Source organism: Dipodomys merriami, unplaced genomic scaffold (assembly GCF_024711535.1).
Source record: "Dipodomys merriami isolate MVZ:Mamm:240054 unplaced genomic scaffold, mDipMer1.0.p SCAF_16, whole genome shotgun sequence".
Classification (NCBI taxonomy): Eukaryota; Metazoa; Chordata; class Mammalia; order Rodentia; family Heteromyidae; genus Dipodomys; species Dipodomys merriami.
Window position 1 is genome coordinate 32,568,432 of NW_027202937.1, and position 72,089 is coordinate 32,640,520.

The following is a 72,089-nucleotide window of genomic DNA, read 5'->3' on the forward strand; positions in this document are numbered from 1 at the left end:
AACTGTAACCCCTTTGTACAGTATTTTCACAATAAAAAAACTTAATGAAAAACAACAACAAAAAAGACCTGAAAAAAAAAAGAGTCTCACAGAATGTCCTGCCTGCTCTGGCTTTGAACACAATCCTCAGATCTCAGCCTCCTGAGTAGTTAGGATTACAAGTGTGAGCCACCAGCACCCAGCCTCTATCCCAGGTTTTTACTGGTTGTTTTTCAAATAGTCTCGCTTCCTCCTCTGGCCTCCCCTGGGCAAAATTCACTTTTTGATACCTCAGGTAACAGGTTTGCGCCACTGCATTCAGCTCTTCACTGATACAGAGTCTCATGGAATATTCTTTTTCTTTTCCCGATCCCATCAGTCTCAGCCTCCCAAATAGCTAGGACCACAGGTGTAACACTGGCACCTCCACTTAACTTTTTACAAGATATTTTATAAAACCTCAAAAACAGTAGCAGCCAAGTATCCACATTGAATCATGGTCAAATGCAAGTTGTACTAGCACTTTTGTGTGTATATGTGATGGCTGGAGGCTAAAGGAGAGAGAACATTTGTTGTTGTTTTTGTTGTTATTGGATTTTGTTATTTTTTTGAGACAGGACCACGATGTGGAGTCCAGGCTCCATCGCTGGCCTTGAGGTTGAAACCTTCCTACATCAACCTTCTGAATGCTGAGATTCCAGGAGTGTACCTACATGCCCAATTAAAGAAAAAGATTTTCACTTACCATCAGTTGGCTTGAGAAATAGACTATAATTCACAGTTATTTTGCTAACTATTTACTAAATATTTGATATCAATTTGCTATTCTGTGGCTCCTGTTTTTACATACTTTTTAACAGGATTTTATAAAGTGTCTCAAACTCTAAGGATGGAGGACTCTAATAACATGTTACTAAAACATCAGTAATAACAATGGATCTCCTAATGCCAACAAACAATAAGAAAGGAAATTTATTATTATTTCATCTACTTGTTCAGCAATGAGCCATGTTTTGTTTCCTTTTCTTTTTCTTTCTTTCTTTTTCTTTCTTTTTTTTTGGTTGGTCATGGGGCCTGAACTCTGGGTCTGGGTGCTGTCCCTCAGCTCTTCAGCTAAAGGCTAGCACTCTACCACTTGAGCCACAGCACCACTACCAGCTTTTTCTGCTTATGTGGTGCTGAGGAATCGAATCTAGGGCCTCATACATGCAAGTCAAGCACTCTACCACTGAGCCACCTTCCCAGTCCTGTCTGTTTCCTTTTCTCTGATATTAAAATAGAAAAACTTGTGATATGTAGTGTTTAGACAGAAGCACTGTAAGGTTTATACATTCTATGATCCCATTGACATCATTGTATGTGATTCCAAGATACAAAATATATTACACCCTGAGGCAGATTTCTGGGAGTTTCCAGTGAATGAGGAAAACAAAATAAAAAACAAGAACAAACAAAAGAACTATATTAGGTAACCCTGAAAAATGAAACATAAGACTACTAAAACTCTTCTTCAGATATATTAATTATTCAACTTAAAAACACATTTAGCTTCATACTTCAGAGTAATGACTGTCAACTTTAATTTGTTTTTAAGGATCCCTGGACCCTTCCAAAATGTAGTCACATTTGAGGATCAAGGCTCTATTTATTCTCTTTTCCACACCTGCCCATATCGTATTTGCTCATCTCACTCTGCACTAACTAGCCCCTGTGTCTGCTACCTATCTGTTCCTAGCCTTGTACCCCAGTTGGACAAGCCATGCTGTCTCTTGCTCATCTTCTCAAATGTTCTTAGTTACTTTTTCTTTCTTTTTTTTTTTCAGTCCAGTTGTGGGGCCTGAACTCTGGGCCTGGGTGCTGTCCCTCAGCTCTTCAGCTCAAGGCTAGCACTCTACCACTTGAGCCACAGTGCCACTTCCGGTGGTTTTCTTTTTGCTTATGTGGGGTGCTAGGAATCGAACCCAGGGCCTCATGCATGCAAAGCAAGTGCTCTACCACTGAGCTACCTTCCCAGCCCTCTTAGTTATTTTTTCATCCTTTGACTTTCAGCCATTTCTCTGAAAAGACTTTCCCAGAGAAAAAAATCTGTCTCTCCCCAGTGGTACCTTGTTGGTTTAGAATAGAATGTCTGGCTGTAAAATATACAGACCTCTTGGCCAGGATACATAATTTTGTGTCAAGTGAGCTGGTCACAGGATGTCTAGCTATCTAGTTAAACATTGTTCTGGGTGTGTCTGTGAGGGGCACTTCTGGAAGAGATCAGTGTGTGTGTGTGTGTGTGTGTGTGTGTGTGTGTGTGTGTGTGTGTGTGTGGGTGGGTGGGTGGGTGCGCGCGCGCGCATGTACATGCAGTCTGTGCATGAACGCACATACCTGCTACTTCTTATTGTTACTTGTTTTATTTGTGGCACTGGGTCCATGCTTTCAGGTCTATGCTCATAGACAGGCAAGTACTCTGCCACTTGAACCATTTCCTAATTCCTTTTGCTTTCAATAGATTGATTTGTGTTTAAGATAGGGTCTTGTGATTTTGTTTAGCCCAGCCTCTGTTCACAATCTTCCTACTTTTGTTTCCCTTCAGAGTAGCTAGGATTACAGGATTGTGCCACCAAAGTCACCCTCAAGATTAGCATTTAAACTAGTAGATTAAACGAGGCTCCATCTCTTTTCACTGTGGGTGAGCTTCATCCAGTCCACTGAAGATCCAAATAGAGTAGAGAGGGAGGAAGAAAAAGTGCTCTCCCAGCCTGATTGTTTGAGCTGGTGAGACATTGCTCTCCTGTCTCTTCCCAGACTGGGAGGTACACCAATGACTTTCCTGCTACCCAGGCCCTCAAAATCAAACAGGAATTTATATCACGAGTTTCCTGAATCTCCACCTTATGGATGGAAAACAGTGGGGCTTGTCAGCCTCCATAATTATTTGAGCCGATATTAAAATACTCTTTTACAAAAATAAAGATTCTATTTAAAAAATCTGCACATATTATGGTATGAAGGAATTTCATTATGATATTTACATGCATAAAATATGTTTTGATTAAATCCACCTCTTGTTACTATTGGGATGGCCCCTCAATATTGAGGTCCGTGATCAAAAGAATGAGACTGAAAGATAGTGAAAGTCAGGCAAAGCTATATTTCACACCAAGCATCTAGAAAGAGACTGATCAGTCAGGGCCAGCTCAGCAGAGAGTGAACCCCGCTCAGCTGCATGGGCTAACTTTTATAGGGAACAGGCCATGCGGTTAGGTTGGCCACACACAGGTGGCCAAGAGCATTACAACACTCGCACAAAATTGCACAGTTATGTCGGGCCACACGCAGGTGACCAATGAGGTTACAACTGTATCCCTAAGCAGTTGTTTAAAACTAGCCTACCACTTTGGTCAGTTTTGGCACGCAGGTTTGGCGGGGGAAGGAGGGAGAGTTGCATTCCTTGGTGGGGGAGTGGTGTTACATATGTGCTGTTACTGATTGGATGTGTCCACCTGGCTTCTAGGCTCTGTTATCAGAGACTTGCAACCCACATTTTTCCCAAACTTGTAAACAACAACATGGATGTTTAAACCAGGGTGGAGTCACGTAGGCTCACTGGGTCCTAACATTAGGATGGGGTCCTAACAGTTACTCTTTCTTATTCCTCCTCTTCCTCCCCTTTCTGTTTCTTCTCCCCTCCTCTAGTTTTTATTGGTTTAATTACACTTTTGTATACTGCACTAAATATGTCAAGGAGACATTTCTCTATCTCAGATACCTCATATGCTAGGCATTTTCCTGCCTCCCGGGCTCTTTACGGATTAAGAATACAAATGCCCCTTTCCTAGATCCTGAAGTTTTAAGGGAAGTCCATCTCCAACCACCGTCCTCAGATACTTACAGCTTATCTCATTGTCCTGCTTTTCCCTCTAGTACCTTACTCTTCCCCAGTCTAGGAAAGCAGATCTAGCCAGGGGGAGGAAGGTGGAAGGGGACATTTCATGTCTAAAACTTAGAGTGTTCTTGGATTGTACAGTATTATAAACTAAAGCATACAAACCACAGGATTTGGGTGAGAGGGCTATTTTGGAATGCAAACAGAGTTTTCTGGGTAGCACAACTAAGCAATGACTCATGAAAGCTACCTGGAAGCATTGAGCTCTCTTTTTTTTTATTTTATTTTTATTTTTATAGTGAAAATACTGTACAGAGGGGTTACAATTACATGGGCAAGATAATGAGTACATTTTTTATCAAGCATTGTAGCTTCCTCCTTTGTTTCCCCTTAACATCCCTTCCCATCCTCCCCTTGCCCCCCCCCAGTCCTCTTCCTCATCTCCCCCCCCACCAAAGTTGTAAAGTTCATTTTTCGACATAACCACTTGTACATCTCATTGCTGCAATGGGTCCACCTGTATGCCTATTTTAACGATTTGTTTTTTCCCTTCCCCTCCACAAATTATACCAACATCATATACAGTGAAAGCAGGGGTTATACTGTGGGGGAGGGACATACAAAGCAACAAAGAAATAATCGTATAAATATGTGAGAAAAATCACATGAAAGAAAAAAAACATTTGAATACATATCTTAGGGTTCATTTCCCTAACATCAACTTACCTGACCTTTTCTGCTTGACTCAGACATATACTAGTTGTTGCAAATAAGGGAAACCATGGGACCTATGTTTCTTTGGGCATGGCTTACTTCACTTAATATAATTTTTTCCAAGTCTTTCCATTTCCTAACAAACGGGGCAATGTCATTCTGATGGAGGCATAGAATTCCATTGTGTATATATACCACATTTTTTTGATCCATTCATCTACTGAGGGGAATCTGGGTTGGTCACATATCTTACTTAGCTATGGTAACTAATGCTGCAATAAACATAGTTGTGCTGGTAGCTTTAGTGTGGTCTTGTTTGTGATCATTTGAGTAAATGCCCAAAAGTGGGATGGATTACTGGATCATAGGGGAGCTCTATGTGGAGTCTTTTGAGGAACCTCCACACTGCTTTCCAAACTGGTTGAACTAGTATACGCTCCCACCAACAATGTAGTAGGGTTCCTTTCTGTCCACATCCCCTCCAGCATCTGTTGGTATTGGAGTTCTTGATTATAGCCATTCTAACTGTGGTGAGGTGGTATCTCAATGTTGTTTTGATTTGTGTTTCTTTTATAGCTAGGCATTTCTTCATGTGTCTATTGGCCATTTTTATTTCCTCTTCAGAGAAGTTTCTCTGTAAGTCTTTAGCCCACTTATTTATTGGGCAGTTGTTTCTTTGAAGATTTGTTGTTAGGGGATTTAATTTTTGAGTTCCAGGTATATTTTAGATATGAAACCTTTGTCCATTGTATGGTTAGTGAAGATCTTCTCCCAATCCATGGGCTTTCTATTGATCGTACTAGCTATGTCCTTTTCCATGCAGAAGCTCTGCAATTTCATGCAATCCCATTTGTCCAACCTCTCTTTGATTTGTTGTGTTTCTGGGTCTCTATCAAGAAAATTTCAGCCTGTGCCAAGGAGACCCAGGGTTTCTCCAATTCTATCCTGTAATGTTTTCAGAATGTCTGCTTTGACTCTCTTTGATCCATTTGGAGTTGATTCTGGTGCAGGGCTGTATACAAGGATCTAGCTTTAGTTTTCTACAGGTGATTAACCAATTTTGCCAGCACCATTTACTGAAGAAGCTGTCTTTCTTCCATTATATATTTTTAGCTCTCTTATCAAAGATTAGATGGCTATAGGTCTGTGGGTTGGTTCATTTCTGGGTTTTCAATTCTATTCCATTGGTCCTGAGGTCTGATCTTGTGCCAATACCAAGCTGTTTTGATTACTATGGCTTTGAAATAGAGTTTGAAATTTGGTATTGATATTCCTCCAGCACTGTTCTTTCTGTTGAGGATCGTTTTTGCTATCAGGGTCTTTTATTGTTCCATATGAATTTTTGGATTGCCTCTTCTATTTCCTTGAAGAATGAAGTTGGAATATTGATAGGTATCGCATTGAATTTGTAGATAGCCTTGAGAAATATTGCCATTTTCACAATGTTGATCCTTCCAATCCAGGAGCATGGGAGGTTTTTCCACTTTCTAAGTTCTGTTTTGATTTCCTTTTTCAGGTTTTTAAAGTTTTCATCATAGAGGTCCTTCACTTCTTTGGTTAAGTTAATTTCTAGGTATTATATTTTTTGTGCGGCTATTACAAATGGAGTTGTTTCCTAATTTCAGCCATGCTTTTCTCATTGTTGGCATACAGAAAAGCCATTGATTTTTGAAGGTTAATTTTATACCCTACTACGGTGCCAATGTTTTGAATCAGCTTGAGTAATTTGGGAGCAGAGTCTGTGTGATTCTTTAAATACAAGATCATGTCATCTGCAAAGAGGGAGAGTTTTACTTCTTCTTTCTCTATTTGGATCCCCTTTATGTCTGCATCTTGTCTTATTGCTGTAGCTAGGCATTCTAATACTAGATTGAAGAGCAGTGAAGAGAGTGGACATCCTTGTCTCGTTCCTGAGTTAAGAGGAAATGGCTTTAGTTTTTCAACATTAAGTATAATGCTGGCTGTTGGTTTGTCATATACAGCCTTTATTGTATTAAGGAATGTTCCATGGAATCCTAATTTTTCCAGAGCCTTCATCATAAAGGGGTGTTGGATCTTGTCAAGTGCTTTTTCTGCATCTATTGAGATAACCAGGTGGTACTTTTTTTTTTTTGCCAGTCGTGGGGCTTGAACTCTGGGCCTGGGCACTGTCCCTCAGCTTTTCAGCTCAAGGCGAGCACTCTACCACTTGAGCTACAGCGCCACTTCCATTTTCTGATGGTTTATTGGAGATAAGAGTTTCACGGACTTTCCTGCCCAGGCTGGCTTTGTACAGCAATCCTCAGATCTCAGCCTTCTGAGTAGCTAGGATTACAGGCATGAGCCACTGGGGCCTGCCTAACCAGGTGGTTCTTATCCTTGCTCTTGTTGATATGATGAATTATATTAATTGATTTGCGTATATTGAACCAGCTTTGCATCCCTGAAATGAATCCTGTTTGATCGTGGTGTATGATTTTTTGCATGAATTGAAGTCGATTGGCCAAAATTTTGTTGAGAAGTTTTGCATCATTGTTCATCAAAGAAATGGGCCTATAGTTCTCTTTCTTTGATGAGTCTCTGCCTGGTTTTGCAATGAGGGTTATGATGGCTTCATAGAATGAGTTTGGTAGTAAACTTTCTCTTTCAATTTCATTGAAGAGTTGGAGGAGTATTGGTGTGAGGTCTTCTTTGAAGACCTTGTAGAATTCCACTGTAAAACCATCTGGTCCTGGGCTTTTCTTAGATGGAAGGTCTCTTATTGCTCTTCCTATTTCAGTGCTTGATATGGGTCTGTTAAGTTGGTTTGACTCATCTTGGCTTAGTTTCCACATGTTAATATTTGCTAGGAAATTGTCCATTTCTTCAGGATTCTCAAACTAATTAGCATAAAGGTTTGGGAAGTATTCCCTTATAATGTTATGAATCTTGGTTGTTTCTGTGGTGATGTTTCCATTCTCACCCCCGAGTTAATTTATTTGGGTGTGTTCTCTTCTTTTCTGTTAAGATTTGCTAAGGGTCTGTCAATTTTGTTAATTTTTTCAAAGAACCACCTATTTGTTTTATTGATTCTTTCCATGTTTTTTTTGGATTCTAATTCATTTAATTCTGATTTAATTTTAATTATTTCTTTCCATCTGCTGGATTGGGGTTTATCTTGCTGCTCTTTTTCAGGGAGGCTCAGACATCTTATTAAATTGTTGGTTTCAGATCTCTCCAATTTGTTGATGTAGGAACTCAGAGCTATAAACTTGCCTCTGAGTACTGCCTTTGCTGTGTCACAGAGGAGCTGGTAATTTGTGTGTTCATTTTTGTTGAATATCATGAACATTTGAATTTCCTTTCTAATCTCTTCCATGACCCACTCGGGATTCAGCAGTGTGTTGTTCAGCCTCCATGTGTTACAGGACTTTCTTTGGTGGCTTTTGGTGTTGAGTTCTAATTTTATTCCTTTGTGGTCCGAGAGAATGCAAGGTATAACTTCAATGTTTCTGAATTTGGACAAGTTTGCTTTGTGGCCTAAAATGTGGTCTATTTTGAACAATGTTCCATGTGCTGCTGAGAAAAACATGTATTCTGATGCTGCTGGATGAAATATTCAGTAGATGTCTGTTATATCTAGTTGATCTATGCAGTTGTTTAGATCTGCGGTTTCTCTGTTGAGTTTTTGCCAAATTGATCTATCTATTGGGGAGAGTGGTGTGTTAAAGTCCCCAACAATTAATGTCTTTGGATCTATGTGGGATGTGAGGGAAAGTGGTGTTTCTTGGATAAATTTGGGTGCTCCATTGTTTGGAGAATAGATATTTAGAATTGTAGTATCTTTCTGAAGGAGAGATCCCTTAATTAGTATGTAGCAACCTTCTTTATCTCTTCTCACAACTTTTAATTTGAAGTCTATTTTATCTGATAGTAGGATTGCAACTCCCACCTGTTTATGGGGGCTGTTTGCTTGGTAGATTTTGTTCCAGCCTTTCACATGGAAAATGTGTTTGTTTTTATGGGCAAGATGTGACTCCTGAAGGCAGCAATAGAAGGATCTTGCTTTTTATTCCAACTAGACAGTCTATGTCGCTTAATTGGAGAGTTAAGTCTGTTAATGTTGAGAGATAGGACTGAGAGGTATTTGGGAGTTCCTGCCATTTTATCCACCTTCTTGAGGGCTGTGACAACTGGGTTCTTCCTATGGTTCTTGGATTCTCAGTTTGGATGCAGTTTGTTGGCCTTTATTGTGGTCTTGTGGTTTTCTATGTGTAAGACATCTTTGAGAATCTTTTGTAGGGCTGGTTTGGTGGAGATATATTGTTTCAATTTTTCTTTGTTATCGAAGGTTTTTATTTGACTCGGTTATGAAAGACAGTTTATCTGGGTACAGTATTCTTGGTTGATAGTTGTTTGTCTTTAGGGCATGGCATACATCATTCCAGGCTCTTCTTGCTTTAATTGTCTCTGCTGAGAAATCTGAGGTGATTCTAATTGGTTTCCCTTTATAGGTGACTGATCCTTTCTCCTTGACAGCTTTAAGGATCTTTTCCTTGGTCTGAATTGATCCTGTGCAGATTATAATGTGACAATGGGATGTCCTGTTCTGCTCTGGTCTATTTGGAGTTTTAAAAGTTTCTTGTATCTGAATAGGCCTATCTTTTTGCATGTTTGGGAAGTTCTCTGCTAGGATCCTGTTAAACAAATTTCCTAGACCATTAACTTCTGTTTCTAGGTGCTCCTCTACCCCCATTATCCTCAGATTAGGCCTTCTGATGGTGTCTTCCAAATGTTGAATAGATCTATCATATTTCTTGGATTTGTCTTGGATGGTTGTATGTTCTTTCTCTATAATATCTAGGCTGTCTTCAGTCCCTGAGATTCTACCTTCTACATGGTCTAATCTACTATCAAGACTTTCTACTTTGTTTTTTATTTCTTTTCCTTCTATTTGGTCGGCTTTGATGAGTTCAAATTCTTTGTTGGAGATTTGTTCTAGATCTTGTATGAACTTCTTTATTTCCTTAATTTGGTGTTCAGTGTTTATTCTCAAATCACTTAGTTGATTGGTTATGGTTTCCTTGGACTCCCATTCCTTCTGTTGGGTTCCATTCAGCATTCCCTTTGTGGTCTCCCTGACTTCTTTCAGCTCTCTGTTTATGGATTCCATGAATGCCTTTATTGATCTTTGTCTATTCTCCTCCTGCTATCTCAATTCCTGTATTACTCTTTGATTAGCTTCCTCACGTTCATGCAATTCCTGTAGTTCTCTTTGAGTGTTCTCAGCTTGCTCACACCATTCCTGACTTTCTCTTTGTCTGTTCTCAGCGAGCTCCCACAATTCCTATCTCTTTGACTGATCTCAGCCTGCTCACGCCATTCCTTTATTTCTCTTTGAGTGTTCTCAAGCTGCTCACGCAATTCCTGTATCAATCTTTGAGTAGCTTCCTCACGCTCATGATATTCCTGCATTGACCTTTGGTTTGCCTCCTCTTTCTCCCTATCACGTTCACACAGAGTCCCTTGCAGGTTTTCAACCTTTTCATTTACCATGTTTACCAGTAGTGTTTGTAGAGTTTTTTGGGAGCTCTCCTCTGGATTATTCATTATCTGTTCTGTCCCCTGATTATCATGAGTGGGAGTTGAGATACCCAGACTTGCCATTTTTTTTTGTGCTTTTCAGGCTTGCTCTGCCCATTTGGGATGAAAATACCACCAGTTTTGTGCTAGAACACTATCTTAAGGTAAGCATCAACCAAAGTCTGTATTGCACAGTCAAAAGTCTGCAGATACAATGTAGTTCAACAGATATATCTATTCAACATCAAACAACTGTTAGGTTTTTAAAAAGAGGTAGCCGAGTAAGAACAGCACCAGCACGCACGTGGTATTCAGATAAGGGGTAGGTTTATTCAGTAGACCTGCTTGGACCAGGCAAGGGTGGCACTCCACGAGGCTGGGAAAGGCCTGGGAATGAGAGAGAGCTGGGAAGAGAGGAAAGAGAGAGAAAAGAGCAGAGAGAGGGGTAAGAACAGTAGCACTCACGTGGTATTCAGGTAAGGGGTAGACCTGCTGGGACCAGGCAAGGTTGGCACTCCACGTGGCTGGGAAAGAGAGAGAGCAAGAGAGCAAGAAAAGAGCAGCAAGAGCTAGAAACAAACAGAGAGAGAAAAAAGGGAGAGTCTGGGCCTGGGCTAGCCCTTATGTAGGGTATGGGTGGGGAAAGGTGTGGCCACATCAAATTCAGATGTGACCTCAGCGGATGCAGATGTGACCTCTTCCAGGTGTCCCAGTTGCCTAGGTAACGCAGGTACTGGGTGGAGACTTTGCTGCGAGGAGGGTGGAGTCTGCTCGCCATCCAGGAGCGGACCTTACCACAACTATGTATTTATGGGCTACAAAAGCAAAGAAGAATTTGGTAAACCAGAAATTATTAGGTTTAGGGAGAAATGTGGGTAAAAATAGGAATAGAGGGATGTGGAAAGGTAAAGAGTTAAGTTAACTAAGTCCTAATCTCAAAGAGGGAAATAGGTTGGATAGAATGATAGTAGAGAGAGAGGGAAAAGAAGAAGAAAAAGAAAGAAAAAAAGACAAGAAGAAATAGAAAAACAAAAATTAAAAATTAAAAAGTGAAACACTTAAAAATTATGCAAATTTAAAAACATAATATTCAGAGAAGAACGGGGATAGGATGAGAGAAAGGGAGGGATAGAAAGGAGACATGAAAAACTAAAAAATAAAAAAAATTTAAATATTATATAGGTATAAAGAGGTAGTGCTGCTATTAAGGAATTTAACTCTAAGAGGTTTTGAACTGAGTAATAAATTTCTGGATTAAGTGTGTACACAATGGGGTATAAAGTCTAATAATCGACTATGGGTATATTTGAGGATGAGCAGAACAGCAATTAAGTCACGCAAAAAAAAAAGAGAAGAGCAAGTGAAAAGAATGAGAAAGAAAGAAAAAAATGATCAAAAGGTCAGTAGAGCTAAAAACAAAAAAAGCACACACACACATATACCACTAAAATAAAAATTGTAAGAGGAAGAAAAAAAGGTTAATAGAAAACAATTTTTTAAGTTAAAGATTAAAATTTTTAAAAAGTTAAAAAAAATTTTTAAGGTGCAGAAAAAAAAGAGTTCTTTGATTTTTTTGGGGGGGGGGTGGGGGGAGATGGGAAGATCCTGTATCTCCCCTGTGTCCGTAACCAGTCTCTTGGTGGAGTCTCTGGTTTGCTTGTGGTGTTTGGTTTTCCTGTGGCTTGATTGGTTTCTTAAGTCAGTTTGCTTGAGCAGGCAGAAAAATGTTCTGCTTTACCTAGGATTTTGTGATCCTCCTCCCAGCCTAGTTCAATAGGAAGGAGATCTGCTTTGAGTATCACAAAAGAGGGAGATGGCTGTTTCCTCTAGTTTGGAGATGTTGTGATGAGGCTAGGTTCTGGGTAGAGTTGAGGCCTTTCAGCAAACAGTAGATTTTCCCTGAGGTGCTAGATTCTGAGATACTCACAGAGCCCAGCCTGGAGCCATTCTCAGGGATTATATTTACTGAATTTCAATTGTTTGTCAAAGCTGCTGTAGAGAGGGGCAACCTCTGTTTACCCAGTGAAGAAAGCCACTCCTGCTCTGCCTGGGCTGGGTGACTTTTCCCTGGGTGGAGCTGAGCCTGGCAGGTCAGGTTAGGTTCCTATGACCTGCTAAATGACTCTAGTTTTCTTCCAAGGCCTGAGTTGGAGCTAGCTGGTCAGCCAGGCCTTTGTCAGTATCAAAGATGGATTTCTCTGGTAGTGGGGAGGGGGGGGGTGGTCTTCCCTCCTCTGCTCCCTGAGAAGAAGTGAGTGAAGTAGGCCCTGAGAGGAGACTCGGCTGGGACAGCTTCTTTAGAGGCTTTGTTTTTGTTTTAGGGATTTTAGAAAGAAAAAAAAAAAAACCTCTAAACAAGGTTAACTGGACCTTGGCTCCAACCAGCCCAGTTCTTGGAATGAAAAGAATGCCTTTAGGTCCCCCTCCCCTGAATAACTTAACCCACCTTCATTGTTCTGTTGAGGACTGACCGATTAAACAGATAGCCAGTAATCAGGCTCATCCTGGCAACATCAAGATCCCGAGTTTACCATAAACTCCGCCTTTTTCACATGCTTATGTTAAACTCCACTAAACTCCTTTGTGTATGCTTACCTTAAGCTCGGCTTTACCAATGAATTCGTGAGTCATTTAAACCAAAAGTGATAGACTGGTTTAAACAGCCATTATGTGACAAAGTGTAACCTCATTGGCCACCTGCGTTTGGTCTGGTATGACTGTGCAACCTTTTGGGTGTGTGACAATCTCTTGGTCGCCTACGTGACCAGGCTTCACCTTGTGATTTTTGCCTTTAAAAACCTAAGCACATGGGCCGCTCGGGGTCGCAGTATCAGCTCCCGAGCCTTTGCTGCTGCCCTGGTCGGTCAGTGTAGGAACCTTCTCAATAAAGTTGCTTCTTTAATAACAACTTTGTTGCGGTGGGCTCTGTCACTCCAGATGACTAGGTGGGCTTGCCTGCCTGAGTAGGGGTCTTCCTACTACATGAGGATATCAGGCTTCTACTCACGCTGGAGTCTTGGATCCTGGGTCGTCTCTGGTCTGCAATTTGCAGGATGAAGATGTCTGCTCCTTGTCAGTTCTTGCTGGTGTTGAGTAGAATCCACTCGCCCGCTGCATCTGGCGCCTTTGTCCCAGATTCTCTGTGTTGTAGGTATGGTGGCTACGGCTGCCACTGCCGCCGCCACAGCAGCCATGGCTGCTAGCAAGTGCTCAGATCTGTCTCCTTGCCTGGATTTTCCCTCTCTGGCCTAACTCTCTGTACTGTAATGCACACTTGGTGTGATTCTCTGACTTAGGACTGTTCATTGGAGCACTAAAACTTTCTATGCGAGAGCTTGTTTAGCCTCCAGCTTCTACTCCGCTATCTTCCCGGAACCCTCTCTTTTTTTTTAATATGTTTTTTTTTTTAATTGTGAAAATACCATACAGAGGGGTACAATTACAGGAGCAAGGTAATGAGTACATTTCTTATTAAGCATTGTTGCCTTCTTTTTTATTTCCCCTTACCATCCCTGCCCTCCCATCTCCACAACTACACTCTCCACCCCTGCCAAAGTTGTAAAGTTCATTTTTGAACATTGCATCTTGTACATCTCATTGTTGCAGTGGGTCCATCTGTATCCCTGTTTTAACGATTTGTTTTTTCCCTTCCCCTTTACAAATTATACCAACATCAAATACAGTGAAAACAGGGGTTATACCCTGGGGGAGGAACATACAAAGCAAAAAAAATCACCTTATAAATAAGTTAGAAACAATAGCAAGAGGGCTGGGAAGTTGGCTCAGTGGTAGAGCGCTTGCCTTGCATGCCTGAGGCCCTGGGTTCGATTCCTCAGCACCACATAAGCAAAAAGCAAAAAAAAGCTGGAAGTGGCTCAAGTGGTAGAGTGCTAGCCTTGAGCTGAAGAGCTGAGGGACAGTGCTCAGACCCAGAGTTCAGTCCCCACGACCAGACCCCCCCCCAAAAAAAGAAACAATAGCAAGAAAGAAAAACCACGTGAGTCCTTAATTTGGGGTTCATTTTGCCTAACATCATCTTATCTGACCATTTCTGCTTGTCTCAGACATATACTAGTTATTGCAAATAAGGGAGGCCATGGGACCTATGTTTCTTTGGGCATGGCTTACTTCACTTAATATAATTTTTTCCAAGTCTTTCCATTTCCTAACAAATGGGGTAATGTCATTCTTTCTGATGGAGGCATAGAATTCCATTGTGTATATATACCACATTTTCTTAATCCATTCATCTACTGAGGGGAATCTGGGTTGGTCACATATCTTACTTAGCTATGGTAACTAATGCTGCAATAAACATAGTTGTGCTGGTAGCTTTAGTGTGGTCTTGTTTGTGATCATTTGAGTAAATGCCCAAAAGTGGGATTACTGGGTCATAGGGGAGCTCTATGTGGAGTCTTTTGAGGAACCTCCATACTGCTTTCCAAACTGGTTGAACTAGTATACGCTCCCACCAACAATGTAGTAGGGTTCCTTTCTGTCCACATCCCCTCCAGCATCTGTTGGTATTGGAGTTCTTGATTATAGCCATTCTAACTGTGGTGAGGTGGTATCTCAATGTTGTTTTGATTTGTGTTTCTTTTATAGCTAGGCAGGTTGAGCATTTCTTCATGTGTCTATTGGCCATCCTTCTTTCCTCTTCAGAGAAGTTTCTCTGTAAGTCTTTAGCCCACTTATTTATTGGGCAGTTGTTTCTTTGAAGATTTGCTGTTAGGGGATTTAATTTTTTGAGTTCCAGGTGTATTTTAGATATGAGACCCTTGTCTATTGTATGGCTAGTGAAGATCTTCTCCCAATCCATGGGCTTTCTATTGCTCTTGCAAGCTATGTTCTTTTCCATGCAGAAGCTCTGCAACTTTATGCAATCCCATTTGTCCAACCTTTCTTTGATTTGTTGCTTTTCTGGGTATCTATCAAGAAAATTTCAGCCTGTGCCAAGGAGACCTAGGGTTTCTCCTATTCCGTCCTGTAATGTTTTCAGGGGGTCTGCTTTGACTCCGAGGTCTTCGATCCATTTGGAGTTGATTCTCGTGCAGGGTTATATATAAGGATCTAGCTTTAGTATTCTACAGGTGATTAACCAATTTTGCCAGCACCATTTACTGAAGAGGCTGTCTTTCTTCCATTATATATTTTTAGCTCCCTTATCGAAGATTAGATGGCTATAGGTCTGTGGGTTGGTTCATTTCTGGGTTTTCAATTCTATTCCATTGGTCCTGAGGTCTGTTCTTGTGCCAATACCAAGCTGTTTTGAATACTATGGCTTTGTAGTAGAGTTTGAAATTTGGTATTGATATTCCTCCAGCACTATTCTTTCTAAAGGATTGTTTTAGCTCTTTGGGGTTTTTTATTGTTCCATATGAATTTTTGGATTGTCTCTTCTATTTCCTTGAAGAATAAGGTTGGAATATTGTAGGTAGCCTTGGGAAGTATTGCCATTTTCACGATGTTGACCCTTCTAATCCAGGAGCATGGGAGGTTTTTCCACTTTCTAAGTTCTGTTTTGATTTCCTTTTTCAGGTTTGTAAAGTTTTCATCATAGAGGTCCTTCACTTCTTTGGTTAAATTAATTCCTAGGTATTATATTTTTTGTGGGCTATTACAAATGGAGTTGCTTTCTTGATTTCAGCCATGCTTTTCTCATTGTTGGCACACAGAAAAGCCATTGGTTTTTGAGGGTTAATTTTATACCCTGCTACTTTGCCAAAGGTTCAAATCAGCTCGAGTAATTTGGGAGTGGAGTCCATGGGATTTTTTATATACAAGATCACCCAGCCTGAATCTCTTTTTGTGTGAAGGTGAGAGCAAGAGTAGGGAGTTCTAGCTCTGACTGGTGATATCCTCTTCCAAATGGCTGTTGAGCCTTAGTGTTTTGAAACTGAAAAGGCAGGAATTTCATTCTTGGCTTTTGCATCCTACTATTTTTATCTGAGTACACTGCCACCCAGAAAAGGAATGTATTTTCTAGCTTCCCTGAAGCTAGATGTAGCTTTGTTGATCAATGATATGGGAATGCAGAATCTGTGAGTTTCTAAGAGTCTTCCTTGGAGACAACATGAAGATGTACCTTGCCTCTTCTCCACTTTCTACCTTCTTTTTGGATGGGATATAAATGTGATGATTGGCGGTAATGCAGCCTTTTTGAACCATGCAGTGAGAGATAAATGACAACAGAGAATTAGGAGAGAAGTAGAATGGATCATTGTTGATCATAGAGGTGCCCTAGCAACTTGTTTTGTGTACATTTATTTACCTGAGAGGGAAATATATATACATACATACATATATATGTATATATATATATATATATATATATGTACCAGATTTTGTGTAAGATTCTGACACTTTGGATTTTCTTTTACAGTTGAACTTGATCCTGATGCATAATTTGGTGTGAGAAAAGGAGTTCTTGTGGTGGTTTGTTGAAATTTCACAGGGTAGCAGATAGTAATACAACAGGTTGAAAAACTGGTGATTTCTATTGTATAGAGCCACAGGCAGAAGAACTAGCTTAGCTATAGGCCCAAGAAGGGGATGACCTTGTAGGATCATCAGTGTTCTGAGATCCAGATTCACTGTGAGTGAATCATTTAGACCTTCTGAAATGAAAATGTCAACTGCTTCTGCAGCCCAAAGTTATGTTATTATCAGCAGTGTCTTGGAAGTGGCAGCCTGTGGTCATGGATATTTTTAAAGCAACGTCCTTCGGGTTATCTCTGATGGTCAACAGATTTCCCAGCAGCAAAGTCAAATTGAGGGTTTTATCTTCCCCCTCAAGCCTCTGCAGCAGAGGTAGAGGAGCAGAGTACAGTAGCTGTTAGTTCAGATTTTAGGTTTAAAGAATCTTGTCTAGACTTTAGATAGACATACAATTATGGTTGTTTGTACAATAAACCAACTGAAATCAGATAGACAGCTAAAACATTTTTGCTTCCATTTTTTATTTTGTTGTTGTTATTGTTTGGGAATTGAACTAGAGCCTCAGCTTATCTGAAGGAGTTTTATCAGTTGAGCCACACCTCCATCCGAGATAGCTTAAATTTTTGAGGATATCAAAACACTAAGAAAGTACAGTCAGGTGCTATGCCTATCATCCTAACTACTTGAATGAATAAGTTTGGGAGGACTGAGCTTTCTGGGCAACCTGGGCAAAATTGTTCACGAGACTCCATCTCTTGTTACAGTACAGATAGGAAATAGCCAGAATTATTCAGACCTCCAGTAGATCTCGGGCTCCTCAGTATGCAATGTTTGCAATGCATTTATTGAGCATATACTCTAATCCCCATCCCCCAAGACATTAAAAATTCTCTGTTGCCTGTTCCCAACACAGAACTCATAATTGCTTAGAATTTCCTAGGTGACAGAAATATCTTTTGTTCTAATGAGGTGACTTTGGAAGGGTCCCAGTAAGGAGACTGGTCACCAGAAAGACCAAGCTATGATTAGATGCTTTGAATTTCCAGCCTCTTACTTCAGGAAATGGGAAGGACCTAGAAATTGAGTTAATAATCAAACACCTATGTGTTGAGGTCTCCATAAACATCCCTGAACAGGGGCTGGGAAGATGGGTCAGTGGTAGAGTGCTTGCCTTGCATGCATGAGGCCCTGGGTTCAATTCCTCAGCACCACATAAACAGAAAAGTGGAAGTGACACTGTGGCTCAAGTGGTAGAGCGTTAGCCTTGAGCTGAAGAGCTGAAGGACAGTGCCCAGGCACAGAGTTTTAAAAAAAATCCCTGAACAATTGGATTTGATAGCAATGGGAGTTTTTGGATGCACAGAGGTGTTGAGAATTCAGTGCAGCTATAGAGGGGATGGAAGTTCTCTGCCCTTTCCAACATGCCAGGTCCTATATATTTTTTCATCTTCTATTAGTATTCATGTCCTTCTTACCAATAAAGGGCAGGTAAATAAATGTTTGCTTTCTGTGAACTGCTTAGCTAATTATAAAGCCTGAGGAGGACATGATGGGAAAATTGATTTAGAGTCAAAAAAAAAAAAAATGACAGACTGAAGACATAGTCAGCTGCCAGTGGCTCACGCCTGTAATCCTAGCTACTCAGGAGGCTAAGATCTGAGGATTGTAGTTTGAAGCCAGCCCAGGCAGAAAAGTCCATGAGACTCTTATCTCCAATAAATGACTTAGAAAAAGTCAGAAGTGGCACTGTGGTTCAAGTGATAGAACTCAATCCTTGAGCACAAAGAGGCTCAGGGACAGTGCGCAGGCCCTGAGTTTAAGCCCCAGGACTGGCAAAAAAAACAAACAAAAAAAACCCCTGAAGACATGATTTTATTTAAAGTGAGGAATAGTTTTATGGGGACTGGGCACTTAACCAATGGGGTCTATGCTCATAGCAGTCAGTGTCCAAATTGAACTGAATTATAGAACACCCAGTTATTTTTTCACAGAGAAATGGAGAACTGGTATGGAAAACCAACTCCATGAATTTGGGTAGCCATGGCATTTAAAACTGTGAGTGTGCTGGGTGCTGGTGGCTCACATCTGGAATCTTAGCTACTGAGGAAGCTGAGATCTTAGGATTGTGGTTCAAAACCAGCCTGGACAGGAAAGTTCATGAGACTCTTATCTCCAATAAATCACTCAGAAAACCAGAAGTGGCACTGTGGCTCAAGTGGTAGAGCACTAGCCTTGTGCTGAAGAGCTGAGGGACAGCACCCAGGCTCAGAGTTCAAGCCCTACAACTGACAAAAACAAACAAACAAACAAAAAAAACAACAACAAAAAACCTGTGAGTGTAAAGAAATGCTGGCATTGTTTATTTCATACACTTGGCACAATACAAGCACTCCAGAATTGTAGAATATCAGCTATCTTTTCTTTAAAACAGAATCAATAGCCATACTGTATTTATGGTTGAATTAAATGACAAAATGGAAATGGAAATCTTTAGGACATTCCTAAGATTGGTATAAATATTAGGATTTTATGTGATATGCTTTCACAAGTTCATGATTGATGGCTGATTCCAAGTCAAAAGATACTTTTGAAATCAGTTCTTAGATAATTTACCTGAAAAGAACTACAAAAAAAGTCATACCATCAAATTTTCACCAGTTGACTAGCTATTTTGTTATTTGATAAAGTCAGGAAAAGTGTTAGGTTTATTGATATTGCTTCTTTGCTACCCAGAAAAATTCTGGGAATACAGACATAGGAGATAAACATGTGGCTAAAAGAGAGGAATTGACACAAATGTAGAATTAAAGGACATCAAAACAAAGCCAATAATCATCTCTGGGACTTGACTTCACACATGCCAATTAAGTGTCCCAAGATACGTCATCTTTGTTAACTATCCCAGGTCAATTCAGATGCCACCAATTCTGGGTACCTGCCAACCTAATTGGATATGTTTTGTCTCTTCAAGAGATAATTATAATGTACTTATCATGTATTCTATGCACACAGAGACCAAGTTCATCTGAAAATATAGTAATAAGCATCCTGGGACTCAGTGAACTTGGAGATTATTTCCCTCTGTAAAAAAATGAGGCTCATTCAGATACAGAAGTGGCATCCCTGACTGTGACTCTCTCTCTCCCTTTCTCTCTCTCTCTCTCTCTCTCTCTCTCTCTCTCTCTCTCTCTCTCTCTCTCTCTCTCTCTCTCCTTCCCTCTCTCATAGACACACGCACACATGCACGCACACGCACACACACTCACACATACTCACAAAACCACACAAAACTGAAGGCATGTGAATATGAAACCAAAGGGTGAGCAACATTGTTGGTGGCTTTAGGACCTACCTTTGGCCAGTTCTTTGAGACTCTGTGGACTGCAGTTTGACTCTTTATTGTCTAAGCTGGTATGTGGCATGAAGCCAGTCTCCAAGGTAACAAAGTCAAAATACACTGATAATGCCTCAGGGAGATGGGAGGAGTGTATGGGGAAAATGAGATGAGAGCCTGCACATGCCACATGGCACTGGGAGAAGTCATCTGGGTGGTCTGGTCTATTGGTTCCTTGGAGAGTTAATCCATCGATCAGTTATACAGGAGATGACTAGGGTGGGAGGAATCTGAGACCTTAAGTATTAGTTGTTAGGGTTTGAGTGTGCCTCCCTCCAAAGTTAATTGTTAGAAACATAATCTTCTAATTCATACGTTGATGATACAGTTCTGTATTGCTATTCCTGGAGGATCCATTGCAGGACCTCTTGAGCAATAGCAAAATCTATGGATGTTCAAGTCCCTTCTATAAAAAGCTCAGTATTTGCATGTAATCCACACATCCTCCTGAGTATTCACATCATTTCTAGATGACTTACAAAGCTAAGTCCAGTACAAATGCTGTATAAATAGTGCTTCTGAGGTAGGTGATGGTGGCTCATGCCTGTAATCCTAACTACTTAAGAGGTTGAAATCTCAGGATTGTGGTTCAAAACCATCCCAGGCAGGAAACTCCATGAGACTTTTATCTACAGCTAACCAGAAGAAAGCTGGAAGTGGAACTGTAACTCAAAGTGGTAGAGTGCTAGCCTTGAGCAAAAAGAGATCAAGAACATCTCCCAAGCCCTAAGTTCAAGCCCCATAACTAACAAAAAATAACTACAAATAAATAAATAGTGGTTCTGTGTTGTTTAGGAATTTAACAGGAGAAAAACTTCTGTGTATATTCAATACATACCATTTTCAAAATCCATGGTTGGCTGAATCCATGGATGTGAAAACTAAAGAAAGACCTGAAGAGCTAACTGTGCTTACAGGTGAGACTTGCAAAGAGTAGAGTTAGATGTAGTTATGAGGGTGGGGCCTACATGGTAGGATTAGTGGCTTAATTAGGATGAGAGATCTGAATATGGATACTTGCTTTCTAGCCACAAGATACCTTCTACTATATATGAATAATAAGAAGGTCCTTACCAGATGCAATTCCATGCTTTGGGCTTCTCAGCCTCCAGGAATAAACTTATTGTTATTGTTGTTGTTTTCTGTCAGTTGTGGGGCTTGAACTCTGGGCCTGGGCTCTGTCCCTCAGCTCTTCAGCTCAAGGCTAGCCACAGCACCACTTCTGGTTTTCTGGTAGTTTATTGGTGATAAGAGTCTCACGGACTTTCTCTTGCCTAGGCTGTCTTTGAACCATGATCCTCAGATATCATCCTCCTGAGAAGCTAGGATTACAGGAGTAAACCACCAGCACCCAGCTAAATTTGTTTTCTTCACAAATTACAAAACTTCAGAGCTGGGCACCAGTGACTCACATTTGTAATCCTAGCTACTCAGGAGGCTGAGATCTGAGGATCATAGTTCAAAGGCAGCCCAGGTAGAAAGACTCTTGTTTTCAATTAACCACCAGAAAAATGGGAAGTGGCGCTGTGGCTCAAGTGCTCACCTTGAGCTGAAGAGCTGAGGGACAGCACCCAGGCCCAGAGTTCAAGCCCCATGACTGACAAAACAAAAACAAAAAAACAGGTATTTTATTATAAATTATAAATAACTACCCTTTACATTTGTTTTCTTTGCATGTGTTTAGTTACCTTTAATTAATTTCAGAAACCTTTTATAGTTTTTAGTACATGTTGTTGGCCTTGTGTTACATTTACTCCTAATTAGAATTACTTCAGTAATATTATATTTGAATTGTTTTATTTCCTTTTGATATTGTTTATTATGAGTGTATAGAAAAACAATTGGCTTTTATATGTAGATTTATAACTTGGAAACTTTGCTGAATTCATGATGATTGTGAAATCTGTAAGGTTTTCCATCTGAGGATATTGTCTATAAATGGATGGTTTTACTTCTTCCTTTCTAATTTGGATTCTTTTTCTTGTCTATTTGCTCTAGCTCAGGTTTCCAATGCTATGCTATTATAAAACAGTGGAGTAGGCAGCCTTTTATTCCTCCTGATTCTAGAGGGAAAGTCCTTAGATTTTTCACTATTCATATTAATGATGGCTGTGAGTGTTCTGTGTATGGTCTTTAGGTTGAGATGACTTCTCTTTCATTCCTAGTGTGACATATGGCCATTATGCTGAATTGGTTCTCTCCTATCACTGGTGTGTTATGAGTTTTTATCAGGAAAGGGTACTGAATATTATAAAATGCTCTTTTGAGCACCAATTGAGAGGACCTCATTCTTTATTTATTTACTTCTGGCAGAGTGTTCTATTATTATACTTCTTTTTAACGCGTTTATATCCAGAATCTTCCCTCAGTGTCACTTTTGTTATATCCTACCAGTTTTAGCATATTTCATTTTTATTCATTCCAAGATCATTTTCTAATTTTGCCTTGTGACTTTTTCTTTGACCCATTTGTTGAGTGAATATGTTGGTTAATTCCCACATTTTTCTAAATATAATTACTATTATAATTTTACAGTTTTCCTTTATTATTAATTTTTAGTTTTATTCCATTCTAATTGAAAAGATACTTTCTATGATTTCAATAGAACTAAATGTTTAAATACATGCGCTGTTGCTTAATATTTGGTCTATTGAGTTAAGTGCTTTATATATGTGTTTTTGGTAAAACTATAACAATACTGGCTTGTACAATTCTCCATGTAACTAATCTTTACCAGAGAATCTTCATTTTTGTTTTTGTGGTTTTTGAGGCAGGGTCTTGCTATATAGCCCAGGCTGGTCTTCAACTTGCAATTTTCTGATAGTGTTAATCCAATCACTTACTTTCAAAATCAATCTTTTGACTGATTCTGATTAGTCTATCTATTATTGAAAGTATGGTAGTAAGTCTACCACTATTAATATAGAATTGTGTCCTTTTTCAATTCTGTTGACATGTGCTTCAATGTTATGGAATTGTCATGCTTCGTTGCATCTTTTATAATTATTATATATTCTTGGAAAATTGACACAATGTACAAATCATTGTGCATTGTACTTCTTTATCTCCAATAACATCTTTTCAATTAAAATATATTTTGCTCTGGGAAGTTGGCTCAGTGGTAGAGCGCTTGCCTTGCATGTCTGAGGCCCTGGGTTCAATTCCTCAGCACCACATAAGCAAAAAGAAAAAAGCTGGAAGTGGCACTGTGGCTCAAGTGGTAGAGCGCTAGCCTTGAGCTGAAGAGCTGAGGGACAGCACCCAGGCCCAGAGTTCAGGCCCCACGACCGGACCTCCCCCCCAAAAAAATCTATTTTGCCTGATTCATTTAGCCACCCTTATTCCCTCTAGTTATCATTTATATGGAAGGTGTTTTCCCATCTTCACTTCTGTACATCCTGAGTTCTAAAGTAAATCTCTCATATAACTCAAAGAGTTGGGTCTTGTTTGCTTTATTTTATTATGCATTTTGTTGGCCAGATGGCTTTTGATTGGTGAACTAAATGCATTTAAATTTACAGTAATACTATTAGGAAAGGACCTACCTTTGCCATTTTTTTTTGTCTATCATATTAATATAATACAAGACTGCTCTTATATAGATCTCTCCTTTTAAAACAATATGTGACTGGTGTCACAAATTATATCTTTTGTATCCTATATCTATTGATCAAAGAATTATTTTTATGCATTTGTCTTTTAAATTGCACAGAAAATTTGAAATAGGGTTAAAAAGAAAACTATAATGATACTGTTTTTAAAAAATATTTTTCCTTGTAATTGTCTTTACTGAAGAAGTTTCCTTTTTGTTTGTTTATTTGTCTGTAGAGGCAGATCTTACTGTATAGCTCAGGGTGGTCCTGAACTAGCAATCTTCCTGCCTTTCTTTTCTGAGTGCTGAGATTATAGGCAAGCATCTTCACATTCCTTCTGATATGGCTTGGCTTTGCTCTCCTTTCCTTCTTTCCTTCCTTCTTTCTTTTTCCTTTCTTCCTTTCTTTTTCTTTTCTTTCTTTCTTCATTCATTCTTTCCATAGTTCTGTGGTGCTGGAGAGTAAACTCAGAGTCTCACACATGCTGGACAAGCATGCTACAGCTCATGCCACATCCCCAGCCTTTTTTTGCCACAGTTTTATTTTTCACAGAGTCTCATGCATTTGCTTATGTTTGTCTCAGACCATGATGCACCCACCTCTGTCTTCTGTGTAGCTGGGGTTATAGGTGTAAACCACCATACCAGTCACTAGTATAGACTTTTTCTTCAGGCAAACCCTTGATTGTGACTAATATCACTTCCTTACTTTTTGAATTTATTTTTATTGTAAAAGTGAAGTACAGAGGGGTTGCAGTTACATAAGTCAGGTAATGAGCATTCTATTATTTTATTTTTATGTGTGTACCAGTATTGGGGCTCGGACTCAAGGCCTTGCACTGTACCTTAGCTTTTTTGCTTGAGGCTGGCCCTCTGACCACTTGAGCCACATCTTCACTTCCAGCTTTTTAAGTAGTTAATTGGAGATAAGAGTCTATCAGATTTTCTTGCCCAGACTGGCTTCAAACCATAATCCTCAGATCTCAGCTTCCTGAATAGCTAAGATTATAGGCATGAGCCATTGGCACCAGCTTATATTAATTTTAATAAACTTTTAGTTTTAAAATAATTTGAGTTTTACCAAAAATATTTATAAAGAGAACCCCTCCCAGTAAGAGCTGAGGTTGTAGCTCTTTGGTAGAGCACTTGCCCAGCACATTGCCCAAAGTCTAGCTCAATTGCTAGTAATACTCATGCACACACACACACACACATACACATGAATTAATATATATGTTCCAACATTCACAAAGGAATGTTGGGATCTGGACACTAGAGGAAATGATATGGAAAGATGGGGTATGCTGGAGAGAAAGGGAGACAAGCACAAAATGCTACCACAGGGTGGGGGAGGGGATGATTTCTCAGTAGCCTTAAATAAAAGGATTTACTTTCTTATTGAAGCTACATGTCCAAACAAGCCAACAGAAGGGCTCTGTTCATCACTAACGAACACTTGTGGTCTCAGACTGGCACAGCAGCCATCACCGCAAAGGCTGCTTTGTTCATCACAGCCAGAGGAAGAGAAAAAAGGTTCTGCAATATAAAGCTGTGTCCATTTCGTTTGTCAAAAGTATTGTTATGGTCACACCCAACTTCAATGTTATCTGATATGGAGTAATGGTAAGTAGGGTCCTTTAACTATGTGATAAGCTATATGGAAATTAAAGTACAAGAGATAAAACTGCTTCACACCTATAATTTTAGCTACTCAGGAGGCTAAGACCTGGAAGATCATGGTCTAAAACCAAACCAGGCAGAAAGACTCCATCTGCAGGACTCCATCTCCAGTATTCTGGGCTGAAAGCATGACTCAAGTGGTGGAACACCAGCCATAAGAAAGCAAGCTGAGCAAGAGTCCAAGACCCTGAATTGAAGCCATGTTTCCTACACAGAGGGGGAGGGGAGAAGGAGGAAGGATGGGATGGAGAGAAGAAGGGAGGAAGGGAGGAAGATAGGAAGGAAAGAAGGAAGGAAGGAAGGAGAAAAAGGAAAAAAAGAAATAATATAGAAGCATCCTTTATGCTTTTTACTCCTGATGACAATATCTTACAAAACTACAGTATAATATCACAACTAGGATATTGGCATTGATATGTTCAGATACAGAGCATTTTTATCACCAAAGACCCCAAGTATTGTCTGGTTATAACCACACCCACTTTCCTCTCACCCATTATCCCCCTTTAATCTCTTGGGCTAATCTAGTCTCCATTTCTAAGATTTTGTCATTTCACAGATCTTATATAAATAGATCATGTTATAGACAACATTTGTAATTTTTTTTTTTCACTGAGTATAATTCTCTGGAAATTCACCCAGATTGCTGCCAGTACCAGTCCGTTCTCTATGTCTTCCATGTAGGATGACTCTCAGATTGTTAAGCCATTCACCCATTGAAGGACATCTGTGTTGTTCCCAGTTATAGCTGTTACAAAGAGAGTTGTTACAAACATTCATGCACAGGTTTTATATGAATGTAACTTTTTCTCTTTTCAGAATAAATGCCCAGGAATGCAATTGCTGAATCATATGGTGATGATGCACTGAGCTTGGAAACTGTTGTTGTTTTTAACTGCTGGACTGCTAGAGTACTTGAACAATTTTTATTCCTATGAGCATTGTCTGAGTGACATCATTTCTCCTTATCTTCATCAGTATTTCCCGTGGTCTCTATTCCTTATTTTATCCTTTCTGTTAGGTGTAGAGTTCTTCCTCCTTGTGGTTTTAATGTGCACCCCTGTGGCTAATGAAGTTAAGCATCTTTTTTATGTGTGTGGTTGCCATCTGGGGCATTCTCCTCAGTGCTGGCTCTTCATGTCTTTTGACCATTCTCTAATTAGGTTGTGTGGTTTATGACAGTTGGTTTTGACAGTTCTTTATATATTCCGATGTTGCTCCTTTTTGAGATGTACAGTTTGCAAACATTCTTCTCAATCTGTGGCTTGCCTTTTTCCTCTTCATAGTGGGATGTTTTGCAGAGTAAATGTTTTTAATTTAATGAGCCCAATGATTATTTTTGCTGTATGAATCATAGAGCTCTTTGCCTAGCCTAGATTATGAAGGTTTTTCTCCTATAATTCTTATAACAATCACAGTGTTGTATCTCACAGTTAAGTTAATGATTCCTGTTGAGTTAATGGTTTTTGTAAGACATACAACTCATATAGTTTTGTTCATTCAATAGTTCCCAGAATTTCTTTCAAGCCTATCCATAAATCAAAAATCATTTGGAAGGGGAAAATGTATAAAAAATCTAGCCATATTTTAACCAAAGGCAATGTTAAAATATCACTTTGGAATATTAAATTCACTGTACTCTAAATTTATTTTAACTCCCTACTACTGTGTGGCATCCACACTAATAGTGTTGCTTTTCCCCAAGTACACACACACACACACACACACACACACACACAAGTAGCCTGCCCATCAGAACCTGAGGAGGTCAAAGTTGTTCATATCTCTTAGGGAATGAAGGTTGGGTAAGCCAGGACTCTTGCTCATATGCTTGTTCTCTGATTAGATGTCCTTTGTGTATTTTATGTGACTAATTATGTGGATATATGCATCATCATATTTACCGTCATAAGATACAATTTGAAAGATTTCCACACAAAGTCCTCCTGTGCTGCTGGTAATTCTGATACAATAGGCACAAAAATTTGTAGAAACATCACTTCTGTTCTAGCATGAGCCCTTTAAAAAGTTCCATTGTCAAAGTGTGTGGGGAAGATGAATGAAGAGAATAATGAGGGGGAATGCAGCCATACTGTTCAATGCATATCCTTGAAGTAGAACTGAAGGAAGGAGCTGCGTTGGGAGGGAAGGAACAAAATGATGAAAGAAGTGACATCAATTGATCAACTGATTTTTGAATGATAACAACTACTTAAAGATAACAAAATTTAAGCTCAATTGAGATAAAAAGTCATGACACTAGAAATTGATTTGACAAGGGTTTAAACAAAACTCCTCTAATTTGCCAAGAACTTTCTACAGTATGGATTTATCTCAACAATGAACCCATCTCTACATGTATAATGTTTCTTATGACATTAGGCAATCACAGCTATACACTTAAGTCTGACGAGGGAGGCAGACATTTAGTCTCAGAAAACAGAAAAACCTAACCACAGTGACTTACCACAGAAGATTATTTTCTTGTCATAACATGCAGCCTTACGATGGGCCATCCGAGCCACTGTCAACCACCTAAGGGATCCCTCTGTTTTCTTGCTCTGCACTCTTTACCAGGTAGCTTTTGTTTCCAAGGTTGTGGCAACTGCTCTTGTATCCCAGATCTGTGTCTATTAATAGACAACTCAGCTGCATTGCAGACAGGAAGAAGGGCAAAGGGGAAGAAAGGGATGATGAGTGAAATGCAATTACATGCTTCAAGCAGCTTTCCTTTTCAGTAAATGTCTCCACTTATTTGCTACTCTTTATCTTCCTTTTCATGGAATTAAAAGCCTGTGTATCTGAGGATGACTGATCCAGTCTACACATGAGGATTTCGGAATTGCCTTTTTTTCCACAGTCATTTAGCATATCCCAGCCATGCCCTGCTGGGAAAATGACTAGCCATGGCTTTCAACATGACAATTTGTCATTGTAAATAAGATAACATTAGTTCTGTAATTCTTAATGTACCATAAAAATGACATGCCAACTCTCTTACCAGCAAAGAACTCATCATCAGTGGGAGAATGTGGACATTAGTGTAGCATCATCATTCAGCAAGGTATATGTACTTGACATATATGTCTTCTTTCTTTGAGTAAGTTGTATATGCCCTCTTCACTGCAAGATTGTCACCTTCCTGAGATATCTGAAGGTATCATTTTGCTTACAATGGTGACTTCATAGTAATACTAAGGTATCTTCCTAAATGATTGCTTGGCATTGCTAGAAGAGAGAGAAAACAATCGAAACACAATTACTGACAGGACACCGTGAATTATGTGCTGTGTGTCAGTACAAATGTGAATGATAAAATACCTGTACACGGGTATTCATAGATATGATAAGTAAAAATCATAGCTTACATTTCCAAATATGTGAGAAAAGAGAATGTTTTTGAATTTCCCAATTTAGTTTCTACTTGGACATTGAGCAGTTAAGACAGGTTGGCCTCAGATTTTATGAGCTTCTGCTCATGTGTCCAATGTTGTGCCTGGTGTCAGGATCCTATAAAACAATAAGGCATGGGGAAATTGAGGAAAATCCCTTCCTTAGCCAGCCAGCCACACAACTGGCTGGGGGAGAATGTCCCCTCCCAGCAGAAGAGCGCCCTCCTTCAGGTCCAGCTGTAGCTACTTTTCCTGAGCTGTGCTTGTGATGCCTCCTCCTCTGCCTTTCTCTCTACTCATCACTTTTCCTAGGTCCAGGTAAATCTTTCCCTTGCCTAGAGGTGGGAAATTCCATACCTTCCAGGATTTCTGGCAAGACTTTTTAATCTATGCTCCAAATCCTCTCACCTGCTCTGGGATTAAACGCTTAAACGCCACACTAAAAAAACGTTGATATCAGCAAAGCATTTGATTAGAAGTGTCAGAGTGCTTCTCTTCAACAGCAAAGAACTTAAGAGAAATACATACAGATATTTCCTTGGAGTATTTGAGGCAGAGCATTAGAACACAGCAGGAACAAGACATGGACACCACACAGGATGGAAATACACAGTGGCCTTACATAGAAGGGAGATCTCCCTTGATCTAGGAGGATGTCACTGAGAAGGGAAGGGTAAGCAGGAGACCTCTGGCCCTTTCCTTCACCTCAAAAATACCTGAGACCTATACTACTGGAAAACCCTAAGGCCTTCTCAGGCACTAGTTCTTGTCTGAGAAGCTTCTCATTGCTTTGCTCCAAAGAAAAAGCCTAGCCCACACTGTGCCTTCCGCACATTTGGGGTCCTGGAAAGCAGCCCAGAAACTGCCCCCAGTAACTCTGCTAACCCAGATCAAGCAATCATCCAAAAAGCAGCACCCTTCCTTCCTCAATCCTGGAAGCACCTGGGCAGCCACTCTGAGTGGCTGAGCAGAAAGCCCCCAGAAGACAGCTGAGTGACCTCACCCCCCTTCCTTCTGCCGGAAACATCCAGGCAACCCTGCCCATCCATCCTTGAATGGCCCTGTGCACACACTCAGCTCCAGAAAGTAGCTGGGCACCAAGCTTTTAATAGCTGGGTCTACTGACATATAGGGAAGCAAATGAGCAGCTTCTCCTATAGCTCCAAGAAGTACATGACACATCTGTTCTCAGAAGTTTAGCTCACTGAGGTCCTAGGATACTTCCTGCTTGACCTGTTCCTGTTCCCACCCTCAGCCCTAGAGATAGCTGGTGGGAGACGGGGCATGTGTTGATGATCTCGACTAACCAAGCAAAATAGAGAGGAGATCTAAACAATTTGAAATGTAAAAAGAGATCCTAAAATACAAAAGATTGTTAGAGACTATTATGAGCAACTGCATACCAAGACATTGGAAAACATAGGTGAAAATGGACAGATTTCTGATACATGTAACTTGTCAAAATTGAACTATAAAGACAGAAAATCTGAGTAAGGATAAAGGAAATAATGATGTTAAATTAGAAATAAAAAGTCTGCCAACAAAGAGAATCCCAGTATTTGGTGACTTCACTGCTGAATTTTACCCAATTTTTAAAGAACTAATGTTAAGCCAGGTAGCTCATGCCTGCAATCCTAGCTACTCAGGAGGCTGAAATCTGAGGATCATGGTTCAAAGCTAGTCTGGGCAGAAAAATCCAAAAGTTATCTCCAATTAGCTAGTAAAATGCTGGAAGTGGAGTTACAGTTCAAGTGGTAGAGTGCCACTCTTGAGCAAAAAAAGCCAAGCAAGAATCTGAGGTCCTGAGTTCAAGCCTTTGCAGTATCAGTGCATACACACACACACACACACACACACACACACACACACACACACACACACACACACACACACACACACACACACACACACATGTCAATTCTGAAACTAGTATAAAGTATTTGTGATGACTGATCCTGGTTCTCCACTTGATTAGATTAAGAAATGCATAGAGCCCAGCACAGGTAACTTAGAATCCTAGCTATAGCTACTCAGGAGGCTAAGATCTGGGGATCAAAGTTCAAAGCCTGCCCAGGTAGGAAAGTCTATGACATTCTTATCTCCAAATAACCAGCCAGAAGCCAAAAGTGAAGCTGTGGCTCTAGTGGTAGAGTACTAGCTTTGAGCAGAAAGCTCAGGGACAGCACCAAATCCTGGGTCAAGCTCTAGGACCAACACCAAAAAAAATACTGAAAGTGAAGGAGCACCTTCCCTGCCATCTGATAAGACCGCACATTACCCTGATACTAAAACTAGAGACAAGAATACAACAAAATCTACAGACCAGTTAGGCACCAGTGGCTTACATGTGTAATGCTAGCTACAAAGAAGGCTGAGAAGTAAAGATCATGGTTCATATCTACCCAAGCAAGAAAGTTTGTGTGGCTTTTATTTCCAATTACCTACCAAAATAAAGCCAGGAGTACAGCTATCGATTCAAGTGGTGTAGTGCTAGCCTTGAGCCAAATCTAGCTCGGGGACAGCATCCAGGCGTTCAGTTTAAGCCCCAGAGCTGGCGTGTGTGCGCACACACGCACACGCACACACACACACACACACACACACACACACTCCAAGAAATAAATTTAACCAAGGAAGTAAATGATCCCTACAATGAAAACTGCAAAGTACTGATGGGGAAATTGAAGAAGATACAAAAAATGTGGAAAGATGTTTCATATTCATGGAATGGAAGAATTAATACTGTTAATATTAGCCAAGGTGATCCACAGATCATTGAATCTTCAATGGAGCGTCTATCAAAATACTAATGACATTCATCACAAAAATAGAAAAAATAATCTAAAATTTGTACAGAACCGAAAAAAGGCTCTAAGTAGCCAAAGCAATCCTGAGCAAAAAGAAAAATTTGGAGATAGTTCAGCACCACACTTCAAAACATACTACAAAATAATAGTAACCCAAAACAGCATAATACCAACATAAAAATGGACACCTAAACCAATGGAAAAGCAAAAGGAACCAATAAATATATCCATATATTTAGAATCAAGTGATTTTCAACAAAGGTAGCACAAGAAAATACATTAGAGAAATGTCTTCAATAAATGGTGCTTGGAAAACTGCATACTCATATAGAGACCAGACTCCTCTATACATAAATATAACTGCTATGAAACCAGTAAACAAAAACACAGATCATTACTACAGGAAAGGTCTCAGAGAGCTGAGCAGCCAAGATGTGTGACTGCACCAAAGACCAGACCACAGAATTCAAGGAGGCTTTCCAGCTGTTTGATTGAACAAGTGATGGCAAGATCCTATACAGCCAGTGTGCGGATGTAATGAGAGCCCTGGGCAAGAACCCCACCAATGCTGAGGTGCTCAAGGTGCTGGGGAAGCCCAGGAGTGATGAGATGAATGTAAAAGTGCTGGACTTAGAACACTTCCTGTCCATGCTGCAGACTATGGCCAAGAAGAAGGACCAGGGAACCTATAAGGATTATGTAGAAGGCTTCCAGGTGTTTGACAAGGAAGGGAATGGTACTGTCATGGGCACTGAAATCTGTCATGTATTCATCACATTGGGTGAGATGTCGAAAGAAGAAGTGGAGATGTTGGCAGCAGAGCATGAGGACAGCAATGGCTGTATTAACTATGAAGAGCTTGTCCGGATGGTACTGAGTGGCTGAAAACCTTCCCAGTATCTCTAAGCCTGTGCCTTGCCCAGTGGGAGATTGTTGTGTGCCCTTAGAGGCTTCCTAGGTCCCTTGTCACAGTGTACCTTGCCCAACTTGTCTCTTGGATGATGTTTGCCATCAGTACTCACCAAATAAATTTACTCTCTTTGCCCCACCCCCTGAAAAAACAAAACAAAAAACCCAAAAAACTAAAATACAGGGAAGATACTTCAGGACAACAATCAAAGCAAGAATGATATGACTTCCAAAACTCAGGTAACAAAAGCATAATTTGATAAGTGAAATTACAACCAACCAAAATGCTTCTGTATAGCAAAGGAAACAATAAATGAAAGGACAGTATCCAAAAATGGGAGAAAATATCTGCAAACTACTCATTTGACAAGGGATTCATTTCCAGAATGCTTAAGGAAGTCAAACAACTCAACAGCAAATAGCAACAACAACAACAATCCAGTTTAAAGTTGAATGTTAATGAGGCCAACGTGCAGGGTAATAGGAGCATAATTTCTAATAGTCCAAAGCATACCAGCATTAATTATGGTTGGCAATGATTTGCTATTTCAAAATAACTAGAAGAGGGGATTTTGAATGTTCCCAGCACTAAGAAATTAGATGTGTTGGGAGTGTCCAGCCCTCTGCTGGCTGGTTCCAGGTGAAGTGCTGGAGGAGCATTGCCACCACCCAGGCTGAGAGCCCAGAACCAGTCAGCAGAGGAGAGAGGAAAAGAAGCTCCAAGGGCAGGGAAGAGCATTTTTGAGAACACAAGTTCCACATTTTAGTTCAGTTCCTATGTCCTCCCCTAAAATAGTTTCCCTCTCATGGGGACAAATGAAAGTACAAGGCTCTACCAAAACCTATAAGGATTGTAACGTTTGGCCAGGTGGTAGCTGAGCTTGGGATTGGAGAGAAAGAGGAACTGAGCACTCTCCTGGTGTGCAGCCTGCAATGTAAAGGAAGTGGCTGAGATGGGTGTACAGACCCTAGTGATTGGCTGAGGGATGAGTGAGGCCTTAAAGGGGCCCCCATCCACTGTGGAGTACCTCGAGAAACAAGGCATTGATGTGCAGGTCCTCCAGACACAGCAGGCAGTGGAAGGGCATAATTCCTTGGCTGCCAGAGGGGTCAGGTGGGAGGTGTCTTCCATTCCACCTGCTGATGAAGCCTTAAGAAGGGAATAAAGCATGAAGCAATACAAAAAAGAAATGATATGCGTCTGAGGCGATAGATATGCCAATTACTCTGATCTGACCATCACACATTGTATACAAAATATTAGAGTATTACATTGTACCCATAAATGTGTATAATCACTATGTCAATTAAAATTAAAATATAATTAGCTGTATATTAGTGGCTCATGCCTGTAATTCTATCCACTCAAGAGGGTGAGATCTGAACATCACTGTTAGAAGCCAGCTCTAGACAAGAAATGTACTCTTTACCTTACTCATGTAACTACAGCCCCTCTGCACAGCATCTTTACAATAAAATAAAATTTAAAAAAAGAAGACAGCTTAGGAAGGAAAGTCTATGAGACTCTTATTTACAATTAACGAGCAAAAAGCCAGAAGTATGAGTGTGGGTCAAGTGATAGAGTACCAACTTGGAGTGAAAAAGCAAAACAAGAGCACAAAGCCCTGAGGTGCTCCAGTAACAGAACACAAAAATTATTAGTAGGCTGGATCCAGTGTCTCATCCTGTAATCCTAGCTTTTCAGAAGGCTGAGATCTGAGGATCGCAATTCAAAGCCAGCCTGGGTAGGAAAGTCCGTGAGACTCTTAGCTCCAATTAACCACCAGAAAACCAGAAGTGGCACTGTGGCTCAAGTGGTAGAATGCTCACCTTGAGCTGAAGAGCTCAGAGCCAGTGCCCAGACCCAGACCAAAAATAGAGCTATAATTAGTTAATTAAAAGATTAATCAATTTAAAAAAATTCTCAATGTCATTGAGCCAAATTACCTAGTTAAAACTGATAGAGATAAAATATCAAAGGTTAATGTAAAAAAAGTCTCATGGCATGTACCACATGTTCTGTAATTGTATATATTATAAATGAGAGAAAAGGTGTGTGTTTTTAAATTTTAAAACTATTGAATCAAAGGAAAAATTTGACAATAGACTATGTTTTTGCCAAGCTTTTTGCCTCTTATATTTTCTTCAGAAGTAAAATAAGATAGACTAAAAAACTTGTGCCTTGCTCCAAATAGTCTTAATTGAACTGAGATTTAAGTTATATAAGGATACATAAAAAATAAACAGGAAATTACAACAATTCAAATATACCACAATGTGTGGGGATATAATCCAAATAGCATATGGAAGACTCATAATAATTAGCATTTGTAAATCGTTTCCCATTTTGCTTGCATGTATAATTTAATTTGATACTCACAATAGCTCTGGAAAGTATCGTGTGATTTCTGTTTTACAGATGAGAAAAAAAATGCAATTCCCAAATTAAGTCACTTCTCCAAATTTACACAATTAGTGAAAGACGGAGTAGATATTCTTATTAAACATTCCCCAATATGGACTCTAAGTCTCTAAGATAGAAAGCAGAGAGTAAGTGTGTTATAGAGAGATACACTTTGCATAATTGAATATTTTGTATAGAACTCTGGACTGGTTGGTTGAATTGCTTAATATAGTGGTTCTAACTTGAATTTTACCAGACTCTGGGCTGAGCTCCCCAGGGAATGGTGTTTGTAAAGATCCTTGGGTGATTCTAATCAGTAGCCAGGACTGGGAAGCACTAGGTTTTGTTGCTAATGTTCCTTCCTAAACAAAGAGGTGTGCTGAGGTTCAGAGGGAGAGGAAGCAAGCCTCTGGGTAGGCAAGGAGAGGCCTGAAGAAGGGAGGCCAAGGAGAAAACTAGCTTTAAGCTTCACTAAATCTACAATAGTGTACTGTTAGGTTCAATGTTTTAAGACCTTCAAAGAAAGATTTAGAAGGATTTATTCCTGGTGTGTTAATGTTGATCAATAATTCTGTAGCTAACAGAGCATGAGAGGCATCTGTGTTTCCATAATCCATAATAGGGAAGAAGGAAGTGATCTCAGACACCCTTGACCTTTGAGTATCTTAAATCCTGAGGGGGGCGAGTAGGGGCATAGAAGGGTTTATGTAGACCTAGAATAAAGGCAGCTTTAGACGGAGCTTTAGAACAGTCCTTGAATGGATGAAGCTTATTTGCAAAAGACTTATCTGATACAACAACGCTCAATACTAAGAGAAGACAATGAAGTCTACACATTTAACAACTTAATAGTGCATTGAATAGCATCTAATTAAAAATTATTCCACAGGTAAAGAAAGAGAAAGTGAAAGAAAAGTCAAGCAATAGCATTGTAATCCAATCATGAAATTAGTAAAGACTTTAAAACAGCTGCTATTAGGACTGGGAAGTTGGCTCAATAGTAGAGTACTTGCTTTGCATGCACAAGGCCCTGGGTTTGATTCCTCAGTACCATATAAGCAGAAAAAAGCTGGAAGTGGCACTGTGGCTCAAATGGTAGGGCTCTAGCCTTGAACTGAAGAGCTGAGGGACATTGCCCAAGCCCAGAGTTCAGCCCCCACAACTGACAAAAAAAAATCTGCTATCAATATATCCAAGGATTTCAAAGAAATATCAACATAAGCATCAACATGTGTTGATGCTCACAAAAGAAACCAAATGACATTTCTGAGGCTGAAAAATACACCATCCGAGGTAGAAAAATATTGCTAGATAAGTTTAACAGTGGATTAGATGTTACAAAAGAAAATACAGTGAAGTTGAAGAAATAGAGTTAGAAATTAACCAATATATAGTACACACAGAATAAAAAAGAATGTGAATAGATCCTCAGAAACTCAGGACAATGGCATGTTAACATATGTATAATTTAAATCTCAAGGTATGTGAGGATAAAATGAACATTTCCAAATTTGATGAAAATTACAAACTCAGAGAACCAAGAGAGAATAGACCCCAAAGCATGTTCTACAATGTGTGACTTTAACAACCAGTGCTGACTGCCTGATGTGAGTCACCTGAGAATGCAGCGGCCGTATTGGACATGCTTACCTGACCAGCCAGGAAGGTGGCACCCAGAGACTCATACTGGGAGCTGGTAAAGAACTCATAGTAAGCAGATCAGCAATGGTAAAATTGGAACACTGTAAAATTGAAGACTAGAGCCAAAGACATACCATTCATTACCAATGAGGGAAAAGGATACAATTAGGAGGTAGAGTTGGATTTCCTGGATCAGGTAGGCTGGTTAATTTCTAATTGCACTGGGCACTTGGGTGGCTGTTGTGGTTCAAAATCATCCTAAATGTCTTCCTGACCTCTCATAAGAGCAAGAGTTAACAGGTTCCCTTTGAGGTCTCTTGCCTCTCCTAGCCATTGGGGGCCCTCCTCTCTTTATCCCCTGACAGGTAACATTAGCACTCTTGAGTATCCCCAGCAGCTCAGCTCTATTGTGCCTGCTCTTACCAAACTTCTGAGAACTGTTTCACCAATTTAAAAAAAAATCACTTCAACTTGGAAAACTCTCCCTAAGGGTGTTGATTTATGCCTGGATGTGTTTAGAAAGAAAGAAAAGAATGTTCCTTATATTTAGGACAGAATGGGCATTTTAAATAGAGAAAAGGTTAGAGATAATCCAAAGGAATAATAAGTAGCTAATTGTTGGACATGTATAGAAAAATGCCATGAAAGCTAACCTTTACTTAGAATCAAAATTTTAAAATTGTATGCTTACTTTTCTCAAAACATTTTCCCCATTTCAAAAATCCATGTCTCAAACCAAGCTTGGTGGCACATACCTGTAATCTCTAGCACTTAGAGGCTGAAGTAAGAAGATTTCAAGTTCTAGGCCAGCCTGGTGAAATACAGTGTGACTCTGTCTTAAAACAAAAACAAAACTCTCTATATATAAAAATATAAAAATAACCATTAAAATAAAAACATTTATGTCAGTTTCTGAAGATAATTACTATCAACATTCATTTTGATATATATGTGTGTGTGCATATACATATATATATATATATATATATATATTTTTTTTTTTTTTTTTTTTTTGGTCAGTCATGGGGTGAATTCTGGGCCTGGGTGCTGTCCCTGAGCTCTTAAGCTCAAGGCTAGCACTCTGCCACTAGAGCCACAGTACCACTTCCGGTTTTCTGAGTGGTTTATTGGAGATTTATTGTTTTTTTGGAGTCTCACAGACTTTTCCTGCCTGGGTTGGCTTTGAACCTTGATCCTCAGTTCTCAGCCTCCTGAGTAGCTAGGGTTACAGGCATGAGCCACCATGCCGGGCTGGTTTATATTTTTGAAGATGGATTTTAGGGAAAAAAATAAAATTTTGATTTCAATATGTAGATTTGTTTGGCAAACTAATTTTCTTTAGTCAGGAAAATCTTCCTCATTCATTCAACCGATTCATTTTCTTCCATAAAATTGGGCTTATACTTCATATTTTCTTTTATCCACTACTTTTTCTCTCAACAGTATATTATCTGTGCTTTCCTTGTGTGATTTATTTCCCCTCTGCTTAAAAATAAATAAAAAATTCAGTCAATACTGTACAATACTATGCTATTGTCTCAGTTTTTGTCATTTTTTTCAATTTGTTCATACTCTTGCTACTTGTAATGATGACATTTTTTTTCATTGGGTTTTAATAAGAGTCCCTCAAGATTTCACTGATAGTCAGTGCTTAGGATTTGAGAATGAATCATGTTTATATGCGAGTTGTCCTTTTATTTCTATTTTGCTAAGAATTTTACCTCATTTTATATATATATATATATATATATATATATATATATATAATTTGCGGGGTGGTACTGGGGTTTCAACTCAGGGCCTCATATTTGTTATGCAGGCACTGTACCACTTCAGCGATGCCCCACCCCTTTTTTGCCTCAAATTGATTATTCAAATAGGTTTCATATTTTTACCTGGGACCCTCAAACCACAATCTTCATATCTATGTTTCCTGCATTCCTGGGATGACAGTTATAGAGCACCATTCTCAGCTTTTCTTTGAGATGGGGTCTCTCTCACTTTTTGTCTGAAGTGTCCCTGGAACTATGACCCTTCTAATCTATGCCTCCTGAGTAGCTAGGATTATAAGTGTGTGACACTGTGCCTGACCTACTAATTATTTTAAATTAATGAACAAGTATAGAATTCCATCACATTTCTCCCTGGTATCAATTTAGAGGTGGGGTGAAGATGGGGCCTAGAGTTGGGAAGATCAATTGAGGACCTATTTCACTTGTCCACATTGGAGGAATCAAGGCTTAAGGCACCAGGTGTAAGAAAGGAAAGAAAAGAAAATCTGCACCCAACTCAGCAAAAAGAGGTAATCGAGAAGAAGGTAGAGATGACTGCAAGATTTGAATTGTGGCTTTCTGGGAGGTCAAAATGAGGATTGTCACAGAAGGAGAAGCAAGTTGACTATGTGTTGAAATGAGTTTCAAGTACCAGACATTCCTGCAGAGGTTTTTCAGTGGGTAGAGAATAATGGGAGTCTTCAAAAACAAGAGGAAAAGTGAGATTTACAAACTTACTTGCATAGAAGTGACTGATATTGATTAGTCACTCTACCCTAATCAATAGGCTAATCCCATTATCACAAACATGAATTTGTTATTTAAAAACAGAACAAAATGTTTAGTTCCCTCCTGAACTGTCATGATCTTCTGCCTTCTGCCATGAAGACCCTCACTAGATTCAGGAATCTTAGTATTGGATTTCCCAGCCTCCAGAACTATAAGAAACAAATTTCCTTTTTTTGGTGGGGGTACGGGGCAGCACTGGGAGCTTGAACTCAGGGCCTTGCAGTCTTGTTTAGCTCTTTTGCTCAAGGCTGGTGCTCTACCACTTGACCCAGACTTCCACTTGCAGTTTTTTGCACGTTGATTGGAAACAAGAGTCTCTCAGATTAGTCTGCCTGGGTTGGCTTTGGACCATGATCCTCAGATCTCAGCCACCTGAGTAGCTAGGATTACAGATGTGAGCCACCAGAACTCAGCTAGAAAGAATTTTCTTTTAAACTACCCAGTTTGTGGTTGAGAGATTTAAACCTGTCTTTTTGATGTCCACAGCCCACATTAGCACCCTCATCCAGCCATCTTTCTTTTTCTTACTGTGTGTCCACTTCCCCTGAATAAGACATGAACACAATATTCTAGAATGATGCAAACAGCTTTATCTAGTTCTTTGCCCTAATGTTCTCCATTACTATGCACTGAAAAGCTCATTCTTATTGAGAGATGTGAACTCTTTGTAGCTGGAAGTTCTCTCCTTGGAACTAAATATTGTCTGACATATAATCATCTTCTTTCTGCTGCACAGTGAGGTTGTCCTAGTGTTGTGTTATGAGCAAGGCATTCACTACTAAGTCTTAGTCACCTGCAAACTGAAATGTTTGAAGCATACATAATGAAAACTCCAGGGTGACTGTGAGGGAGAAAAATCCCAGGAGAAAAAATTCCCCAGAGTGTGATCCCTCTGAGGCCAAATTAAAGGGCCATGAAACTATCCTCCAGGGTTCCTTAGGCACCATGGGTTTGAGAAAGATTGAAGTCTCATCTGGCTGATATTATAATGCTTAGTTAATTCACTCAGCTGATTTCTTTTCAGGCAATGTGAATCAAGATGGGAGAGAACAAGGCATAGAGTACCAGTAACCCCAGAAGCTAGGAGCCACAAGTTACTTCTCTTAAAGGTCAAGTAAGACAGCAAACAAAGAAATCTGTTTTGGAAACCAGCTCTAAAGATAAAGATCTCACCCATGTAAACTGGGAAAGCAGAATCAGATGAATGTAGAAAAAAGCTGTATATCAGGGACTTGCATAATGGAATGAAAGAGGGAGAAAGGGAGAGGTGGGGAGGGGGTAAGAGGAAAAGAGACAGAGATAAGGAAAGTGAGAGGAAGAAAGAGGGACAAACAAATAGACACACAAGAGAAAGAAACAGGGAGGAAAGGAGAGAAAGAAAGAACAGCAGTAAATAGCAATATTGTCAGAGTTCTTCCTGATTTCAACATCTTTGAGTGGCATGATCTCAAACTGAAAGAAACACGGCTAGTATCTATAAGTAAGCAAACAGACTTTGTAAAATTCAAAGGTCAGATCTAGTAATACAAGGGTAATGTAACATCTTGCAGCCCAGAGCCAACCTCAGTGTCTTTGCACTTCTTATTAGCTGGTTAAGATCATTTGAGAGAGTGGTGATGTCTCTATGGTGTATGTGTGTGGTGAGGGGGAGGCCTAGTAGTCCTTTTGGAGCCCAAACAGAGCAAAGGAGCATTCTCTCTCTGGATTAACATCTCTAGGAGATGATACAGTTTACCAGAATCCTTATGGAGCAATGTTGATAATTAACCCATTTCCCTTTCTTCTTCACTGTCAGGATCCAAAGTTCTGCAAGGGCAACCATGTGCCCAGCTGAAAACTACAAGTCCCAGTCTCCCTTGTGGATAGGACTGACTAATGAGATTTAGGCAGAAGCCATTGTGTCTGTTGTCCACTCTACCTTCTTGCAGCTTGTACCAGGAACTTTAGCCACCATAACTGTCATAATGCCAAGATTGCCCATCATAGCAGAGAGTAGAAACCTGGAAGTGGTCAGGGCTCCACTGATGTCAGAGACCCAATATTTTAACTAAGGATTGCCTGCCTTTGGGCTTCTCTCTGTCTCTGTCTCTGTCTCTCTGTCTGTCACTCTGACTTCCTCTCTCTCTCTCCCTCTCTTTCCTTCTCTCTCCTTCCTTCCTCCCCCTCACAAAATTTATGGTAGTACTTAGGTTTGAACTCATGGCTTTATGCTTGCCAGGCAAGTATTCTGTCACTTAAGCCACACCTTACTCCTTTTGCTTTAATTATTTTTTCAGATAAGGCCTCAAGTTTTTGCCTGGACTAGCCTGAACCACAATCATATTTATACCTTCTGTGTAGCAGGGACAGCAGGCTTGTATACCCAGCTTATTTTATTTTATTTTTGTCGGTCTTGAGGCTTGAACTCTGGGCTTGGGTGCTGTCCCCAAGCCCTTCTGCTCAAGTCTAGAACTCTACCACTTGAGACACTTCTGACCTTTTCTGTTATGTGGTGCTGAGGAATCGAACCCAGGGCCTCATGCAAGTGAGGCAAGCACTCTACCACCCGTTCCCAGCCCTCCAGCTTATTTATTGAGGAAGGGTCTTACCAACTTTTTGCCTCAGACAGCCTAAAACCATTGTCCTCCCATTTAAGTTAAAACAGACAGCATTATAAGGTCCTTTGAATTCTCAGAATGTCCTTTCCCATTTATAACTTCTCTCCTTTGCCATATGTGATCACTGTTCTCTCCTTGGGCATAGTTATCTTTGACATGTCCATTTATGTAGTTTGTTTGATCTTTTTAATGTGTTGTTTAACTTGGTTTGCAAGTATTTTATTGAGAATTTTCATACCTATGTTCATCAGGAATCTTGTCTAATAACATTTCTTTTGTTCTGGCTTTATCTCATTTTGGTGTCAGGAAGCATTTCTTCCCTTCCTATTTTATGGGGAGCACTGGTGTTTGTTAGGTCTTCTTTAAATGCCTGCATATCCTATGAAACTTGGAAAACTGAGGTGAGGGGTTGAGTTGAAAAGGATGGGAAAGAATATTGAAAGGAATAACATCAATCAAGATGCAGTGTATTTATGAACTAATCTGCTGAATGGTAACCCCTTTGTACTACTACTTAAAGATAATAAAAATATAATTATCTTTAAAAGAAAACGCCTGGTAACAATTAATACATTAAGTCCCCAGCTTTTTTGGGTTGGGAAACTCTACTACTGCTTTTATCTCATTATAGATCTGTTAAAAGTTGTTTCTGTTTTTTGGTTCAATTTTGGAAAGTCACATGTATCTAGAAATTTATCCATTTCCTTTAGATTTTTCTAGTTTATTAGAACCTAATTGTTTAAAATATTCATTATCGATCCTCTGAATTTCATTGATATTTTTGTTATATCCTCCTTTTCATCTTTAATTTTATCAATTTGGGTTTCCTTCCTCCTTTTAGCTAGTCTCACTAAAGATTTTGCAATTTTCAAACAACCAACTTTTGTTCCATTGGTTCTTTTAGTTTCTATTTCACTCATTTCTGCCCTAAGTTTTGTTTATTTTCACCTATGAGTTTTTGGCTTATTCTTGTTTATCTAATAGCTTCAGATGCACTAGTAGGTTATTTACTTGAGATCTCTCTTTTATTTAGTATAGACACCCATAGCTATAAACTTTCCTCTTAGTACTTGTTTTCCTAAAAGATCTGATAGGTGGTATTTTCATTTGACTCTAGGAATGACTCTAGGAAGTTTTTTGTTTTCTCCTACATCTGTAATGACCCTTAAATATTTTCTGTAGTTCCTTTTGCTGTTGAGGATTTCTAGCTTTACAGTATTCCATTGTCATCTGATAGAATGCAGTGAGTTACTTCAATTTTCATATATTAAAACTTAGTTTATTCTTAAAATACAACCTATTTTTGAGAAGTTTCATATATATGTATATATTGCAGGGCCTGCATGAATATTCTATAGGTATGAAAGTCTATTTAGTTCTGCAGTTTGTTGGTATTTTTTTTATTGCGAAAATACTGTACAGAGGAGTTACAATTACATGGGCAAGATAATGAGTACATTTCTTATCAAGCATTGTAGCCTCCTCCTTTGTTTCCCCTTCCCATCCCTTCCCATCCTCCCCCCGTCCCCCCACCAATCTTCCATCCCTCCCCCCTCCCCCCGCACGAAAGTTGTGAAGTTCTATTGGTAAAAGTGGAATATTGAAGTCTTCCACTAAAATTGTGCTGTACTTTTATGTCCAGTCTTGTTTATTTATTTATTTTAATGAGATCAGGTACAGTGACATTTATTATTATCTCCTTTTGATGGGTTGTTTCCTTAATTAATATGAAATGACATATTTGTCTCCTGACACTTTTGGTTTATAATCTGTTTCATCATTGGGGCCCCATTTTCTTAGAAAATCTTTTTGTCTTTTCATTCTAATATTTGGCAATGAAATGCATTTCTTGTAAGCAACAAATGATTGGATCATGTTTTCTAATCCAACCCACCAGTTTATGTCTTTTGATTAGAAAAATAGAGACCATTAACATTCAATGTTAATATTGAAAAATGTGTAGCATTTCCTGTCATTTTGTTTACATGATACTTACTTCTTTCCAAATCTGCATTTGCTTATCTTTTCTTCTAGTGGGATTTATTATTCTTTTGTTTGTAGGATTCCTTTAAGTATCTTTTGCAGTGCTGACTGGTCATGAATTGCTGTCATTTTTTTTTTTGCTGTGGAAAGTTTTTATTTTATGAAGGATAGTTTTGTAGAATATAGTAATCTAGGTTAGCAATTATTTTCTTTCAGGTTTGGAATATATCATTACATGCTCTCCTCCTTGATTTTAGAGTCTCTATTGACTCTCAAAAAGTCTGTTATTCTGATGGTATTGCTTTCATATGTCTTTTGTCGATTCTTCCAATCTTTTTCCTTGTCCTGTATATTTAGTCTTTTAACTGCAATATGTCATGAGCCTCTTTTTTCTAAATCTTATCTAGTATTCTGTAGTCCTTCTGTACCAGGATAAGCCTTTCTTTCTCAAGATTGAGGACATTATCTGCTATTATTTTATTGTTTATATTACTTATGCTTTAGTTGACTCTTTTCCTCCTCCTTCTTCTTTGTCTTCTATATATCTATGATTCATAGACTTGATCATCTAATAGCATCCCAGAGGTTTATATTTCATTAATAGTTCCTTAGTGTTTTTTTGTTTTCTCTGAGTATCTTTATTTCTTTACTGGTGTTCTATTTGCACTTTGTTCTTTATTATTAGCAAGTTCTTCAGCTGTATTTTTTTATTAGTAAGATTTTTAATGGGGAAAATACCATACAGAGGGGTTACAATTACATGAGCAAGGTTTAAGTTGGATTTTTATTGGAATTATTGGGCTGCTCATTTCCAGAATTTTAATTTGAGCTCTTCAGGATTTCGGTATATTTTATGTTTTTCTGGATTTCTACATCTTTATTAAATTCTGCTATCATATTCTTCATGGTCTTCCTTATTTCCCTCAGCTGCTTATCTAAATTTTTTTGAGCTTATTCACGTGTTTATATATGTCCTCTTTAATTTCTGTTATGGTTGCTATCATTATTTTTAAGTTAACTGCTTGAGATTTTACCCTTTTACTGCCATTCTAGTCCTTTATTGTAGAATTGTTTAATTTTGAAGGAGACAATTCTCCTTTTTTTTTTTTAACATTACTTGTATTCCTATGTTGGAATTTATCCATCTGAGGCTAAGTTTTTGGTTGGAGATTTGATTTCCTATTTAAATTGAAGTATTCACAGTGTTTAGGCAGGACTAGTAGCTGGGTTGTAGTGTATTTTCTTATCACTGGACTGCATTGCAGCTCAGCAGTCAAACATTTGCCCACAGTGATCAAGACACTGGGTCTAGCCTCCTACTGCACTCAGGAAGATGAGATGCAGGAACAATCTCAGCTGATAAACATATTCACTATGAAAATACAGTTATCCTCAGTTAAGAATAATCACTGCTACTACTAAAGCATAGAAGAATGAAGAAGCCAAGATAATACTTCATGCACCAAATACACATGTTAGTAAGAATAATATTAGAGCAAAGTTAATGCCAATGAATATTGCAATATGTAGACTATAATAAGGTAGAACAGTATATGTCTAATATAAAGTAAATTAAGGAGGAAATAGAGAGAAAAGGTTCAGCTAAAGTACATAGAGGGGGGAATGGGGAAAGGGAAACAAAGGATGATCTGGCAATCTAACAATTTGTTAAAAATAATGACAACAAAGAAGAATTGTGGATGGGGTAATGGAAAGGAAGTAGAAATGGGAGTGAGTGATTGGAGGGGCGGGGAGAATACATCATTAAAAATTGAATATTAGGGGCTGGGAATGTGACTTAATGGTAGAGTGCTTGCCTGGCATGAATGAAGCCCTGGGTTCAGTTCCTTAGTACCAAATAGAAAAAGCTGGAAGTGGTGCTATGGCTCAAGTGGTAGAGCATTAACCTTGAGCACAAAGAGGCTCAGGGACAGTGCCCAGGCCCTGAGTTTAAGCCCTAAAACAGCAAAAATAAATGAATGAATAAATAAATAAATTGAATATTAAAATAAGGGTGTTGTAGCTCCCATTTAATAACTGCAAAACAAGTAAGGGACAAAAAAGCAAGTAAGAAAGAGAGCAAAGTTCCTAAAACAAATAAAAGAACCAAAAAGACAAAAACAATCAACATTTTCTTCACTGTTCTTTCTGGAACACTGGTTTTGTACTGTTTTGGCTTTGCTCAGTTCTGTTTTGTTTTGTTTTAAATCTGAACCAATTTGGCCAGTAGGGGCTGTCTGGTTGGGAGATTTAGTTCTAGTCACTCAGGGCCCTGAGCCAGGACCCCAGTACACTTCTGTACTTAAAGTTCAGAAACGTAGACTTCAAGTTCTAATAGCTAGTTCTTTGCTAAGTCCCAGAGGCCAGGTTCCTGACTTTCCAGATACCAGACATTTGGCTATTCTCTAGGCAGTTCTGCATAGTCTGGTTCCCAAGTAGAAGACTGCTGTGGTAGGCTCTATGATCATGAACCATGAACTTAGGCCCACATTAAGATTTTCAAGTGCATTTGTGTCTAGTAACATAGTTGTCTCGATCCTCAGGGCTTCATCTTTTGATTTGTATGGTATGGTAGTCCTATCGGTAGGATATAGTCCTATTGGTTAGAAGATCCTCCCTGTAGAGCCCACCAGGCTGGTGAATAGGTTCTCTCCTTAGACTCATTCCCAACTACATTTAACTTTGTAATCCATTTCAATCCTAAACCTGCATTTGTAGATCCATATCTCCTGGTGCCTGTTGAGATGCTCATAAGATACTGGCATAATAAAACCTATTGTTCTGCCAGCCTTGACTTCCAAAGCTCTTTTGAGGGATATGTGGTGGAGAATAACTTTTTAATCCATTGTGTACATGAGGAAAGATGGAGGGCAGAGATACCACTCAGCTACCATCTTGATCTCAGCCTTTCATTTCTGCATGACTGCAGTGCACTGGGCTTGCTTCCTCCAGCATCACCACAAACATTGAGTAAAGCATTGTACTGTGACATTACCATGGCTACAATGTTACTAGGTGATAGGAATGTTGCAGCTGCATTATAATCTCATGGGACCATTGATGTATATGAACACTATTGTTGACCAAAACATTATGATGTGGCCTGTGCCTGTTTTAACTAAACATATGTTAAGTTTCTGCTCAGTTTCAGGCACAGTGGGTCTTAGAAAAAAATAAGTGCATCTCTCTGTGTCCAATAACATCTTTAGTCTCTTAATGATGGGTTTCTTGTTCACAAAGGGTGCTGCTGTCATTGTCCTACTGAGGAATGAGTGTATCAGAGTCCAGGTCCAAAAGTTATGACTGGCATAGGATATCATCCCAAGAAGGTAGCATGCCCAGTCACACATTTTAGGTTCATGTTCCCTGATGTCCAAGTTCACAAAGAAACAGTAGTATATGACAGACTGTAATAAGTGCCAAATGGCCTGCTGGTGTCTCATGCCCTCCATTGTGGATATATGCTCATCAACATAGTCAAGACACGTGGCAATAGATACTGGACTGGATATTACATACTATGGGAAAGTCCACTCCAACAGGTCACTTCCCAAAAGACAAGAGCTCCACAAAGTGTGGCTTCTCACCATGAACCAGCCAGGAAATCAATGTGGGGCATCGTGCACAAAGCCACCACAGAGGGAGGTAGAGTTTAAGTGATAGATAGAATGTGGTTAATTGGAAAAAAGCAGGGAAGTTGTCCACTTACAATTAATCAGCCAGACAGTTATGGAACAATTGGTCTGCGTTTACCTCTTCTCAGGGCTCCAATGACTTGGGGAGTTGGATACAATGTTGTTAAGGGAGGTCAGATTCGGATGCACTAAAGGTTCCACTTCTGATGTAGAATAGTGTGTGCTAAAGCCTGAGCCCAAGATGCAGTGAACATTTAGAAGTTCGTAAGTAAGAAAAGTCACAGTGGAACAGTAGGTCACAGGTAATAAGTAGGATGCGGCTAGGAAACAGGAATGTCGGCTTTGGGGTAGAAATGATGGTGGTATACTGATAAACAGAGCATGGATAAGGTCTGCTGTACACAGGGCTAGCCTGGATGCTAAGAGAAATCACTCTTTAAGTCATGGCTACCCTTCTTACCAGGAATTGCAGAGAGGTGGTAAGGAAGATAGCTCAGTCCTGGCACCGGTGGAGCTCACTGATGTGGGCCAAACAGTGAATAAGAATCTAGATGTGAGAACTGGGAAGAGCAATGTGGAACATTACAAAGCATATGACAGGAATCCACCTCTTTCTGGTGAGCAGTAGGAGTCTAGGGATAGCCTAGCAGATTGGTGGGGTTGAGAGAGGGTTTGGAAAGTCTATTATAACAGATAGGGCAGAGTCTTAAAATCCAAGCAGATGCAATTGCTGTATTCCCAGTGCTTTTCACGAGATGTAGCAAGAAGTCATACCATGCAAGAAAATGATTTGTTGTCCATGTATGGCAATTTGCAGGATGGATTTGGACCAGGAGGAAGTGGAAACAAGGGAGCTATTGGGGAGATGTTGAAAGAATTTAGGAGGGATGTTACTTATACTGCATGATTGGGCCCTAGACTCAAGGGGAAGCTCAATGCTTCTATGCAGTTGGCTTCTAAAGTAAAGACTATACCATAGCTGCATAGATTATTGTACTTGTCACTACTGATATTCTTCCAAAGGACAGCTTTAGGCCCCAGAAGGGAGAGAAGAATACACATACACAGAGAGACAGAGAGAGAGAAAAAACATGTATGTATATATATATATAATATTTTTATGTATAAAACTTTGTGCATCTATATGTGGAAAATAAACATAAAGCAATGTTACCATTTTTTAATGTTACCATTTTAAAAAGTAGAATTGCATTTTAATATATTTATATCCAGCTATAACTGACTTTCTTCTCTTTATTTGTTCTCTTTTTAGAAATTTGAATATTCTTAAATTGGGCACTATAATTTATACCTGTATTTCCTGCTGCTCTTGTCTCTTCACCACACACACACACACATACACACAAACACACATACACACAAACACACACACACACACACACACACACACACACTTACACATTGTCAGTTTTTCAAAAAAATTATCTTGAGAGTAAGGTTCTTGCACTCCACTTTTTATGGTGAACTTTAAAGCTACACCCATAATCACTAGGATCTTGCCCCATTAGGGAAGCTAGGGCCAGCTGTACAGAAAAGAAGCCAAGGAATAAGATCCGATCTTGATCTGTTTAGGCACCAGACTACAACCTCAGCCATGTGGTTGCATTTATTTCAATCAGGCCCTTAGAAAACGCATGTGTTTTAAGGTAGCTGTTCCAGTGCTCTTGTTTACTGAGAACATCTGGAATTTGTGAATAAGTGATCGTCAGCAAAACAAAGTACAGCTCAAGTAAGACCTTGTGTGCAAATTGTGAGTAGAGATCAGCTCTGTGCCAACTGGTTGCCCTGGGCAGACTCCAGCCCATTTGCTGAGGGCTCACTGAGAAGCCTGTGCCGGGTGGCAGTGCCTTGTGCTCTGAAGGATTTGTTCCTACATGACTTGGAAACAGTTTGTCCCTGTTAGCTCAGTCAGTCTGTGGCTGGTGCCAGGAAGACTGAGCATGCAGGTTTGATGCAGGAATGGGTCAATTAGCTTTGCACAGAGGAAAACTTTGTTCCTCCTCACTGACTGTGCCCCCAGCCTGGCCAGCATGTGTCGAATGGGAGCCAAGTGACAATGGTAGCGTTCTTCCTGGGAAAACCAATTGAGATTATCCACCGTGCACTCTGAGTCGGAAATGTCTTCCTTGCCCACAAAGAACTTTGTAGGGTATTTGTAATAGCTTCAGTTTCCCTTCTGGAAGGCACACCGTAAGAGCAAAATGTAGGCTCATTTACGCATTAGAAAAGCCATAAGACTGACTGGGTCCATCAAAGATTTGGATCTTGGAGGAGCCAAAACTGGATTTTCAGCTAGATAGGAAATAATCAGGATTTGATGGGGGGGAAATATTTGAGGCCAAGAGAGTGCTAGTGTGAATCAGCTTAGCTAGCGGCTCAAGGAACCTGAATCCAGGGCAGCCTGTCCTTTTCCCCTTGGCATGTGACCAGACAGAGTCACTTCTATGAACAAATGTCTCAAGCTCCAAAAATTCCAAAGCAAATGCTTTGTAATAGCTGAAATACTCTTGGCTATCATAACACATTCTCTTGGTGAGAACTTAGATGTGACAGATGACTGGTGGCTCATAATCACAGCAGCTCTGTTCTTCTTTAGAGATTTTAAAGATGTGTGCAATATGTAGGTGTGGTAGCTGTGTTTCTCCATCTACCAAAGGGAAGGAGGAGATGTTAAATTATTTCAGAGCAAGGTAGTCTGGCTTTGTCTTCATTTCAACTAAGAATGAGACACAGCCAATTGTGAATTCTCCAATGATGCAGTGTGAGTACATTGTCATCAGGGGAATGTAATTGGAGCTATGACTCCAAATAATGTCAGGCTATGGCTTGAATTGTTTTGCTTAGGTGGAATCAACCATAATGAATACATTGCTTTTACCTGTTTTACTGGCACCATAATAGTTCCTTTGACATTTCCAACACAAATGCTCAGCCTTGATCCACCTGTATCTTTCTGGATTCAAACCTCAGGGCATAGAGGAAGAATACAAAGTGCAAAAAGGGCAATAATGCATGAAATGAGGAAAATAAAAAATAGTCCATGGAAACAATTGTCACCTTTGTAGCTCAAATACTTTCCAGATTATTGGATTATCATTTTAGAAAATCAAAACTTCTCAATCAAAACATTGAGAGAAATATTCATAACCAGTACATTTCAAAGTTAATATTCTTAATGCATTTGGGGAAAAACACATGGCTGACCATCTTTTTGATCTGAAAAAATGTTGATTATGTATGGTTTAATTTATTACTAAGGCCTTCACAGAAAAGGAGCCCAAATTATTGGTTGAAAACCCATATGACTTAAAATATAGAAAAATGTGTAATTTTATTAACCTTAAATAAATGTAAATAAAAAACAAAAAAAGAATAGCCCATTTCTGTTCTGATAAATAACAGGAATGTTCACAGAGCATGACTGCCCAGCTCTAGATATAGAGAAAGGGCTTTTTGTAGTGCTGAGGAACTATAAATGCTAATAACCTTTTTGAAAAACAATTTGACTATAATGTAACAAAAATGGTTGAAGTTTTTAATGTTTAAATGTTAGTTCTAGTAATTGAAGTAGAAATTAAGTAATGATTAAAAGCAGGAACAATGGGATGAAACCCACTGTGCTCAACTCTCTCTTGGGTTATTTAGTAATTACATGATGTTAGATCATCTACTAAAACTCTGAACCTGCTTCATTATCAATGTTATATGATGAGACTAATTCCCACCTCATTGGACTGTTATTAATAAGACAAGGGAATTATATATGCAAACGGCAGAGAATACAGAAAATACCACCTTCTTTGTGTCAGAATTTCTTCACCTTAATATTATACAGCTATGGATGAGTACACAATAACACAGGAGGTAACTCTCATGAGATGTAAAAACCTAAATAGATCTAGTATTATATGTAATTATATGGAGATTTTGATCTAGCCTCTATAATATACCTAGATAAAGGTGAATAAAATGTATGTTAAAATTTAACAGTGGTTTTCCTGTGAGCCTTCAACTTCTGTATCATTTCTAATTGTGCTATAGTGAACATGTATTATTTTTACTATATAAAAGATAAGTTATATGACGTGTGCATGTGCATGTATGGGTGTATGTGTTGATCTCAAGGCTTGAACTTGAACTTAAGGCCTTATGGTCTCACCTAGCTTCCGACTTTCTTGCTCACAGTTGATGCTCTATTGTTTAAACCACATCTCCACTCTGGCATTTTGTTGGTGAATTGAAGATGGAATGTCTCAAACTTTTCTGCCTAAACCAGCTTCAATCCATAGTCCTTTAGATAGCCTCATGCATAACTAGGATTATAATTGGGAGCTACTGGAACCAGCTAGAATAACAGTATTTTAAAATAGATCACCAGCCTGTAGTGTTTGGCTTCCAGACCAAGCTAATAGTTATTTTTGCCATGGTTTCTAGGCAGGGATGAAGAACTACTTGGATACAGCACTGAGCAGGGGCCTGCCCTCTGTGTCATGAAACCTCAATAGTATTCTGCAACTGTCGCCACTATGGGCCACAGCTGAAATGGTAGAAGTATGAAATGAAAATAAGGCTTCACTGTAGAGACCAGAAAGTACGTCTCCTTACTTCCTCTCTGTTAGGTTTTTAAAAAGAAGTACTTGCATAAGAATAGCAGCACTCACGTGGTATTCAGGTAAGGGGTAGGTTTATTCAGTAGACCTTCTGGGACCAGGCAAGGTTGGCACTCCACGTGGCTGGGAAAGGCCTGGGAATGAGAGAGAACTGGGAAAGAGAGGAAAGAGAGAGGAAAGAGCAGCAGAGAAAGGGGAGAGGGGAGAGAGAGAGAGAAGAGAGAGAGCAGGGAGAGCAGGGAGAGCTAGAAAAGAGAGGGAGATAGGTAGCAGAGAGAGCTAGAATAGAGCAGTGAAAGAGCAGAGAGCTAGAAACAAACAGAGAGAGAGCTAGAATAGAACAGAGAGAGCTAGAAAAGAGCAGCAAGAGAAAGTCTGGGCCTGGGCTAGGCCTTATCTAGGGTAGGGGGAGAAAGGTGTGGCCACATCAAATTCAGATGTGACCTCAGCGGATGAAGATGTGACCTCTTCCAGGTGTCCCAGTTGCCTAGGTAACGCAGGTACTGGGTGGAGACTTTGCTCCGAAGAGGGTGGAGTCTGCTGGCCATCCAGGAGTGGACCTTACACTCTCCAGATGACACACCACCCATGCTTCTCTCTGCTGACTTCTCTGAGACCCATTGGGTCTGCTCTTCTGCCAGGGGTTGGGTTGAATCCTTTGGTCAAAGTAGTCTGTTCTCACCCTTTGTTAGAGGCTGAGCTACGCTGTCCAATTCATATGTTGAGTCTCTAACTCCCAGTAACCTTTCACAAGGTCATTACCATTAGGTTGACTCTAATGTAATAGGACTGATGCTTTACAGAACATTTGAAGACAGGGACCAGCACAATGTGGGCAGAGTCTCTGCACAGGGAGGACATTACGTGAAGAATAGAGTTATGTAGCCCTGAGTTGAGGAGCTAGAAGGAACTGAGAAGCCTCCATTCCTTTCAGAGAGAGCCTGGGCCTGCCCACAACTTGATTTCAGATTTCAGTCCTGAAATCAAGAATATCAGTTGGCTGTGAGGCAGTCAATTGCTGTTGTTGAATGCAATAAGTCTATGATGGTTTGTTACAGCTGCCTTAGCTAAAATATACAACCTTATCCTTACTCTATGTCATGTCCCCCTCTTACACACCCTCCTTTCCAATGACAAAATTGAAAAACTTCCACACAAAACAAGAGTATTCAGTCATGGTCTGTGGGCAGGAGAATGCACAGTGCTCTCCCTGGAGACACTGTAATCAGTGACTCATTCAGCCATTCACAGTCCAGTGACATTTGCCTTCTGGTGAGAATGAACAGCCATGTGTTGCCTAACAATGGAGAATGCATTGTCAGGCAATTCCATCATAGTGCAAAACCTCAGGGTGCATTTCCACAAACCTAGGTGGTCTAGGTCAGCCAATCAGTGTGACTTCCATGTAATCAAGAGATGTGACGAACAGGAGAGGTATGAGGACTGACACCGGCATACCACAACAGACTTTCACAGTAGACATTATTTTTAAGTATAAGTTCACTTTAAAGTAACTATAAAAATGTAGTGTTGTTTTGTACAAGGCAAAATAGTCATTTCTTTTTATCAAATGATGCACTGTATGTCATGGTACATGCTGTACTTTGGTGTGACTGGCAGAGCAGTAGGTTTGTTTACAACAGCATCATACATTCAAGTCATGCTTTGCTCTACAATGCCACAGCAGCTACATCACTAGGAAAATGTTCAGCTCCTTTATACTCTTACCATAATGGAGAGGCTGGTTGCTTTTGTCAAGGGTTCAGTCTCTATGGAAGGATTCTCAGTCGATCACAATGTCAGCCAGTACAGATATTTTTTTTCCTCCATATTATGAAGATGAGGGATCAAAACTTATGTAAAATCCAGGTGCTGGTGACAAACCCCTATAATTCTAACAACTCATGAGGCTTGAAATCTGAAGGTTGCAATTTGAAGCCAGCCCAAGAAAGTCCATGAGACTGTCATCTCCATGGAACCACCAATAAACCAAAAATGAAGCTATGGTTCAAGTCGTAGAGTGCTAGCCTTGAGTGAAAAAGGTACAGGGGTGGTGAGTGCCCAGGCCCTGAGATTAAGCCCCAATACTGGTGCACACTCATGCATACACACACACACACACACACACACACACACACACACACACACACACACACACACACACATACTTACATATGAGGAAAGCATAAGTTTGTTTGATGACAGGGCTTTTTTCAGCAATAGTTGTGAGTAAGTTATACAAATGGAAGAGGATAGGAAATACAAAAATCTCCATTCACCTTATCTACATGCATAGGGCAGCCCAACGTTTTGGCATGGGAGCCATTGCTCTTTTTATGGGCTATTCCATGTACCAAGAATTCCTGGAAAATCCTGAACTTTAGAAGAAGGGAAGCTATATTAGTCTTGTTGGAAGTGCTTGCTTTAATTAGACTTCTCACATTGAGATGACCTGTTTATGTTAGAAATAAATAATTGGAGTGGGTTCAGACAATAATAGTATTTTGTAGGGAAAGATGAAGTAAAACTCTCCCTCTTTGCAGATGACATGATCTTGTATTTAACCCAATGGACTCCACTCCCAGGTACTCGAGTTGATTCAAAATTTTGGCAAAGTAATAGGGCATAAAATTACCCCTCAAAAAACAATGGCTTTTCTGTGTGCCAACAAAAGAAGAGCACGGCTGAAATCAGGAAAGCAACTCTTTTTGTAATAACCCCACAAAAAATAAAATACTTAGGAATTAACAAGAAGTGAAGGATCTCTATGATGAAAACTTTAAAAACCAGAAAAAAAGGAAATTAAAGCAGAACTAGGGAAGTGGGAAAACCTCTCATGCTCCTGGATTGGAAGGATTAACATCGTGAAAATGGAAATACTGCCAAAGGCTATATACAAATGCAACATACCTATCAATACCCCAACCTCATTCTTCAATAAAATAGCAGAAGCAATCCAAAAATTCATATGGAACAATAAAAGACACTGAATACCAAAAACATTCCTTAGCAGAAAGAAAGAATAGAAAGCATATCTATACCAAATTTCAAACTCTACTACAAAGCCATAGTAATCAAAACAGCTTGGTACTAGCACAAGAACAGACCTGAGGACCAATGGAATAGAACTGAAGACCCAGAAATTAACCCACAGACCTATAGGCACTTAATCTTTGATTAGGGATCTAAAAAAATAGAATGGAAGAAAGACAGCTTCTTCAGTAAATGGTGCTGGCAAAATTGTTTAATCACTTGTAGAAAACTAAAGCTAGATCCTTATATATCACCCTGCACAAGAATCAACTCCAAATGGATCAAAGACCTCTAAGTCAAAGCAGACACCCTGAAAACATTACAGGAAGGAATAGGAGAAAATCTAGGGCTCCTTAGCACAGGCCAAAATTTTTTCAATAAGGACCCAGAAACACAACAAATCAAAGAAAAGTTGGACAGAAGGAATTGCATGAAACTGCAGAGCTTCCACATGGCAAAGGACATAGCTAACAAGATCAATAGAAAGCCCACAGACTAGAAGATCTTCACTAGCCATACAACAGACAAGGGCCTCATATCTAAAATATACTTAGAACTCAAAAAATTAAATCCCCAACAATAAACCCTCAAAGAAACAACTGCCCAATAAATAAGTGGGCTACAGACTTAGAGACTTCTCTGAAGAGGAAATAAGAATGGCCAATAGACATATGAAGAAATTGCTCTCCAGCCATAAAAGAAATGCAAATCAAAACAACACTGAGATTTCACCTCACTCCAGTTTTAATGGCTATAATCAAGAAATCTTATAACAACAGATGTTGGAGGGGTTGTAGCCATAAGGGAACCCTACTGCATTGTTGATGGGAGTGTAAACTTGTTCAACCACTTTGGAAAGTTGTTTGGAGGTTTCTCAAAAGACTCCACATAGAGGTCCCCTATGACCCAGTAATCCCACTTTTGGGCATTTACCCAAATGATCACAAACACAGCCCTACTAAGGCTACCAGCACAACTGTTTATTGCAGCATTATTTACCATAGCTAAGATATGGAACCAACCTAGATGCCCCTCAGTAGATGAATGGATCAAGAAAATGTGATATATATATATATATATATATATATATATATAGAGAGAGAGAGAGAGAGAGAGAGAGAGAGAGAGAGAGAGAGAGAAGTTCTGAAGCTCTATGCCTCCATCAAAAAGAATGACACCACCCATTTGTTAGGAAATGGAAAGATTTGGAAAAGATTATATTAAGTGAAGTAAGCCAGGCCCAAAGAAACATAAGTCCCATGGTTTCCCTTATTTGCAACTTGTATATGCCTAGGACAAGCAGAAAAGGTCAAAAGCTATATCCATATGACCATATAAGATGATGCTAAGTGAAATGAACACCATGATAGGGACACAAGAGTTTTTATCTTTCTTGCTGTTATTTTTAATGTGTGTATATATAACACACTATGTGATTTTTTTGTTTCTTTTGTATTTTCTTCCCCCATTGTATAACAGAGGTTATATCACTGTATTAGATTCCAGTGACCTGCATCTTGTTTATACATTTTTCTAATTTGGGGAGGGGAAGGGAAATAACAAAATGCTGAAATAAGGATACAGGTTGACCCATTGTAACAATGAGATGTACAAGATACTATGTTGAAAATGAACTTTCCAACTTGGAGAGGGGGAGGAGTAAGGGAGGTGGGGAGGGAAGGGATGGTAGGGGAAAAACAAAGGAGGAGGTAAAAATGCTGATAGGAAATGTACCCATTACCTTACCCATGTAACTGTAACCCCTCGCTACAGTATCTTTACAACAAAAATATATACAAAATAATAATAATAGTATTTTGAATAATGGCTTCTTTTAGGCTTGACTTGACTTTTGATCTGAGCTGTTCTCTACTTCAGTCAACTTTACAAAAACCACGGTTTGGTAGGCAAATTGCCCCTGAAATAGGCAATGCCTTCTACTTATCTTAAAGGAAGCAGCCCAAACTCCGGAGACCATCTTGTTCTAGTAATAAATTGTGTCCCAGAAGCCAGGCACTGGTGGCTCACGCCTGTAATCCTTGCTACTCAGGAGGCTGAGATCTGAGGACAGTTCAAAGCCAGCCCGGGCAGGGAAATCCATGAAACTCTTATCTCCAATAAACCACCAGAAAACTGGAAGTGGCACTATGGCTCAAGTGGTAGAGCACTAACCTTGAGCTGAAGAGGTGAGGGACCGTGCCCAGGGCCAGAGTTCAAGCCCCACGATTGACTAATAATAATAATAATAATAATAATAATAATAATAATAATCTGTCCCAGAATTCCTCCTGAGACAGATACTGAGCTAACAGTCAACCAAGCGTACCTTCAACTTGGGTCTGTTCTAACTACACATGCATTTCTCATTTTGCCCTCAATACCTCTATTTAACCTGAACCCAATATCTTCAGAAAATTGTTGAAGATATACTGAGGTGCTGACTTCCCATGGGTGCCCTTCATCATGTCTCTTTAGTTGGATATTGGATGCACTCATTAACTTGAGACTCCTACGGGCTAAAAACCTGGTTTCATTTCTATGGAAGAAAGGGACAATGACTATTAGGGAACAACCTAAAAGTTTATGATATAAACTTTTTGCTAAGGCAAGAATACTTGAAAAGTGCATAGCTACCCTAGCAACAGAGAAATAATATATTATGTGGAAGAGAGGTTATATTGGCCTGGTTTGCATTATTATAATTTTCACCACCCCATCATGAACTGGGATGACTTGTAAAGAAAATAGGTTTGTTTTGGCTAAGAGCTCTGGTCCAGGGAGAAGGGCCCACATCCAGTGATGTCCTCACTGCAGAGTCCCAAAGTTGTGCAGAGCAAACATCACAGGTCAAGAGACAGTGAGCCACATCTCCTTTAGTCTCTTCTTATGAAGCCACCAGGACTCAGTCAGAAGGCCCCCACCCAGATGATGTTATCTAATTCTAATCCCCTCCCAAAGGCTCTCCCTATAAACCCCATAAGTGGATTAAACAGAGATTAAATTTAAGCAAGTGAACCTGAATGAACACGCTCAAATCACACTCATGGCAGAAGTAGAATCCTGGTCTTATGGAGGAAATAGTCTCTTTAGAGGAATGAACTATGACCCCAGAGTCATCCTTGAGTCCACATAGGAATAACCCAGCATGCCACTGGAGATCAAAATTCACAGATGCCCCACTTTCTTATAGTAAATGTCACAGTTCTTTATTACCCCCACATCTTGTACAGTGTAAATCATCTCTAGGTGGCAAATGCAAAGAAAATGCTATGCAGACATTGTTTTACTGTATTGTTTAGGGAATAGTTACAACAAAATGTCTGTATATGTTCAGTACAAGTGTACTTTTTCTTATTTTTCTTCTATTTCTTTTTTTTTTTTTTTTTGCCAGTTCTTAAGATTAAACACAGGGCCTTGCATACATTAGGCAAGTGCTCTACAATTCAGGCAGCCCCACCCCATCTTTTTCTTTTTTAACGTTGAACCACAGTTGGTTAGATGGATGAGTATAACATAGATGTATGGGCCAGCTGTCTTTCTCTTTTCTTCCTGGGTTTTCATCTGACAACTCTATTCTGGGACCCATCTAACTCATTTTCTCTCAGCTAAGAGAATGGCCTTTGCACAGGCTGACATCCTTTCTCCTGAGGCTACATGGTTGTTCTGACGTGGGTTAGACCATTTCAACAGGAACAAAGTTCACATTCACATTTTCTGTGTGCCAGGCACTGTGTGGAGCACCAAACTAAGCTGAATGAGGACTGAAGGAATGTCAGTGATGGTATCTTGTACCCAGAATTTGAATTCTTTTCTCCAGAAGAGAAATAATAAAGGAGGTTCTAGTTTGAGACCGTCTGTTTTCAAACTTGATCTATCTGAACCCCAGTTTCCTAACCTAAAAAATGAGAAACTACACTGTCCTGTACTTCCTCAGTGCTCTGAAATGCAGATTCTAAGCCCCTCCAAGGAAAGCAACAGGAAGCCTGGGACTCTGAGAATCACTCTTATTCAAAGTAAAAAAAAAAAAAAGAAGAAGAAGAATTCCAAGTAAACATAATGTTCAGAACTTAGATGGAATATTTTTCTGCATAGGGAAGGGTCACTGAGTAAGTTCATATGAAAAATCATAAAATGCAAGTCCCAGGGACAAACAAATGGGTGTGCTGTAGCTTGGAGCCAAATGTTCAATTACTTTCTTCAACATATCATGGTTAATTTTATACTTGCCTCCTCAGATTCCTTTTTTTTTCCAGTACTGAGCCTAAGCACTGTCCCTTACCCATTTTTTCAATGTACCTTACCACTTGAACCATAGCTCCACTTCCAGATTTTTGGTGGTTAATTGGTGATTAGAAGAGTCTCATGGACTTCTCTGCTTAGGCTGTCTTTGAACTATGATCCTCAGATTTCAGTCTCCTGAGTATCTATGATTATAGGCATAAGTCCTGGAACCTGGTTGTGTTTTGTTGCTTTTGTTTATGTTTTTAACTTCTAGTATATGATTCACCATCTGTGAAGTGCTATCATAGATAATAGGTCTCATCTATACATACAGTAACTCAATTCTGAAATGGACACTCACTAAATATTTGATGAATAAATTGATATTGATGGTTCTCAATATTTGTTATAAAGACCACTTTGGGAAGATGGTGACACTGATAGATCTGTCTTTGGAATGCTGAACACATACCCAGTTTTGCCTGATAGTTTTAGGGGATTCATAAAGCCCAACCTCTGATCTAGGGGTCTTTTAAAATCCTGTACAGCACAGTAAAGTGTTACAGCTTTCCAAAGCACAAAAGGGTCTTTGTTGTAGTTCTTTACAGTACAAAGGAAAATGGTCTTATAACCTGGAAATTCAAGACAATCTCTATCCCTACTGGGCCGAAGAGTACATTCCATAATGAAGAAAGACTACAGGAATTGATACTCAAAGTATGCGTCTATGAAACTAATATGGTATAAATTGCCCAAAGGGAGAACATTTCTTTGGATTACAAAGTATAAATAAACTCAGACATTAGAGAGAGCTTCTCAAGACTTTAAAGATACCTTTAAATGTACAAGGGAAAGGGGGAAAGTGCTTAAGAAAAAAGTGGTACCACTGGCTCAAGTCTAATCTCAGTTACTCAGATCTGAGTAGACTGAGAGCTGAAGATCATGGTTTCCCTAGCAGGAATCAGCTGGTTAATTTAACCACCCAAAAGCCTGGGGCTCAATTGGTAGCACCAGCCTTGAGAGCAAAAAGCTAATAGAAAATGCCCAGGCCCTGAGTTCAAGCCCCAGTAACAGCATTAAAAACAAAAACAAAAAAGAAAGAAAAGATAAAATAATAGAGGATAAATATGATCAACTTACACATAGTACATGTATGGAAATGTCACAATGAAATAACTTTATGCAACTATTATACACTAGCTTTTAAAATAGGAAGAGTAAAAGCAAGACTGACTGTTAATTAACATTCAAATTAGCTTCCCAAGCCACAAGTAGTTTAAATGAGAGCTTCATAGGGTGGAGCAGAAAAACTGAAGGGCTCCCTGTTATCAAGGGAGACATAGAGGTTATTCCCCTTCCAAAGGGAGTAGCAATTTACCCCTTGAAGAAACATAACACCACAAAGGATTGCAAACTGTTGTAGAAGAAATAGCTCCATTGCACCTGGGAAGAGAGCACAGGTGTGTAGCTGGAGTGGGAGAAAACAGGCATGTAATACAGTCTGGTTTTCCAGAATTTTCTCTGTAATCCACTAGGGACCCTTGGAATGCAGTCCAGTTCTATCTGTCCAATGTTCCCTCTTTGCATTCTCTTATCCACCCCCAACGTGAGCGTGCACGAGCACACACACACACACACACACACACACACACACACACACACACACACACACACACATCACTTCTAGAGAATTCTCAAAGTTTAATGTGCTGCCTTCCAGATACTCCCCTTCTTTTTTTTTTTTTTTTTTTTTTTTGATCCGGTCATGGGGCCTGAACTCTGGGCCTGAGCGCTGTCCCTCAGCTCTTCAGCTCAAAGCTAGCGCTCTACCACTTGAGCCACAGCACCACTTCCGGCTTTTTTCTTTTTGCGTATGTGGTGCTGAGGAATCGAACCCAGGGCCTTAGGCATGCAAGGCAAGTGCTCTGCCACTGAGCCAACTTCCCAGCCCCAGATACTCCCCTTCTATAGGAAAGCCTACCAAGAAGCCCAAGCCCAGAGTCCTGGCAGAAACCTCAGTAACTAAGCAGCACTAAGGGTTGGCGTGTTGGGAAGTCACCTCTGTACACAAAATATCAAGTGTTAAACATGAAGAGGAGATGCAGGCAGCTCTCCACTGAGGTTAAACCCAAACCCACAAAGGCACAAAGATCAATTCGCTTGAATCACTTTATTGAGTTCATTACTACATACAGGCAGTGTTTATGCCAGCCCAGGCAGTCTGTTCAGCTACCAGATCTCCTAGAGCAAAGGAATTTCCCATTCATTTCCTCATCAATTATGGGTCCTCTTGTCCCCTTCCGTCTCCTTCATCTTCCCACCCACTAGTGCATCTCCACTTTTCTCTCCTTTCTCCCACTTTGAACTTCTGCTTCAGAGGTTGTCAGGAAACTACATTTATGGCATAATCAAATCCTTGTGTGCAACAGTTCATGGGGGACCCCTAGATAGTTTGGAACAAACACAACCCATTTTCAAGAAGCTCTAAGTCAATGAATCTGAGGAGTCGCTTACTCTCCTCAATAAATGCTTTAAGAATAAAAATGTGTCAAATAAAAACAAATTTGATTTTCCATATAACCTGTTCAAGTTGTGGAAGCTTTTCATTTCTGACTGATTATTTCATTGGCCTCTGGCCTACTACTCTAAACATCTCTGTCCCCCAAGCTTCCTGAGAATTGTGAGCTCAGAACAAACACTCAAATGTATTGGAGTAAATTCATCAACAATATTTGTAGTAGCTAAAAATTGGAAGCAACCTGGGCTGGGAAGGTGGCTCAGTGGTAGAGCGCTTGCCTTGCATACATGAGGCCCTGGGTTTGATTCCTCAGCACCACAAAAGCAGGAAAAAAAAGCCGGAAGTGGTGCTGTGGCTCAAGTGGGTAGAGTGCTAGCTTTGAGCTGAAGAGCTGAGGGACAGCGCCCAGGCCCAGAGTTCAGGCCCCACGACCAGACACCCCCCCCAAAAAAAAAATTGGAAGCAACCAATGTGCAAAAGGGAAATCAAATTGCTGTGTATTTACTTACTGGAGGGCCATGAGCCATATGGAAGTTCATTTTCTCAAAGAACATTTAATGGTAAATTTTTAAGAAGAAATTTAAATGATGGTCCCACTATGTGAAGAGATATCGATTTGAATTGTAATGGTGTCTATCTTTGTGGGAAAGGAGTGATTGTACTTTCCCTCTGTGCATTATCATAGATTCTAGACTCTACCTTAGGAACTGTTTTTATAATCAGGAAAGAAAGAGAAACTTCCTTATTCTACCTAAGTGCTTTGGTGAACAGAATTTTGTGATGGACCCACAATTGCTGACCCTAGGAGTTCAAACCCTATGTAATTGTCTCCACAGAAATATGAATGGACTTAAACACAATAGCCTGACTCTAGTGATTAGGTTGTGTTACATTGCAAAAGGTGAAGGAATTGTAATAATGTAGTAAAGTCTCACTCAATTGACTTTCAAGTTTCCTAAGAGGGCTTAGCTTGGTGAGCCTGAACCAATCAAGTGAGCATTTTAGAAGCTGGTCCAAAGGTAACAGAGTCTCCTCCTCTGATCTTGAAGAAGAAAGTTGCCATGAGTTCTACAGTTGCTGGGAACTGAACTCTGCCAACAGTCTCCTGTGCTTGGAAGAGAGCCCTGTGGATAAGATAGGACTCCAGCCCTAGGCTTCTCCTTGATTGTGGCTTCCTTTGACTAACAGGGGACCCATCATAGCATGTCCAAACTCCTGATCTACAGGAGCGGTCAGATAGTATGTACGTATTGGAGGACGATTGTTGTTGGTGGTGGTGTTTTTCATTTTTAAGTATTTTTGTTTGTGGTAACGGGATTGGAACTCTGGACTTAAAATTTGCCAGATGAGAGAGAGCTCTACCATTGGAACCATATTCCCAGCAAACGTTTTATTTTTTGTCTGTGTGCTGGTACTGGGGCTTGAACTCAGGGCCTGGTCACTGTCACTGAGCTTTTTCCGCTCAAGGCTAGTACTCTACCACTTGAGCCACAGCTCCACTTTTTGGATTTTTGCTGGCTAATTAATTATAAGAGTCTCACAGACTTTCCTGAGCAAGCTAACTTTGAATTGAGATCCTCAGGTTTCAGCCTTCTGAGTAATTAGGATTACAGGTGTGAACCATCAGCACCCACTCCCCAACATGTTGTTTTTTTGTTACTATGTTTGTAAGCAATCTTTCACACTGCAATAGAAAATTAACTCCTTTCACTATCCCCCATTTCTCCCAACCCTACTCATCCCCTCACTTTACCTAGTTCCAATTACATCTGTTCCTCATCTCCATGACCTACCTCAAAACATATGTTCTACAAATGTTATTCTAAAAATCCCCCCAGAGAAGAACTCACTATATATACCAAAAAATTAAGAAAAGTAAGGGAAGGGGTAGGTCAAAGGGGGAAGAGAATGTTGAAAAGGGTAACCCTGATCAAGATACATTGTATTCATAAGCTGCTTTGTTAAATGGCACCTCCTTTGTACAACTACTTAAATATATATTTTTTAAATTTAAAATGAAAAAAAAAATCCAAATCATATGCAATCTCCTATCCTCATTCCAGGACCAATAACTACTAGATGGGAGGGAACAGCCTGAGGGGACTGGGTCTTGCCAAGAAAGAGAGGAGTCAGGTGTGGGAACTGGAGGCTTGTCATCCAGCCTTTCTCAGAAAGAGTTAGTGCAACGGACTAACACCTCAACCAAATGTGATGTGGCTTCTTCTTTCCCTTATCACTAACACTGTTCTTGCTAAAAATCACCAAAGACTTGCAGATTTCTAGTTCAGGATTAAGCCCACCTTAATGGCACCTAATCTCAATTTTCATATGTATTTGGAAGTGGGGCCTTGAGAGGTGATTAGGAGTAGATGAAATCCTGAGTGCTTGTCCATTTCCAAACAGTGTTAACTGCTTTATAAGGAGATCAAGGGCCTCAAGCTAGAAGAATGCTCTGTCTCCCCATATGATGTCTCTGCCATGTTATAATGCAGCATGAAGCCAGATGTGAACCAAAAAAACCTTCTATTCTTTACAAACTTCCTGGTGTCAAGAATTTCGTAGGGGCAAACAGAAAGTGGACTATGATAATACAAATCAACTTTGGTCTCTGCCAAAGTAGATTCCAGCAAAGGTTCCTGATAAGACCTTCCCTCCATCTACATTCCCTTCCATCCCCTTGCTCCTCTTCATAGCCTGATTTCTTCGAATAATCTCCTACACACATTTTCTTCCTTTGTTCAGCTTCCATTCATCCTTTATCATGCTGTGTTCTGAGTTGTGTCCCTGCTCACAATGAAAAATGCTGTGGCTGAAAATATCAACCCACACAGTCTGGCAGAGGTTTTCTTCCTCCATCTTACCCTGTTCTCTGCCTTGGTCTGGTTCACCGCTATCACTGTTAACCCCACAGGACTCAACCTTTGAGGATGGCCTCTACTTCCTGGCCTCTCAGTCTCTTCTACAGGTTATTTCTTTACTACCAGGCCTCAGGGCTGAGGATCATGGTTCAAAGCTAGCCTGACCAGAAAATCCCATGATATTCTTTTTTTTTGGGGGGGGGTGTGAACTCTGGGCTTGGGCATTGTCCCTGCACTCTTCAGCCCAAGGCAAGTGCTCTACCACGTAAGCCACAGCGCCACTTCCAGTTTTCTAGTGATTTATTGGAGATAAGAGTCTCACTGCCTTTCCTGCCCAGGCTGGCTTTGAACCATGATCCTCAGATCTCAACCTCCTGAGTGCTAGGATTACAGGTGTGAGCTACCGGCGCCCAACTGCCCATGATATTCTTTTTTTTTTTTTTTTTTTTTGGGTCCGGTCATGGGGCCTGAACTCTGGGCCTGGGCGCTGTCCCTCAGCTCTTCAGCTCAAGGCTAGCGCTCAACCACTTGAGCCACAGCGCCACTTCTGGCTTTTTTCTTTTTGCTTATGTGGTGCTGAGGAATCGAACCCAGGGCCTCAGGCATGCAAGGCAAGCGCTCTACCACTGAGCCACCTTCCCAGCCCTGCCCATGATATTCTTATCTCCAATTAATGAGCACAAAGTTGGAACTTGAGGAGTGCCAACCCTGAGTGAAAAAGTCAAGCAAGAAGATGCAGCCCTGAGTGTTCATGCCCATGTCTGCACACACACACACACACACACACACACACACACACACATACAGAGATCAATAAAATCTTACTCCTTAGGGACAGGGGAGATCTAGACATCAGCATTACCTCACAATTCCCAAGAGGTTTTAATCTGCGGTTTAGTTTGTGAATTCAATTCATGTACTTGTGTCCTTCCTGTCTCCTCTTTACAACAGGGCTGAAGAAATCATTCTAAAATGGAACCAGGATAATGTTACCCCCTTCTCAAAGGCCCTCATGGGGGATTCATTTTAATCGCCTGCAGTGGAACCAGTGGCTTCTTGCCCACTGGTCCTCCTTATGTTTTATTGCTTCTTCTCTCTCACTACTCAGTTTTTTTTCTCCTTCTCAGTATTCCAGTAACCTAGCTTCCCTCCTTCCTCCTACTGCAAACCCTGTCAGGGAAGACACTCATTCTATGTATCTTCCCAGAGAATTCTCTGCAGACTACTACCCATCATCTGTCACTCTGTCCTGCAGCACTTGGCTCTTCATCTTAGTGCCATGGATCACCATTTACCATCTAATGTTTCTTGTTTATTGCCTCTCTCCACTCTACATGGGTGGAAACCACATGTGGTTTGTTAAAACAAGAAGAGGCCCAACAAGAATTATGTGACAGGCTTTGCACCAAAACGGTGCCAAAAGTGAAGAAGGAAGATCCTGCCCCTCTCAAGAAGAAAGCCAAGAAGAAAGTACTGAAAGTTTATCCATAGCCACTAAAAGAAGATACCATGTCCTTCACTATTCAAGATACTTTGGCTCCAGAGATAGCCTAAATACTCTTAGACGAGTACTCTCAGGAGAAATAAGCTTGACCAGTCTGTACCCCCAAGTTCCCCTGACCACTGAGTCCACCATAATGAAGATAGAAGGTGTCAACCATGTGTATTCCTGGTGGAGATCAAGGCCAGAAAGCACCAGGTCAAACAAGCCATGAAGAAGCTCTATGACATAGATGTGGGACAAGAGTGAGAAATCACAGCTTCAATCCAATCCCAATCAAAATTCAAATGGCATTTTCCATAGAAATAGAGAACTGATTCCAATAAAATACAAAAATCCAAAGCAATCCTGAACAAAAAGAGCAATGCTGGAGGAATCAAAACACCAGAATTCAAATTATACTATAGAGCCACTGAAAGTGTTTTTGTTTATGTGGTACCGAGGAATTGGACCCAGGGTGTCATGCATGCTAAGCAATCACTCTGCCACTAAGCCACATTCCCAGCCCTTTATTGAGCCATTGAGACAAAACACGCATGGTGCTGCCACAGAAACAGACATGGCAACCAACAGAACAGATGCCAAGGGTGCCAAAACAAAGAAGCCAAAAACATCCATTCAAGAAAAAAACAACCTTTTTAACAAACAGTATCTGGGAAAACAATATCTACAAATAGAAGACTGAAACTAGTTCCCCAAATATCAATTCAAAATAGATTTTCAAAAAATTCCAAGTTGGTACCCCTGGTTAATGCCAATAATATTAACTACTCAGAAGGCTGAGATTCAAGAATCAAGGTTCAAAGCCAGCCTGGGAAGAAAAGCCTAAGAGAATCTATCTCTAATTACTTATTAAGCAAAACACTGGGCTAAAAGTACAGCTTAGTGGTAAAATACCAGCCCTGAGCAGAAGGGTGTAGGGCAGGCAAGGGTGAGAGTAGGGTAGAGCAGAAGAGGTGCAAACAAGAGTTTGAGGCCCTGAATTCAAGCCCACGTACAGCATGTATGCACACACACACACACACACACATACACACACATACACACACACACACACACACGAACAACAGAATGGGAGAAGATATTTGCTATTCATCCACCAAGAAATTCTTTCTTTTTTTTTGTCTGGGCACTCTCCCTCAGCTCTTCAGCTCAAGGCTAGCACTCTAACACTTGAGCCACAGTGCCACATCTGGTTTTCTGAGTGGTTTATTGGAGATAAGAGTCTCCAGCCAGGGCTGGCTTTGAACCACGATCTTCAAATCTCAGCCTCCTGAGTAGGTAGGATTACAGGCGTGAACCACCAGGGTCCGGCAAAGAAATTATTCTTAATTAATCTTAGTAATATTAAACACCAAGAGAAAAAAGTCAATTAATAATGGGAAATGAATTGAACTATTCCTTACAAATAAGCCAAATGCCAAATGCAAAAACATTTAATAGCCTTAGCCATCAGAGAAATGCAGATCAAATTGACTACACTGATACAGGTGTACCACTATTAGGAATTTACCCAAAGAAATCTGAATCAGAAAATAATAGAGATATCTACATGTTTATTGTAGCAGTATTGGCAAGAGGCAAGTTATGGACTAAGCCTAGGTGCCCATCAGCTAATAAATGGATAAAGAAAATGTGGTACATATATACATAATATATAATATGTACATAATATATAATGTATATAATAGAGTATTATTCAGCTATGACAAAGAACAAAATTATATCATTTGCTATAAAATGGATAGAACTGAGAGTCATCATGTTAATTGACATAAACCAGACTCATAAAGATAAATGTCAAGTGATTTCTCTGATACATAGGATCTAGAACTCTTTTGAAGATGTGAAGGTAAAAGAGAGACTATTTGGGAAGAGGAAGGGGGTCAATGGGAAGAGGAAGGAAGGACAAAAGAAGAAAAGAATAGAAAATCAACATATATTTATTGGACCCAGAGAAAATAGATTTTAGCCCCACCAAAGAGCCTTGGTATCCACAAGAGATTCACCCAAAGACCTCCACAAATGCTCAGACATGAATTTCAATCTAACATAGAATTTCCTCCACTTTTTTTAAATCTTTGAAATAGGTTGATTTTAGAGTTTTTATAAAATTGAAATCAAGCTTGATGTTCAGTCACTGAGGTTTGAGAACTCATGTACTAGTGAAGAGCTGAGCTACCAAGACACTTACTGACCTTTAGATCTTAACCTGATCTGGGCAGCTGATGACAGTTTGGGAAGCTGGAAAGCCTAACATCTATGTATTGGCTAATTCCACTTTTGGAATTAGCCTAAGATGGTGGAGAGAGGGCTTCTCTTGTTCCTTCTCTTCTTATAAAGCCATTAATAGCATCAGGAAAACCCAACCTTATGACTTCATCTAGCCCTAATTGTCTCCTGAAGGTCTCATCTTCAAGTACCATCATATTGGTGGTTAAAAGCTTCAGTCTATGGGTTTGGGGGTTGGGGGAATAGTTCAGAGATGAGTACTTACCTTGCATATACAAAGCCCTAGTTTTAACCTATAGGCACACACACACACACACACACACATAGGCACACACACACACACACACACACACACACACACACACACACACACACACGTGGGAAGGATGCAACTAAGTTCATGGCACCTGGTAAACTGTATTCCTGATTCTGCCCAAAGGCCATCTTTTTTTAAACAATTTTTTATTGTGATTAAGTGATTACGTAAATTTCACAAATTTCACAGTATTGTGATATAGTGATACTTAAAGTCACACACACATTCTAACCTTTGTAGGGCAAATTGTCATTATCGTGGTCTATAAAGTTTGTGAATTCTGTGAGCTTTAACATAGCTTTCTTCCACATCGGGTGGTATGTACATTTCTTTCCTTTTGCTTAGTGTTAACTGTTCCCTCTATCCCACATTCCCTCCCTCCCATCGCTGCCCTTGAATTGCTTAGTTCATTTTCATCAATGTCCAGTGCAACTGATGGGCCCCTCTGTTGTATGTCTTCCCATTTTCCTCTGATTCCCTCAGATGTGTGCATATATATACCACATATGTGGTCAACAGCATGAGGATCATTTAGTAATGATGAGTGGAGGTCCTTTGTTTCTCAAGTCCTGTTTACTTTGTTGTATCTCCTTTCATTTTGTAGTTAACATCCACAGATCAGGGAGACCATGTGCCAAAGACCATCTCTTAAACTTTGCTTTGCCTCTCCAAATTGGGTTCTCCCATAGCTTTCCATAGTTCTCTGTGATTCCCTCTTGGAATACTCATAAACTAGCTCACTTTATAGAAACTCCACAAAGACCAGGACCAAAACCACTGTAAAAGTTTTCAGACTCAAAAATGGGGTCACTTTTTTCAAGCCTTCACAATTAATTAATTAATTAATTAAAGATCTCATGCATGAATACCTGATATCAAGAGTTATCACAGAATCAGAACCTCAAAGGCTGCTGCCACTTTACATACCAAAACAAAAAACAAAAAAAAACTTCTGCCAGAACATCTATCCCATATATTTATCTTTCATCTTAACCACCACCCTTCTTCTGGATTCTTATACACAAAAATTGCTTCCAAATAATCTGTATGATCCTGCTTGTTTTGTCTTTAAAATCGCCCCTTGCCGTACCCTCCTTGAACATTCACATGGTTTGCTGTGGCGCATATGTGCCCACTGCAATGTTCTTTTCAAGGAAATTCATTCTCTTCAGAGATGCTTTCTCTGTTACCTAGTTTTGGATACTATTTATCTGTTAATAATGTCTGGCAGCTAGAAAAATTGAGGGATGGATGGGTTTGAGAGGGATGAAAGAGAACAATGGAAGGAGTGATACTGATCAAGATGCAGTGCACTCAGACTGACTCATTGAATTGTAACTCCTTTGTACAACTACTTAAAGATAATAAATATGTAAGTTAAAAAAATCTCCAACAGTGGCCAGTGGCTTACACTCACAATTCTAACTACTCAGGAGGCTAAACTCTGGAGGATTTCAGTTTGAAGCCAGCTCAAGCAGCAAACAAGTCCATAAAACTTAATTCCCAGTTAACTAACCAAATGCCTGGAATTAGAGCATGGCTTAAATGGTAGAGTGCCACCTATGAGCAGGAAAACTGAGTGTGAGCTTGAGGCTTTGAGTTCTAGCCCTGGTACTGACACAAAAATCATCATTATCATCATCTCTAATGCTTGAGGAAAGGTTGATTAGTAGATATTTATAAATAAGCATTCTGTTGCAATCAGAAATAAGAGGGAAGAGGAAAAAGGGATGGAAGAAAGTAGAAAACAAAGAATGAGAGCATGCCCAGAGCTCCCGTCTAACTGGAAGACACACAGGTAGGCGCAGGAGCAGGAACAAGGCAGGTCAATTCTTATTTTCCAGCTAGGAGTTTGAAGAACAGAACATTATGTGTGGGTATATACAACTTAATGAAATCCATCATACCTTTCTTTGAAAAGTGGAGAGGAGGGAGCTGTGGAATAAGAAATGCAGTAAGAGGGACTGAACTTGAGCTCTGTGAGCTCTGTGGGCATCTATGGAATTGTCACAATGAAGCCTTCTCATATTACAAATGTATGCTAAGATAATTTCTGAGTTCTTTTTTTTTTCTGGTTGCGGGGCCTGAGCTCTGGGCCTGGGTGCTGTCCCTCAGCCCTTCAACTCAAGGCTAGTACTCTACCACTTGAGCCACAGCACCACATCCAGCTTTTTCTGCTTAGGTGGTGCTGAGGAATTGAATCCAGGACCTCATGCATGCAAGGCAAGCACTCTACCTCTGGGCCTAAGATACTTTTTAAAAGAGAAAAACTCATACAGTTGTTTAGCAGCTTAAACAAAACAATGTGTATAAAGCTCTACTGCTCCATCCTTCACTCTACACAGCAAAGATAGTCTTTTTTTTAATTTGTATGTTGTATTCATATGAACTTTATAACTTTTTGAACAATTGGAAGATGTATGTAACTGGAGAAGGTAGAAGAAAGTTGGTATATGGAAAACCAAAAGGAACTAACAACAGTTGAGCTGTGGTAGTTAATCTGTGCTATTAGGATCAAATGCCCTTGAGTCCAAGAGGCAATTTACATTACCCATACTGGCCCCTGGATCCAATCAAGACATTTGGAGTCATGTGCCCCAATTCAATATGGCTGTTTCCATCATCCAACTGACTCCAGACTCTTGGAAATGCCTTTCATTTTTTGCAGGGGCACACTTCTCCTCTGGCCTCATGCTGTTGGTAAATCCCAAAGATTTGCCTTCTCTGTCCCAATCTGTGCTTCCTTGGTGTCGCTCTTCCCTGACAGGTAAAACTCTGAGGACTGGACAGGTGTCTGATGGGCCCTCTAAATCCACCAGTGTCACTGCTGAGGCTGGGAAGTTGACCATTTTATTTATTTATTTATTTTATTGTGAAAATACTGTACAGAGGGGTTACACTTACATGGGCAAGATAACGATTACATTTCTTATCAAGCATTGTAGCCTCCTCCTTTGTTTTCCCTTCCCATCCCTTCCCACCCTCCCCACACCCCCCCACCCAATCCTCCCCACCCCGCCCCACCAAAGTTGTAAAGTTCATTTTCGACATAACGACTTCAATCATTCTGTCCTTTCCAGGTTGTAGAGTCTGTGCTGCCCTCAATGACAGTTATGGGGTCACCAGACTCCATCGGCAAAGCACCTGGTTCTGTGACATCTCTCACACAGCATCCCTCACAAGGCCATGCCTCTCGGAGCAGCCCTTCCAGGTTAGAAAAGCTTGGATGATCCACAGGAGGGCCCAACAGCACAAGGCAAGCAAGTAGAGGGCTCTAGAACAGATGAGAGGCTTGGCAGCTGGGTTCATTCCTTCAGCCAGCTGATGTAGAATGAGACATGACGGGACCCCAGCTCAGGGTTCTTTGCCTCCAGAGAACATCTCCCACAGTGTCACTCCAAACATCCACACATTGGAGACAGAAGAGAAGACTCCTTGGCACAGGCTCTCTGGGGCACTCCATCTACAAAGGCTGGCCAAACACCAGGCCATGCAGTAGCAGTATATGTGGCTGCTCCAGGTTCATCATGATGGACACCTTTTGGAGGAAGTCCCCCAGCTCGGTACCTACTGGACCTTCAGGACCTACCTTGAGGGATTTGACAGCCACTGGGATTTTGTAGACCCAGTTCTTAGGT

At 40.0% G+C, this 72,089-nt stretch overlaps 2 pseudogenes; both read left to right on the top strand.

The window, feature by feature from the left end:
• Positions 1-31,843: 31,843 nt before the first annotated feature.
• LOC138827883 (myosin light polypeptide 6-like) lies at positions 31,844-32,296 on the top strand (annotated as a pseudogene).
• An 801-nt stretch (positions 32,297-33,097) lies between these two features.
• LOC138827884 (mth938 domain-containing protein pseudogene) lies at positions 33,098-33,464 on the top strand (annotated as a pseudogene).
• The last annotated feature ends 38,625 nt before the right edge of the window (positions 33,465-72,089 follow it).